Raw genomic sequence first — 66924 nt, 5'->3', positions numbered from 1 at the left:
GTATTCATTTGGGGTCTTCTCAAGGGCCGTGAGGGATGAAAAAGATACACCCACAAATTTCTCGAAAAAACCACTTCCGAAGCCATAGCACACAAAGATCAAAGCCGAATGAGCGCCAATAATTCTCAGAAGAGATCGATTAAAACAAATCGCAAAAAAATGACGGCAGATGAGGGTGATTTTCAGTCCACGCATATATGCAAAGAAGTGCAACATTTTGACGTTAAAGTCTTTATTTCGAACGCAGGGGTTTTACAGAAAAATGCATTGTGCTTCTAGCCGCTGGCTGCGGGAACAAGAAGCTCTTAGCTATACATCCTTGATCCTGATTTGCTAGCATTCTGACCAATCGGAGTACGCCTCCCTTTGGCCTGGGGTCCACACGTGGCATATCCTTACAATGGGTGTGGCGTTCGCTTAGTTTCCGACTTGCTTCCGGACAACTGGCCGGTGCACTGACTGGACAGATTGTGGAGATAGTACTTCAGAAGCCTGCCGCTAAATGTCAGCATGCTCTCATGGGGGTACGGTTTCGAATGTGATGGTGCACTCTCAGATGGACAAAAGGAGTCAACATAACTAGAAACCGTAGACACTTGGTTTTGTGAAAACTGAACTCTTCAGGCCCCCAACCTTATCATAATCACATGTCCAATTTGTACGGTAAAGATGGTCGCATAAATAATATGAAGCAATTTCAGGGGCTCCCGCGATTGTTTGCCCGACAAAAGGACGCACCCAGGGGCCGCGACCGCTGCATTCATGATGAATTCACTTAGCTGCGCGAACTACGAAACGCGTGTATCAGTGATGTACCGGTTGCCCTACAGCTTGGTTCGTGTTTTGATCTCAGTTGTTTTGGAACTTCTGGGACGAAGTTAGAAGCTCGTGAGTTGAGCCCACAAATTACACCGTTCCTGCTGCATTAGTAAAAACCAGAGACTAGCGTTTAGGCCGAACTGCACCGTGATGTTTAGTGGGGTCCAACTTAGTGGTACCTACTGCCTCATCAGCTTTATTAACCTCGGTCTTTTGGTCTTGAACTGGATTAATGGTCTCCGGCTTTTATAAAATTTCGCAATTTTACTTGTTACAGGACGATTGCAGGTGATTCTGATAGGTCTACTGACTTAACATAGCTCAGTGCTCAATGTGCCAATTTACTGACCGGAAGATTCGTACCCTACAGCTGCATCTCAACTTCTATTCTTTGGGCTGATTTGATACGAAAATTGGCCTCTACGCCCAGAGAACGTACAAAGGCAGTCCATGCTTGACCATCGGCGTCTCCGAAGCATTACCAGCGTCAGGTTCTTGTAAAGAATCGGGTTTGCAATGCTGAACTACACCAGATGATTTTAAGGAAAAGGAACGCTTCCGCAGTTAATGAGCTCCTCACGCTTCATAGGTTGGGACATGTACTTCGCATGCCGGGGGACCGTCTGCCCTACAATCTAGCCCTGTTGTGACTGAAATCAGCCTGAAGGGGGACAGCTTATGACCTACCTACGGTGCATAGAAATACTAGCTGGTAAACTCAGCTGCCACCCTCCCTGGATGGAAATCCCCGAACTCAACTCATCAAAGACATGGCTCATTCTCACAGTTAGTGGCGCCTGTGCTTCATCTCTATCGCCTTGAAAGAGTTGCTGCCCAGTTTCGCGTTCCATGAAAGCAGTACACAAAACGGACTGACGGATCATACCATCGCCCTCAACGCTTACCTCTATCTTCCACGCCCTCCTGTAACCGAAACCGTTGACGCTTTTGGAACTAACCCACTTTTGGTGTACGGTTTGCAGTCAGTGAATTGGACTGTACAGGCTCGGAAAATTTGATAGTATCCCAGCCCTCGCGCTCCTAGGTGATATGGCAGCTATGCACCGTAATTGCATTTGACTCAATTGATTGTTTTTGCTCTTCAACGTGAATGAGTGAAACTGCCCTGCTTTGGCACATATAATGCGGATGGGAAGCGAAGTGATGATCGGGGTCGCACATTGGTATGATTGGAATCAAGTTGCTTACGCCTGAAGAAATGACAGTCTTCATTTGACGCTCTCCATCAGTAACTGATAGCCACATGATTCAGTTAATTCCATGACGGTCTTGAGTTTGATGGTCTGCAGTTAACTCGATGTGAGCGTTTGTGTTGGAAGTTTGTACTGGCCAGAAACAGGCGGTGATCAGCATATAATTGAAGTAGTCGCTTCCCATTGTCCGTAAGCTGAACATTTTTTTGAACATCGACTCCAAATCTGCCACCTAACTGTGTGAACATCTACTCCAAATCTGCCACCTAACGGTGCCTCTTCCGGGCTTAGTCGTCCAACTTTGGCACGCATGTAACGATCCAGAATTACTTTACGACAGCGGCGCATTAGAACTGAACACATATCATGCTGTCGATGATGATGTCCGTCCTTCTCAGTATCAAAACTGCAGTCTGTTGAGGTGTATACTGATACGACAAATAAGCACCACTTAACACATTGACCTGCATTTATCCTTATTGAGCTGATGATGATGTCCGTCCTTCTCAGTGTCAAAACTACAGTCTGTTGAGGTGTATACTGATACGATAAATAAGCACCACTTAGCACATTGACCTGCATTTATCCTTATTGAGCCAGACAGTTGCACAGTGGAAGAACGACTTTTTATTGGGCTCCAAGCCAGTAAGACGCTTTCGGCCTAGAGGCTGAGTTCAACACCCACACAATAGGTACAACAAACCATTGCGTTAAGATCACCAGTTTCCCGAAGAGTGTGCGGACACAGAAGGCTGCATCGTGGACCAGATATTTTGAGGCTAGAAGGTTATTATTTTGGTTTATTTTTTGGGCGATCGTTTATACACGGAACAATGGCTAGGGGACTGGCAGACGGGTTTATTGCACTGCATCATTATGGGTGAGGACGGGGTGTGAGGGATGACTGGCGAGCGAAGAGCTGTAAGGGTGAATGCTACTTTCCGTTGCCCAAGCTGAAAAAAGAGTTTGGTCGGGGTACCCCGCCTTGAACCTTTGACTCAAGTCTGATCCATAAGGCAGTGAAAGTGTGTAGGGCTTTGTTCGGGGACCCTGCCCCTAGCCTCTGACTTAAAGGCCTGAACCGCGAGGCAGTATGGTTTTCTTGAGAAGCTTTTTTCAAAACCGATGACTCAATACTCTGACCCACTTAGTTGAGGAGGCTGGCCTGACCGGAGGGCGTATTGACCAATGGACTGTCCCAATCCGAATGCGGTTGCGTACAGCATGTGCCTTGTGAGTAGCACCGGACGTTTTGGTTTTAAAAGTCAGCCGTTGGGTGGTCTGAGTGTGCAGTTTTTAGGGTCGACTTTTTAATCCGTCCTTCCTCGGGGTAGGGCAATATCTGCTTCCATGAGTACGGGAATGTTTGTCGACTGCGACCTTACCCCAACCCGCCTCGTAGCACGATTACTCGTAGTACGTCTAGCTTCTCTTGGTCTGACCGTTCCCGTTTGGCCATTCTGAGATGGTTGGACCTTGTGGAACTGAGTTCCAGCCGTCAAGTGGTGTGACCAACCGACTCGCCGGCTGCATACAGCAGGGCGGGTAAAAGAAAACAGTCTCCCTTCTTCCTCTACATATGTGTTCCTCCTCCTGTCTCCACCCCATTAATAACTCTCCCTTTTCAGGCCCGTCATTCGAGACTGATAACTCCATCTGGCATAAGTTATCTCAAGCGCTACCGAGCTCTTTGTTGCGAGAGTCGAGTAGTCTCAGGGCGAGATTAGAAGGGAGACTGAATAGAAGGACGTAATGTACGCTTTACTCGCCTAATAACGGTAGTACATGAACTGAAAATAAAGTGGGAAGTACGAGTTAATAGTGTATGCAAAGGTCAGAACATTCCTGGTCCTGATGACCTCTAACCCACTGTCCAAAGATGGTGGTGAAGTCCTCAGTCAGCTTTTCGCTGATCCATCTGCATGCATTTGGGAAAAAGAGACTGTCTCAGACAACGGGAAAATCCGTGATAGTACCAGTTTTCAAAAAAAGGTTTATAGTGAGTTCAGTAATCACAGGGGATCAGCTTGGCCCCGTCGTAACGAGACTCTTGGCTTCAATTCTCCTTGATCCTCTTATGGTGGCTCGTGAAACAGTGAGATGAGATCAGCTAGCAGGATTTGTGTCCTGTAGGGGTTGCTATGACCGAATATTCACAAATTCGGGTGCTAGAATAACGGCTTACGTATAAACGACCCATGGTTCTAGTATTCCTGGTTTTTCGAAGCGCATTCGGGTGGTCTGGCAGCTAGGACTGGGATGATGTTATAACTGATGGAGAAGGATTTGACCCATTTGACTGGTCTGTTCTCCTCGATACGCTTGTCCAACAATGAATGCCCCGGACTCTTGTGGACATTATAAGTTTTATGTATTTTCGTATTTCCGGACACGTGAGAGTACATGGCGAGCTCTCCAAGAGCTTCCGTACACAAAGTGGTGTCCGTCAGGGATGCCCACGCTCTACATTTCTCTGTAATTCCGTGATCGGCGGGATAATGAGGGGAACGCTGGAAGGTCTTCAAAATTCTGGTGTCCAAGCAGCTACCGACAAAAATCTTGTCGACCTTGAATATGCAGACGGCACTGTTCTCGTCTTCGAAGAGGAGAAGGCGCAGGTGTTTTCGGATGAATTGACCAGTCATCCAGTCCTTTAGCGTGCGCTTTACATCCACACATTGTTAGGACATGCTCGTGAACATGCAGTCACTGAACATGCCATCTACAATCCATGTAGAGGCATTCGAGGTTTTGGAGTGCTTTACGTATCTTGGAAATAGTTTTAGTGTTGTAACTGTGTGGTAGATGGATGATTTAGGAGATTGATGAAACGTATTTTACTGCATTTGATAGTTTGAGAAATTTAGTGGGGAATCCCGACGAAGGAGATACAGGAGACTGGATGATGATGGACTACACTAAGATTGAACAAATGAAAAAAGAGCATTGCGGCTGAGTTGGCAACAGCAGACAGTAAAAGATATTTTAGTGAGTCATCTCAAAAGATCGAATCGTTCGTTAGGACCTGACCGCTCTATCAATGAGTTCCGAATTTAGTGTGATAGGTTAGGTCGGTGTACGAATCTGCTAGGCTCTGGTCGCTTTCGCTAATTTGAGACACCTACGGCAGCATATACCTGAATATCAAGAGACGTGTGTATCAGTCTACAGTACGGGCTGTTTTGTTGTACGGTTGTAAGACTTGGCCTGTACGATCAGCCGGACTGAGACGTCTCCCGGTGTCCAGCCTACGGTTGTTGTATAATCATGGCCCACGTGGGCTGGTTTTGTCGAATCCGTAACGAGGCGAGTTTTCGGTTGCGCAACGGGGACTTCCATTGGAGAGCGTATCCGGCACCAGAAGCTGCGTTGATTATGATGAACCATCGTTTGCCGAAGGTTGTGCTGTTTTCCGTGCCCATTTCAGAGTAGTGGAAGCAGAGAGGTGGCCAACCTTTGGTATGGCAAGGAGTATGAAAGAGATTACGAAACTTTCGGTTGCTGCCGGTGCTACTCGCCTTCCAGGATGGGTCTGCATGATTCCCATTGCGCCTGATTGTAGACGCTACATGATGTGGCTAATAGATTTCAATGGTATTTTTGTCTTTCTGTTCAGATTGCTTGAGTGTCTGGAGACGTGAATACCTCGGGATGCCTGTGATAGGCTAACACTAAATCCCTTTCTCTCCACTTTTACTCTTTTCTCTACAATGAAAGCTTTCACATAAATCATGGTTGTACGGCAGTGACGCATCACCGATGTTATGCTGTCGATGATGGCAATTAGGAGCACGTACATGGATTATGGCAAAATTTGAAAGGGGCTATGCTATCGGCGTCCAGCAGTATCTGTTCGATTTCTCCGATAGGATCAAGTGACCACTGGATATTGTCAAGATCAGTTAGTCTTGATTGATGATCGGAAACATACCAGGAAGTAACCAGGAAGTACAACCGCACCTGTTATTCCTTCAAACCTCAAATAGTGACGGGTCTAAGGAAAGACCGAGAACTTTGATGGCCAGCGAAAACCCAGGAGATGAACAGGGCCACCGGAAACAGCCGTGCCGTATACCAGTTGATGCGATCGACCGGCCACAGACAAGCAACGGTTAGTGAAACGACAACCAAAAAGACGGCTCGTTAATTCACTCTCGAGATCGCCGAAAGATGGATCGAATAGTTCAAAGAACAGTTCAACCGGCCTACTGCTACACATCCTCTGGAGATAGTGCATATGGGCAAATGGAGTGCAAAACTTGGTCACCCATTGTTAATCTCTCATCTGTAGCACCCTTTCGGTGCCTAGCTGTTATCAGAGGAAATAAAATACGAAACGCCCCTACCGAAGCATGATAATATACCGGGCCCAGATGGTTTGTATCCAGCCTTCTTTAAAGAAGGCGAGCAATCCCTGGTGACTCATCTGACAAAACACATCTATGCGGAACGAACCGATGAGGAAGTGCCTGAAGAATAGGTACACTGACTGCCATTGCTATCTTCAAAATGGGTGCTGTTTGAAAACCACCGTTGCATTGGTCCGCTAGCCCTGTAATCGAAGGTCCTTTCTGGTCTTATCTTTTGAAGGTTGGTTGGGAGAGAGACCCATGAAAACCATGCTGGGTTACGTCCTGCAAGAGGGTGACTCGACCATATTTTCACCCTCCGACAGGTTCTGAAACAGCGACACTGCTTCCGGAAACCACAAGTGGTGGTCTTTCTTGACTTGCAAGCTGCTTTAGCTTCTTAAGCCGTCAGGCACTATGACAGCGTTCGCGGAACAGTGATGCGTCCGCTGCTACTTCTGAATCACTGCACCTTCGTTGCTTACCTATCTAGTTCCATAGTCCTCGATTATCGGCGAACGAATGTGTAGCAGCCTTTACCATGTTGTATGATATGCACGATTCACAGCTGGTGCTAATTACTATCACATGTGGTCGCATGTGGTCTTTTCATTTCTCGACTATCTTTTGGCGTTTATACATCAGCCCGGTTTTCTTTCCTGTCACCAGATTCTTCTTTATCTTCCAGCTATTAGGTTTCGAACTAAGCGTTGTATACCGATTTATGCTTATTAAACTCTACCGTTTTTTCTTTCGTGTTCGGTCAACTGCCGGTTGATATTTGCAGCATCGTATTCCATTCGAAAGTGGAACTTTTTCAAATTTCAGCTAGCGGGCGGGAACGCGTGTTTTCCATGCAAACCCGCTCCATTCCTACGACTGTTCTAGTCATCTTTCTCGTCGCACACCTTCATTCTGGCGCATGCGAACGAAATTTTGGATCTGCTTATGATTGGATTGATTATTTCCGGTCTGTGTCGTCTTTCGACCGACGATACGCCCTACATATGATCCGGAATATGTTTAACTTTGCCTATGGGCATTACATGCAGCACGCGTTTCCGGCGGATGAACTAGATCCAATTCACTGTACAGGTCGTGGTCATGACCATGAACATCCTGATAACCTCAATATCAACGATGCTCTAGGTGACTACCAACTGACTCTAATCGACAGTCTAGACACGTTAGCGGTTGGTTTCTTTGCCTACTGTTGACTGCTTTTTTAGATAATGGGTCATGTCGAACAATTCAAGAAGGCTGTTGCCTTGGTCATCAAGCATTTATCGTTTGATCGTGCAGTGCGGGTTCAAGTATTTGAGGCAACCATCCGGTATCCTGTTATATCTTGTAATTTATACTTTGTCGCTATCATTTCGTACAGGATTCTTGGTGGGCTACTTTCCGCTCATCTACTCATTACGGATCCTTCGCAACCTTTTGGCGATCTTCGTCCAGTTTGGTACGATGATGAGCTGCTGGTCTTCGCACATGACCTTGCCAACCGTATGTTGAATGCGTTTGACGTAAGATCCTCTTTTCGGTGGCCCGTTGACTCCAATTACTTGGTACTTTTGAAGCATCATTGGGGAGCCGTAATAAGCAGGTGGGAACCACTTCACTCAGAAAGCATTTGAAGATATTCTTCTTGTCTCAGACAACAAAGTTGCTACACCAATCAAAAGACTTTAGAACGTCAGAAGGTGCTCCTGACTTGTCCCATCGTCGTCTCATCGTCGTCCTGTATCAGGATTAAACCTCGTTTAGCGTGTTTGGTGTTATAGCGGACTCTCAACGCATCAAGCAGCAAAGGCTGTGGTGACTTAATCGCGCTCTCTGTGTGACGACTTGTCTTTTACGTGAGTTTTCTTTTATGGCGCAAACGGAGAGGCCTGCAATGCATGATTTAACAAAGGGTAATGAAGTAGGTTAAAAAGTATCTAGGTGCTCTCGGTGTGGTGGACCCAGGATCGGGTGCATGTTGCTTCCTAAATTTGATTGCACATACTGCAAGATACAACTGTGAGGACAGCTGAATGTCCTCATTGTTTTCACTTTCCAAACTGTGTAGGAGGCTGATGATCCGATCACGGCTTGGTAATTTGGTTGCAGTTTGTTTGCCGCAGCCATATCATCTCACTCAGCGAACAGAACACGAGCCATATATACCACCTGGACTGCCAACATTCCCCACAATAGCCAAAACCAGTCTTACATATGGTCATCCGGTTTTATTTAACCATGTATTTTCGGTGGACGGAAGGGTAGTTTCTCAGTCCCGTAGTAAAATTGCTGCATGGCCATCCATTTGCTTACAATGCAGGCAATCATTTCTTGTTTATTGGCGCCAAGCGGAACCACTTTTCTCACCGTCTTATTACCAGTCGAATTTAGATTATCAGTATGGGTGAGAGTACCTTTCATCCATCATTACTAATTTTCTGCTTAATTCCAAACCATCTTTCACTTTTTATTCTGATGGGATTTCAGTGTTCAGACATGAGAACATTAAGAACGCAGTAAAGGGATGACATCAGGCAAATCCTTTCAAAATGATCCTATCCTTCAATATATCTTTTTCGTATCAGGACTTTGTGACTTTTTGTAAAGAAACATCCTGATGGAATTCCCTAGACGGCAGCAATCTTTCTTGATACAAATCTAGAGCTGATGTGATGTCGGGTTATGATGTCTCGAGGCTTCTACAACCCTCTGGGTTCTATGTCAGAGGTCGAAAATCCGCTGTACCACCTTGTCATCGAATCAACGTTGAATTTCTACTGGGACAGTATCAATCATTAAATCATACCAGGAATTTTATTGAAACGTCTAATGAAATTATCGGAACGCCTTAACATGGGAAACCTATGGATTTTATTTTTCGTTCATGTTCAATTCACTTTTCTCGCTACCGATGGAAACATTAATAGGGCATCATTCTTTATTGAGCGCATTTTCATTCGGATACGATTTAACGTCTGTTGTGCTAAAAAGGATTAGATCATTCCAACCACTCAATATCCATAAACACGAGCACTCGACAGGTACACTTCGGGTTATACTTTCCACCAGTAGTTTAGATTTCGCGATACGACTGACAACTGCACAAACCCAGGTCCTGTCTCTCTGCGCACTTGCCACTGACACTTTCTATTAGAACATTCTACTCACCAACCACTCGTGCTTTGCACCTTATTATTATTGACAGACTTCGGCCACAAACCTTCCTTACCCACGGTTCTACTTGGGCCCTGGACTCAGGGACAATACGACGTCGGAAACTTGTTTATCTGGCGCAGGATCTCTGCTGCTCGAATTTGGGTGCCTGAGCGCACTTCTAAATGACCCAACTTACGCGTCTATTTCCAGACGTGTCGTTTTAAACCTATGGAGTCGTCGATCCAGTGTTACAGGCCTACTCGGTAAGTTGTTCTGTACAATGCAGTCAGTCGCTTGCAGTGGTTTTATTTGTATGTGCTTTTTTAATTTCCCTGTTTTGCGTAATATAACTAACATCATCAAAGAGATACTTTAATATAAAATGGATAGTTACTAGGTACTTGATAAAAACTCCCGAGTTATTTTCACTGCCTTTTGTTTCTAAACCCTTATAGAAACGGTCTGTTCCAGCAAAAGATGCTGTTTGTATGCAAACGGTGCCGTGCTATCAGCCAACTCCTATTCAGTGCAGTCAGGATCAGCCCTCTGTTTTAGCGGGTAATGTACGAGCGGTGCCTATGGCGTCACCCGTTTGACATAAGAAACATATCTAAGCCGAGGACATAGAGCATTCACATTGTGGAACACAGTCGCTTAGAGAACCAAAAATTTGTTTTTCAGTTTTTTGGAGTTGTTCCCTTGAAGGGGATCATATTGAAAAGTTTTCTTGAGGATTTTTTATTTGGGGGAGGGGGTGGAGTCGGGCGAGTTGTATTGTCAGTGTAAACTCGTGCTAGGATAAGGCCGTTTGAGTGAATGTGGGGTTCTGGCCTTCCGGTATCTGATGTTTGTATGTTGTCCGCATTCAGCAGGCATCCAAACTATTGCCTTCAATGCACAGCTCACTTCCAAATCTCTCCACTTAACAGTCCGCACCAATTTATCAGCTCCCGCTTGTAATGCGCAGCTACTTACCTTACCGCCCCAAATAATCGGCGAACGAAACTGTGGCAGCAATAACCACTGTGCGACAAGTACGCAGTTCATGCGGCTGATAATAGTGATGACGATGAGCAGGCTTTTCTGCTCTTTGTTAAGTAGCTGTCACTTTAAGTTAGTCAATTAAGGACACACTGTTTTACGTCATGCTACTTCACACCTTCATTAATGGAACTTTGGTTCAGATGTGTTGAGCTTTTGGGCAGTTGCTTATGACTGTATGTGATGTCTATGGATATCGGGTGGTCCATCAGTGTACCACCTTGTACAGATTCACACTCCATACAAGTCAACACAGTATAATGTTTTTCGGTACGCAGTAGTTATGGGATTTGGTGGGAGAATTAGATCGACAAGAATGTCACTCATTAGATGCTTTCAGAACAAGAAACCCATCTAACACAGACCAACTGGCCATTCCATATATTACCCAGTTTAGGACTTATGCTTCGCACGCCGGAGCCGCGTGCAGGTTGGCACCAAGCCAGATGCAGTCAGTCTACGTTTTAGCTACGGGATGTAGGAGTAATTTCGGTGAAATTTCGTTTGGACACATCATTAGTTAGCGACACTGACAGGCGTAGCACGATCAAGCAGCCGAGACTCAGTGTCATGCCTTCTGGTTTCTGGCAATCTTACTCCCGACTCCATGTACAAACAATCAAATATAAGTGAACGGGTAGGGCCATCGCTTTGTGAGTATTTCCTTTTCGGTACACTATTTGTAGCCGACAAGCTGAAGTGCTATCCAGTTATCCGTTTATTTGTTTTTTTATAACTTCTTAACAGCGACCCGTTTTTCGTCAGCTGGGAAATCTTATTCATATCAACATAAAATAACCCTCACGAAGATATTTTTATTATGTCTTCGGTTACCTTGTTGCGTCAGTCCTACTTTTTCCAAAGCAAGCTTGACATTTATCACCCCATCTTTATGTATACCATGCTGCGTCTAAATAATAATAAATCGTTCAGCTGTAGCGCCCTTTCGGTGCCTAGCTGCCATGCCACCCGAAGGAAGCACGAGGGCTGGGATACTGTCAGGTTGCCCAAGCCTAGACAGGGGAAGTCGAGTGGCGGAGGTCGGGTTTGAACCACGGACCTTCCGGTCAGTAAATTCGCGCTCTAACCACTTGAGCCATCTCGCCCCTACTGCGTCTGGGCTGAACTGATTTCCGATCCAGAAAACCCACTGCCGTATCATATTTCCTTGACGGTCCACACTACTTATAAGGCTGGAGAAATCTCCTCAACAACCTTATGAGTGACGTGTTCCGCCTAGAAAATCTGCTACCATATCTCGAATATCTAACCTACTGAAACACGAGACAGCACATTCAAAGATACAATAACATATACGATAGGTTTGACTGAGATTAAGTTGGGTTTGCTTTGCAAATGAGCGTATTTTGCCAATACTCAACATATTTAAACGTTTTCGGAACATTTTTTGTATATTATTCTTATCTATTTATAGGGGCCACAATCGATGTCAACACGGGAAACTGGATAGATCGGATGAGTGGAATCGGTGCAGGTCATGACTCTTTCTACGAGTACCTTCATAAGGTTTGTAATCCTTGGCGGTAACTAATAACCAGTTGTTTGGCTTATTTTATTGTTCTCATCAAACGTTCAGACAAACAACATGGGTGTCATTTCGGTCTTTCCCTGTGACCCTAGATAATTCTTATAAAAAAGCAGCGTCCTCGTTCGGCTTCCGTTGATGGAAAATTGGTTTTTGCTTGTGAAATGAGTACTGAGTGATGTATGATATCTGTTGTCCTTTTCTGTACGTTCTTGATAGATAGCTACACATGGTAGTGCATAATCGAACGTTTCATGGACCTAAAGGAAGTTTCCTTTAGATCTTTAGGTCATGGTTCGGAACGTGCAATCACTGAACATATCTCTTGCAATTCAAGGGAAAGTGGAGGATTTCACATACCTCGGTAGTTGTATTAGCTTTGACGGAAGTGTATCTCATGAGGTCAGTGCACGAGTCACAAAGACCAGAATCACACTTGCCAGTTTGGATCACATGTGGCGTCAAAAAGGCATATCACTGGATCTCAAGGATCGCATGCACTAGACTACAAGAAGGGTTGTGTTAGTTTATGATTGCGAAACATGCCCTCTGGGGGCCGATGGTGTGACGCATCTTCAGGTTTTTGACCACTTATGCCTCAGAAGTGTTGCTAGTGTCGGATGACGAAAACGAAGTCGTAGCGAGGTAACTAGAAAACGGGTATTTGGATGTGCAGCAGAAACTTCAATCGCGGAAAATATCCAGTACCGTCAACTGCGGTGGCTTGGCCATGTGGTACGGGTGCCGAAACATTGTCTATCGAGACGAGTGCTGTTCTTAATGCTCCATTCAGAATAGTGCAAACCTCGGGGTGGACAACGTATGATTTGGCGGAAGCGTACAAAAGATATTACAAAGTGTTTGGATGTTGTCGGTGCGGTCCGCTTCTAGGATGGAGTCCCCGTGATCTCTCCTGTGCTTGACTGAAGACGTTTCAAGGAATTGCGTTAGATTGACGTCAGTGGCATTCGCACTGTCAGTTTTTTCCAGACTGATTGGTCGGTTGGAGGTGTAGGCAGTTCAGAATGCTTGCGATAGACCAGCAGCCTCTTTCATCCACTTTTCTCTTGTTTTCCAACGTAATTAGGTAAACTTTGTGGTCGTACGACAGTGAAACATCAGTGTCAACACTGATGTTACTGACTCTGATGGTAATATTATGGTGGTTAGACTACCATCCCGACTTACGGACGCTCGGGACAATATTGTCAGTTCTCTGTACACTTGCTGTCTGTCGGCTGATACCACTTAACCACCTTGTGGTCTCTTGAACACGTGCAATAACCAACCAAGTCATCAGAAACATTTAGAAGGTCAAATTTAGATTTTGATTCAGTGAGTCTCAAGTAAGCATGGGACAGTCATTCTTTCAAGAGCTACATTTAGTGGATTTGTTTCTACCGTTGAAGTAGTAGTTTGTCAGAAAGTTTAGCTATAAAATGAGGTTATCTGCTCATTGTTTTAACTCCACTGTACCTATTGCGTGTGAACTTAATTACTGTGAAGTCTCTATCTATTGCTTCATTCGTATCTACCAATCATAGTTCCTGACGAACTCGGTTTTCCATGATTCCAAGATCCACTTTGAGTATGGGCCACCCCCGTCATCCTTTCGCCTCTTTGCGATTGTAGAGCTCAGTACTCTTTGGTGATAGGCAAATGGGCTCAATGTTTGAACAGGCTTTACACACGTTGCGCTATCATTTGCGTACGAATGGTTCGAGTTGTCTAACCAGCGATGGCCAGCCGTCGGTCTACTGGAATTTGGACATGTATTCGGGCAGGAAGTCAAACTATTGGATTGACTCACTGCAGGCGATGTGGCCCGGATTACTGGTAAGGAGTGAAGATTCTGCCTTTTGTCTAGGTTCTGGTTGCTTGTGGTCAGTTGTCTACCTCAAGGTTTTCGAATTAATATCACCCATTTTGAACAATATACACGTCCTGGTGTGGTTTGCGTTGAATGATAAACGTTATTGGTTTTGCTTTCGCAACTCATCATTGACGCAAATGCTGATCTGTATCATGCAAATGGGTTTCCGGTGTTTGTTAGGCCATACAGGTTTATTTGACTAAGACATCACTGACATACTGAACAAAATGTCTATGTAAAGCTCGATATTATCAAGATACATGTATGTTGAGCTTACTGACTCAACCACTAAAGTGTCGGGTGTTAGGTAGGACCGCACTGGAACGTGCTGTTGTGCAATATCATGTAAAGCTCGATATTATCAAGATACATGTATGTTGAGCTTACTGATTCAACCACTAAAGTGTCGGGCGTTAGGTAGGACCGCACTGGAACGTGCTGTTGTGCAATATCCATGATTTTTCGTAATTGTCCCTGATGTCCATCATTTCCCTTAACTGGGAAGCGGCGAACGTCAGTTTTCGCATTCTTCCGAACCATTTTAGTTTGCTTTAGTGCAATCTGGCGGTAAGACCCGATTGGTGAGTAATTGATCGAAACGAGTAGGATACTGGCTGGGTAACCGGTTGAAGTATTAGTTCATTCACTTACTTGCTCGTGCAAGTACTCATTCGGGTCTTTTTGCATGCGTTGGTGATAGCAATAATCCAACTAGTTGAGTACTGTGTGCTGCAGGCATTCCTCTCTCTCTTTCCAGGTAACTTCAGGGGATGTAACCGAGGCTGTTTGTCAGCATGCTTTACACTATTTCATATGGCGCGTGCATAATCTATCCCCCGAGCGATACGATATTTCTACAGAAACGTGTCCATTACCTTTCTATCCGTTACGACCGGAGCTCGCGGAGTCTACCTATTTTCTGTATCGTGCAACTGGACATCCCTTTTACCTGCATGTAGGTAAACAAATCATGGAAAGCTTGAAGAAACACGCCAAGGCTCGGTGAGTTCTTGCTACCGGATTTTCTCAGACACCTAGTCGTAAAGCCGTTAATTACTGTGCTCCAATCTCCTCTCGCCAAACAGAACGCGGGTCATGTAACCGCAATCATCGCGCAGTGGTTTCACCCACCACTTTATTAGAACACCCCTCTATCATGTTCAAGAGACGTCCCTCCCTGGTGAATGTGTCTTGGTTGACCTTGTGATACCAGATTTGTGCTAGTCTTTGTGAGTTTGTTTAGTCAACCTTGGCACTCTGGTGGTCTCTCAAATCAATACTGAACGATATACCTTGCTGTACGTGGCCACTAGAACTCCCGAGATCAAGTGTGGTTACTGCGCTTCTTTGTGCCAACCCGTGCTCGGTTCGCCCCGTTACGATGTTGCCTGTTACACTGCTCTTTTGGTTCGAGGCAGCTCAGTGGTTAAGGTACGAACTTGCTGACCAGAAGGTCCTTGGTTCGAACGCAACATTTGCATTCCGACTGTTCCTGTTTAGGCTTGGGTATTCTGGTAGTATCCCAGCCCTCGTACTCCTTCAGGTAGCGTGGCAGCCAGGCACCTTGAGGGATTACAGCTGAGCGATTATTTTATATTTCATTTTCTCTTTTGGCCATGAAAACTTTTTGCTAGATGGCAAAACACCCGCTAACCTTCTTCGCCTGTATCCATATTACTGTCGTTCGAACAGTCCCCTGTCTTGTTTAGTCGGCCATAATTCGAGTTTTGCTCACCAGCGGTGTACGTCTTTTGTCGTGCCGAGATTTCAGCTCCTGCCACCTGATGTGGCAATCAAGCGTGTCACCACTACTCCACCAGCGAAAGCTGAACTCGTCTGAATTGTTGTGCTTAAACAAGCAACCCATTTAACGATCAGGGGACAATGTGTGTGCCAACCAGTTTAACGATCAGGGGACAATGTGTATGTGTGTGTGCGTGAGTGTGTGAAAGAGAGAGAGAGCCACAGTCTTGGTTGCACAGAAGCTGTCATAAGCAGTATTGTTTTTTACTTTAGTCCATTTCAGATAGTTCCCAATTTAGAAAGCTGATCGAAGTTTGTTTCTCAATTTCTGTACAGCCGCTCCCATGCGCTTGCCGCTGAGAGCTGATCACGTTAAGCAGCCACACAACAATTCCGGGAAACGGTGTCGTTGAGAAAACAAACTGCATTCGTAGTCTTTCAGCATTGTTATTCTTCCGTGGTTTCCTTCATAACAATGTTAAGTCTATGATGTTACCTCTCTTTATCTGGAACTTAGCTGCAACCTGTGATACCGAACATAAGACGTAAATTTTGAGCCCGCTTCCATCGAGGCTGCTTTCATTCCCGGTTGCCTTAATTCCTTGTATGCTAGCTTGACTGGACAACCGCTTTTTTTGTCGGACCAGCGGGGTAGACTATCACAATCATGTAGGCTGATGTTAGAGTGTGTTTAGAGGTAGAAGATTAGACAGCCACCGTTAAAATTCATCCGGTTAGTTAACCTGAAGTGACACCATTCGGATCGGTTTGTCATTGCTTGTGTGTCATTGTGTAGGCAGCGATAGGCATTTTCAATCAATAGGAAAGTTTGCGACCGATTGAGTAATCATCGTTTCAGAGGGGTTTGGAAAACAATCGATGGATTTATTCCTGGGCAACGTTTCGCTTTCGAGACAAAAGCTTCGTCAGGCAAAGTAAGTTACTAGGTTAGTCGGGTTATAAGACAGTTAGGGAACCAATCCTTGTGATTTCTAACGGCTAGCCGACTTTATCAGTGCTTAGTGTCGGTCTGAAGTTCTTGTTTGTTGGTTAGTGGGGATGGTGGTTGGGGAATTGTCTTCACGTTGAATCGGGATTTTGCGGCCTTGCATTTCCGGCCTAGGATACCTTAATGGAATGGTCCTGTTAAGGAACTGCTCGTCCGAGGGTGCCAAGGCAATCGGATTGGGGTTTGGAAGGTGTTTAAGTAGATCTTACTCTACTTGAAGTTTGTACTATTAAACCCAGAGTATTTTTCTGATGGCTGCACACTGCCTCTTGTCATATCAGCTTACCTAACCAACAAACAACTGCAAATGGATACCCGGCACTGATCAAGTCGGTCAGTCATGAGAAATCTCCCAGATTGGTTCTCTGACCGCCTCGAAACCCGATCAGCCTGGTAACTTACTCACCTGGCTTGACGAATCCTTTGTGTCAGAAAACGAAACGTTGCCCAGCAATGAATCCATCGATCGTTTACCAAATCTCTGTTTCCCAGTAATTAAAGCTCGCTTCAGTTGCGCCAACCAAAGCATTTGAGAGATTCGGGGCTACGGTTATTTTGGTTCACCTAAGGAAGGTATACGCGCACGTTCACAGCTCTACTAGAATGCGAATGATGTGCGTGCAGGTAGTTGGGCTTACCTGCATTTAGAGGATAATGAAATCATTACCGGATCGAGTTGTCGTTTTGGGAATTGCCATTTGCAGCTTACGAAAGCCTACGACCACCAGGGGATCAAAACTACCCTCAGACAAGTACAGAGTGCAGTTTCCATCTGCTCATCTGATTGCACTACTACTTTCTGCAGCCGTGAAAAGAAAGAAAGCGTTCGGCTGTAGCGCCCTTCTGGTGCCTAACTGCCATGCCACGCGGAGGAAGCACGAGGGCTAAGATACTGCCAGGTTGCCCAAGCCTAGCACCAGAGGATCAAAACTACCCTCAGACAAGTACCGAGTGCAGTTTCCATCTGCTCATCTGATTGCACTACTACTTTCTGCAGCCGTGCTCTTGACCGCGGTGTCTGCTCCATACACTGTGCTAGAAACCGACGTGACATCACAGTGGGAACCACACTGAGGCAACGCCAGACATCCTGAATGATGGTCAGAGTCGAGTCGTACTGTAGTCGCATGCTGATCGCGTGGTCGGTCATTTCCAGGCAGGCCTAAAGCGAATGCATTTTCACTGGTCAAAATCAATAGTGAGATCACCGACGCCCTGAAACTAGACATTCAGACAACAACGATTTGAGCAAGCTGGTTTTCAGAGGATAGTCACAGTGTAAGAAACAACTGTCTCGGGCGTTTAAGATGCACTAACGACCACGTTAGATTCAATGTAAACTGAATTAAAGTTTGAAAGGAAACTACTCCTAACCTGCCTGCTCCGTTTTTTATGTCTGATCTTTTCATGGTCTTCGGTTCGGTAATTTGCTGTATTTGCATCGTGTTCAGCAACTCACTTTTTGACCTTTGGACTTTTCAGACTTCTAAGCTTTTGGAATTCTTATGTGCTGTTGAACTTGCCTAACTTTGGCCAGAACGAGCGCGATGCCACGGACCTGAGCGCTAGTTGGAATTCTTATGTGCTGCCTAACTTTGGCCAGGACGAGCGCGATGCCACGGACCTGAGCGCTACAACTAATCATACGCTAGACATAGGACCACAGCTCACATTTTTCCAGTCTCTCGGTCGGTTTCGATTTGCTCCTCCAACGTCGCGCCACTAGTGAGTACACCGAATAGGGGAGACACCAGCGTCATTGAAATAATTGAAAAATGTAAACCAACTTGGGAAAGGTAGCACAGTTCTGGGACGATGTTTCCTAAAATTGTACACTTCATCTGATTGAGGATCTTCGTAAAGGTATGAAAACCTACTCTACTTTGGATTCTACTCCGTAGAATGCCTTAGGTTTATAGTGCTGCCTGGTTCTGAGTTGGTTTCCTGGTCAGAATATGGGGATTGCAGCTCAGTTGTACAGGTAGCGTACAGAGTGGCCATTTTTGATCTTAACGTGAAAATATCTCATCAAGTGCACCAATTATTCTATCTAGGATACCAGGAGACCATCCGAATTTCGCTAGCTTGAACTGTGAGAATTTTGTCAACAGCACCTAACAGACATACTACTCAAAGTTCGGTTTAGATGACCGCCTCCAGATAGATAGCATTCTCCCCGTGTCCCGAGGATAGCCTCTTGATTAGAGTCTGTATGTATTTGTCTCTTATCGTTTTTTACCTCTACTTAATGACACCCTAACCTACAACTGATTCGCTCCGATGGACTCTGATTCGGTTACAATGTCGCCTCATCCAAATGCCGACCATTTTTTCACTATCGCGAAAGTTGACCCTTTGCACACATCCATTCATATGCCGGTCTCCAGAACAAAAACCCAGACTAATTAACGACAACAGAGGACTTTGGTAATTAGCCTGCCTTTGCGGAGTTCCCATTAATTAGTTGTTACGGAGATAGTGGCGAACGCAGATTGTTGCAAATCCAACGTTAGTTCGCTCGGGTGTGTCTACGTAGTCAAGCCGGAAACACACTACGGATCATACAAAACCTCGTTTGTCAGTACTTGCAAAAACCTACAGCTTACTGGTGACGTGGCATATACTTGGTCGATTTATTGTGAAGGGCGCTTATATGAACATTAGCTTAAGCGTGAATGTACTGTTGTGTCCGCAGGTGTTTGGTGGTCTTATGAATCGATCGGTCACGTCAACCATTAATCTTCATTTATTCTAACACTGCTGTGCGTATGAAACCCTAAGTGAACAATGGATGTGACGCATACTAAAACTTCAAGGGTGTGCAAAATCATTCATACGATTCTCCCAGCCTAATGTGGTTGGTTGGCACAAACTTTTTTAACTGAAGCAAATACAATTTAGACACAGGACTTCACTGGAAATTGTGTTAAGTCTTATGATCCTGTTTACCTCGAGATTCACTGATCTTGTAGTGTTTACCGTTATCTCCGAGTGGTAAGTAATAGCACTGTATTGGATCCGACCTCTTGCACGGAACCCCCCCTTGAAGTGACTTTTCCCCTCTATATTGGTCTCTTCTTCACTTTTCATAACGCTTATTGACTGCACCACTTCTTCCCGGTTGCAACAGCTGTGGCCAGTTTATCTTCAGCCCTCACCTACATAGTTTCCTCTCCATAGCTTGGTTACAGACGTAATTGTTGCAGTAAGATGCATGATTTTCGCAGGAAAGTCGGACAACGCCATCTACAGTGTTCGACGGAACAACCGCTTTTGTCCTATCTCCGTCATTGGTCACTTCAGCTTGTTTTTACTATACCCGGTTGCTTCGATGAGATGAACCGTTTCGATTTATCCCCACTAGTTTCAACATGGTCATAGTAATCCTGCAACAGTTTCAGTCAGATCGAAGTGTATACAGTGCACCCTTCCTGAAAGGCTGCTGAAGAGCTCGCCCTGACGATAGGACAATCAATGAAGCCTCGAGACCAATTGGCCATGTTTTTGTTCAAATTAGCTTACATTCGGGTTGCATGACAAACCTTGATCTGCGAATCTTTCCCGGGTCTCAGACCGTATTTGCCAGATTTAAGCCTGTTTCCTGAGCTGCCATTGCCTTCAGTGCATAGCTTCTCTCCCAATCTTCCCAATGAAAAGTCCACTGACAACCCTGCATTTACGCGTCAATTATATCAGCCGCCGCCTCTAACGCTCAGCTACCTATTCCATCTCCTTAAATATTTGGTGAGCAAAACGGTGGCAGCTATAGCCTCTGTACGACAAATACGCGGTTGATGATGATAAAAAATTGGACAAATAAACCAAGTTTGTAGCCGCTGAATTTCTTCAAGCTTGTGGTTATCAAAACCGATTCATGTGACGTTAACCCATGGTATTCCTTGTATCCTGCAAAAACGCACTTTTCCGAGTTATGTTGCTAAAATTCCAACACACAGAGACTTGAAGCCACCATGGAATAACGTTGTGTGACGCACAACGGTTTTCCATCTTACTCTGCGTACATTGAGTACACACTTCAACCCAGTTTGATTTTTCCTCGCTTCGTCTGGAATTCTGAACACAATTGCTCTCGCTTCTGCGGAGGCACTCCCTTGGACGAAACAGAATTTTGCAGCAATCTTTTCAGCGGCTACTATATTGCTGTAACACCCCTGTAATACGGAAAACCCCTTTGAAATGGCAGTTTTGCGGCTCGGAAGTTCTTCTATTATAACCCCTCGCCAGAAACGGAGAGATACTCCCTGGTTCCTCAGATGATTGATGTGCCCTCCAAGAGAAGACACCACAATGTGAATAACCTGTCGCTGGACAGGGTTCACTGTAAACTCGTAATTACTCCTCATGCAATATTCTGCCCCAACAGGATTCATCTCAGACTTAAATCCAGCCAAGGAAGCGCGCCCAGCTCCATTAGTTAGAACATATTTGTTTCAGTTCGGATTGACGAAGCTTAGCAATGCACAACAACTAGTGAACTTCTAAGTGGTTTTCATTTCTTGTACTAGAACACATCTTCATGATAAATCCCCATTCTGTCTATTCTTATCTGAGCTTAACTGAGTAAAGTCAGAATTCCTCAATCGTAACGTCCCAGCTAAGAGACCCATTGAGCTGCATAATTTGGTTGCAAACTTTTAGACTGGGTGAGTCGAGGTGACTTCATCAGAACGTTGAGATTGGAAATTCAAACCGTTTTCCAATTGCGAAGCATTTAGTATGTTCCAGCCCCAGGACCCGATGAATTGACTGTGCACCACCTGGTTCACTGTAATTGATGCTTATGATTGCTTTTTTGAGTTTATTCACGTGACTGCGCACAGTGGACGCTGACGAGGCCCAAGGCCCTCTAATTGTTCACATACATTCACCAAACTACTGTTGGGCTCTGGAGCATGCTTGCTTTCGGAGCAAACAATCCACTATGCGTGGTGTGGTAACCTTGAAGATCAAGCACGCCGCCTCCTGATGCTTGTTCTGAGAGAAACGCACACTTATGCCTTCGTTCATGTTGCCTATGTTGTGGTGTGGTCTGTGAATTTGGACAAGAATGGTGTTTCTTGATGTTCGCTCATGTGAGACCTGTTGGCCCACCGGCTAGATAGAAGTCAAACGAGGAAATGAAGGAAATCAGGGTCAAGCATCGTAACACGATTGTCTATTTTTTGTGTATTGACATTTCTCAGTCGGAATGTGCAATAACGGCCAACGAAGACTGCTGAACACTGAGTAGTTATCGCATTGTCGTACTAACATCACAACAATTGTTTTGTGCTTATTTTTAGTGGAATATAGCTTACAAGCGGGTTTACTATCAGAAGTTAATCAAATATTATAAATGGCTCTTATTCCTTGGAACCGTCATGTGATTGAAGGTCTTTTGTAACGAACCAGCACTGCACCCCTGAACGTTGAACTTAGCCTGTTTTCGTGGATACTATCCGATCGATTCACATTGGGTGGCTGAGTTCTCACATGCGTTCTAGTGCGGGGCTGTAGCGCTGTAGGACATACGGTACAGAATGCTAACAATGATTTACTGAACGACCTGAAGTAGGATGGTGAAAGGGATGATGACAATATGGTAACGAGTGCTGAATTTTCGCTTTTTCATGCGATCTCAGGTCAAGTGGTTAGTCTTACTAGTGGTACCTACTTGGACTCATACTGTTACCCAGCACACCCGTTGATGCGCCGCACTGCTCCACTTCACAGCGATGCACCGATTAGATCATCTCAGTTTATGGTAAGGCGTTTGGAGACAAGTTTCTCCACTCGGCGAATAAGCCGAAGGTCAAGTGATCGGTTCAACTAAATGCGTAATCCGCAGACTTAGACAGTCGTACACTTGTTCAAAGTGTGAGCGCTCTTCAGGTAACGCCTGTTCGTAGACGTTATTCTCGCATCCTACAAAACTCTAGGCGAAATTTTTTTCAGTCTGGTAAAAAACAGTGATTTCCACAGGATTAAAGAACTACCATTAAGTGCTCTTGTCCCTTGTCGAAATGAGCCCACATCATGGTTGATGGTATATTCTGTACTACATTACTGGACCCAGACGTTGTTCATGGTGTTGATTTGAACAATTATGACATCCTGTTTGTGGGTTCACCATCGTTGTGACTGATGTTACAAGCAACTAGCCTTCTAAATGTTTTAGCCGTAGATTTAGTACGTGGCGCTGTATAGGTGTCTTTTGCGAACGAACACGCTTCGATTCAGAGTTGTGATGGGGTTGTTGTTGCCACATCTGTTAGTACAGTGTATATGTTTTCATAATGCTTACACTTACTCAAAGGCAAAACCTGTATTGTTTGTTTAGGTGTGGGTTTGCGACCATCCACAACGTGGCCGACAAATCTCAGGAAGATCGAATGGAAAGCTTTTTTCTTAGTGAAACTCTCAAATATCTTTACTTGGTAAGTATCCCATTGTTTTCATTGCCTACATCATATTTGATGACGCTATACATCTTTTGATCTCAGACACACTGTCGAGGTGCCCGGGAATTTCCTGTAACACGTAGTAAGAAATCCGTGAATCGCTCAATGGAAGAGAACTATTGAGGACTGACGTCCACAACGGTTATTGAGTATTGGAAGGATTATCGCGGGAACCTCCGGCTTGCGGCCAGCTGTAATACCTACTTCTCCTTTATCACACTTCTTGTTGGATCCCAACTAGGAAGTAGTCGTTTCAAGCGTCCCACCANGGTTTACTATCAGAAGTTAATCAAATATTATAAATGGCTCTTATTCCTTGGAACCGTCATGTGATTGAAGGTCTTTTGTAACGAACCAGCACTGCACCCCTGAACGTTGAACTTAGCCTGTTTTCGTGGATAATATCCGATCGATTCACATTGGGTGGCTGAGTTCTCACATGTGTTCTAGTGCGGGGCTGTAGCGCTGTAGGACATACGGTACACAATGCTAACAATGATTTACTGAACGACCTGAAGTGGGATGATGACAATATGGTAACGAGTGCTGAATTTTCGCTTTTTCATGCGATCTCAGGTCAAGTGGTTAGTCTTACTAGTGGTACCTACTTGGACTCATACTGCTACCCAGCACACCCGTTGATGTACCGCACTGCTCCACTTCACAGCGATGCACCGATTAGATCATCTCAGTTTATGGTAAGGCGTTTGGAGACAAGTTTCTCCACTCGGCGAATAAGCCGAAGGTCAAGTGATCGGTTCAACTAAATGCGTAATCCGCAGACTTAGACAGTCGTACACTTGTTCAAAGTGTGAGCGCTCTTCAGGTAACGCCTGTTCGTAGACGTTGTTCTTGCATCCTACAAAACTTTAGGCGAAAATTTTTTCAGTCTGGTAAAAAACAGTGATTTCCACAGGATTAAAGAACTACCATTAAGTGCTCTTGTCCCTTGTCGAAATGAGCCCACATCATGGTTGATGGTATATTCTGTACTACATTACTGGACCCAGACGTTGTTCATGGTGTTGATTTGAACAATTATGACATCCTGTTTGTGGGTTCACCATCGTTGTGACTGATGTTACAAGCAACTAGCCTTCTAAATGTTTTAGCCGTAGATTTAGTACGTGGCGCTGTATAGGTGTCTTTTGCGAACGAACACGCTTCGATTCAGAGTTGTGATGGGGTTGTTGTTGCCACATCTGTTAGTACAGTGTATATGTTTTCATAATGCTTACACTTACTCAAAGGCAAAACCTGTATTGTTTGTTTAGGTGTGGGTTTGCGACCATCCACAACGTGGCCGACAAATCTCAGGAAGATCGAATGGAAAGCTTTTTTCTTAGTGAAACTCTCAAATATCTTTACTTGGTAAGTATCCCATTGTTTTCATTGCCTACATCATATTTGATGACGCTATACATCTTTTGATCTCAGACACACTGTCGAGGTGCCCGGGAATTTCCTGTAACACGTAGTAAGAAATCCGTGAATCGCTCAATGGAAGAGAACTATTGAGGACTGACGTCCACAACGGTTATTGAGTATTGGAAGGATTATCGCCGGAACCTCCGGCTTGCGGCCAGCTGTAATACCTACTTCTCCTTTATCACACTTCTTGTTGGATCCCAGCTAGGAAGTAGTCGTTTCAAGCGTCCCACCAGTTTGTTTGTTCTGTACTGGAACGAATTTCGAGTTACTCTCTTTTCTATTATAATTCCCCATAACTCCCTAATGCACCGAGTGAATTTCATGCGCATTGACGTCTGAACTATCGCGATATCTAATGATGGTTTTCGGGAGTCATCGGCTGCGAAAATTTCACGAATCTTTAAGTTGATTCACACCCATAACTTAGCACGACACCATATACACGCACTTCTGATGGATATCAAAATGATGTTACTGCTGTCCAGTGCCTGTCCGCCTTTAAAGCGTGGATTGAAGTCACTTGCAGGCTGAAGTTCCATATCTCACTACCCGTTCGTCTCTATATTGTAGTTTTCGATTTTACTGGAACACCTAATCGTCTCGTTCTGGACGACGTAATTTAGGTACTTCTTGAGAGCAGCCAGTACACTATCCTCATTTCCGTTCTTCTAATTTACATGCAGGCAATAAAGCCTAACACACTATCTCCCCTATCACAGGTGGACGGTCTGGTACTTCCGAACAATTTTTAGTTCGCGAAGTGTCCTCACTTTATTGGTTTATCTGTGGAGGCATCTGAAACGTGTGTTACTATCCGTCAAGTCACATATTATCGGAAGTCTGACAATATTGGGAACACATGGAAATAACTTACTATCACCTTAGCACGGTTGGCCTGTAACCTGGGTCGTTTGTTCGAATTCACTAAAGGTAGTGTAAAACACTGAGTGTAAATTTTGGGAATTGAACGGTACGGACCTCACGGATGATGATTTGGATTGAAACAGTGAAACTTTTGCCGTATGCGTTAACAGTTTTTGTTTTATTCGTTTAGGATCATTCGATGCAGCACTGTTCTGCGTACTTCTGTAGGATCGCGGACGGTCTGGACACAGATATCTTGGGTGGGACACAATCAGAACTATTAAATGATGCTGCTTTCTAGCATTTATTACTTCGGTTGAGGTGCGATAAATAAGTTCGCATTACGGTAATCCTCTACTACGACCTTAAAAGCCAGAGATTCGGTCGCACCAAGGAGGTATCCATATTATAGAGGGATAAATATCCTAAAACTTGCGATTGTCGCGCGCAAGTGCACGGTTTTCTAGACAAAGTAGTATTGGCGTTCTCCAGAAGAAAACGCATGTACTTGCACTAGGCTCATTCAACGATATGTGGAAAATAATTCCTTTGTTGATCATCTTACTGTGGTACATAGAATGGCTGGGGAACTTATTACGTGCCTCGCCAGCAGCTTCCCTGATTCCTTGCCGCCGGCCATCAGAACAAAATACACGATAGTCAACCGGCGGCCAGACGATCATAGGTTTTATTGTCTCCTGTGATCCAGCCGGATGGGTTTAGACTCCGCCTTAATGCTAATGGCCAGATTTATTGTAAGACTTGACCCGGTGAGGTGTTTTCAATATCTCGTCTTGTAAACCGCACCACCTAAAACTAACCAATACGATAAAGGATCTCTTGTATCTTAACGTGGGGAAAATACCTTATTCCACTACCATACTTATTTATCGAGGCGAGGTAGCTCAATGGTTAGAGCGCGAGTTTTCAGACCGAAAGGTCCGTGGTTCGAACCCGACCTCTGCATCTCGACTTCTGTCTGGGTTTGGGCAACCCGGCAGTATCCAGCCCTCGTGCTTCCCTCGGGTGGTATGTTAGCTAGGCACCGAAAGGGTGTTATAGCTGAACGCTTTCGATACTTATTTATCTCTGCGACGATTTTGTTAAATGCCATTCACTTGCGTTAATGACTGAACTAGTGCCATATGCATGGCCTAGTCGTCTCACAAACTTACTGTCTAGCGACGTGGTTATTTCAGCTGAACGATTTTCCAATTTTGAAGAAGTGTGTTCGCATCTTTCACCCAGTATTTCCTGTTTCCTCTGGTATAATGCTCACTGCATTTGTTCACTTAAAAATGGACTCCATGTTGTACTGTTAGGCACTAGACTTGATTCAGAGACTGTCAGGTTCTCGCAGCCTCACTTCACTCGGATTACACCATAATGTAATAAACACCTGCCTTACTTATTGACTTTTGGCTCACCCACGTTCTCGTGGGTGGCAACCAGTAGGATGTATGTCTCGGATCAACTTTATTCTATAGCCACCATTACCTGTCTGTTACAGTATTCCATATGTTCATACCAACTGAATCACTTCCATACAGGGCTGCGGCCTGATTTATCCCGTTGGGCGAGTAATTACACAAGTTGACTGCAGTTACCTTTGAGTCAGTTATTTTCCAAGTGTTTCGATTCGTTTTATGTGGATGCTATTATGTTCCGTCAAACAGAGTATTTACTCTACCGTTCAGCTCTTCGACGAGTCGAATCCCGTCAATCGTAACGAACTGGACTACGTGTTCAGCACACAGGCTCACCTCTTTCCCGTACGACGGATACGTAGTCTCTTGGACCAGTTAGACACCAATCCTTTCAGTACACCGGAACACATCACTGAACAGAAAAATTCTGTAGGTTGACTGTCAATTGACAGATTAACTTGTATATGTACGCGAATGCTTTTTAAATTGTTGTATGATAAATCTCTCACAGTATCTCCTGGGTGCAGCGATTGAAAATTACCGCCTAGGATGTATGAACCTTGTGGGGACTGGTGTAACCGCTTGATTTCCTTTGAGTCTAAATATGCGTCAATCTGACATGACATTCATTTGTCAACTTTAGTGAGGTTGTGTTGTAGATGATAACGTGATGACCGACTTTCTTTAGCTGTTGCTAACTGAAATGTGGGAATTATTCCATAGGGGTCGTAGCAGAAATTTAGTAGATCCGATCAAAAGTGATTGCAAAAGAGTGTTGATTACTCTAGGGAAACATGCAGGGGAAAGATTTCAATGTGCACCTTTTGGAAATTGAGATAAATGCTGACAAGGAGCTGAAAAAATACTGGGCTAGAGGTTTCTAACTAGCATCGGCTTCTATACCCTGGATGGCGCAGTGGTTAACACGGTGGCCTTCCGATTCGAACCCCTGAGTGAACGGCCACAAACTGGCTGCTGGCTCTCGTCTTGAAAACGGTACACATGTCGCTTCGTCGATAACAGACTTAAAAATCCAGTCAAATTCACTCACTACTCTTCTGATTTCTGGAGAACAGTTTCGATCGATTTCTTAAAACACCATCCAATTGTGAATTCAATCACTCCATCACAGATGGGATGGTTCTGGTTGGCGGTCTCTTCGAAGACGGATAACTATGTGAAATCGTTCCGGTCAGTAGTGTTTGCTAATACAGCCTAAAAACGTTCGCACTTCCGGTCAGTATAGTTCGATTTCTTAGGTCTGCTGCGAGAGGTCTCGTTCATTGACCTATAAAACCATACCAGTTTTATAGATTGACAGCAGTGCGTCTTTGGAGTTTGTTCACATTGAAGGAGGAATACAAAGTTAATAAATGGTTACCACATGCATTTACATGAAAAGAACCGAATTCATCTTCCGTCAGACTAAGTCGCTACGTTCCAGTCCATACCTTTGGATGTTCTTACCGCGCGACATGTAATCGCCCACTGACACTTGGCTTAGTGGTATACTCATAGACTACGCTTCCTTTTAGTGGGCTATGATAATTACGGACCCCCTGGTTTACTGATGCATAACACTCGTTATGTCCAAGACTGTTCATTGTCAGGCTTTCTGAGCCTTACGTAAAATAGTAAGTTTGAACCCCTGAGTGGAAGATTCGCGACACTCTTTTATCTGTTTCTATTTTTTAACGACGTGCTTTTTGGATATTGTCGGTTATACGCTTGATAGGTGACCCAGCTGAATTATTGTTGTACTCTTGTTCGTGAAATTCACGCGTTCAACAACCGATCCATCGTATTCATCTCGATAATCACCATGTATGTGTGGATGGTGCTCACTGCTTGACTACCATTTTCCACCTTGCTTGGATGGAATGCCGCCAAATCAATCTTATTATTGGACTTTGGACAGGATTGGATTTCTATGTAACCCTTGTCGTCTATTTTATTATCATTAGCACGCGCGGGAAGGTGTTATTCTTCGTGCATAAAGTATTTGTGACAAAACGCATTGAAAAAGCGTTGTCTTACAAGAGATAGGGCCAGTTACAGGATAGAAAATGTGAGTTTGTGCTCAGTACTATCTATGTGCCTAATATAGGTCATCCAGAGCTGGTCAGTATAGCTTCGCAAAGCGCTACCAGTCCGTTTTGAATTGTACAAGTCTGAAAAGCGACTTCATGGGCCACTCAGATGACCACTTTACACCTTATACGAACGGTGACCCCAGAGTACATATGGTCGGTTTTGTGTAGTAATGTTCGGCTGGTAACGGTCTTTTTGAGAGATATTGTAAGCAAATGTGGTCTTGGAGATGCCGATCTTTTTTGTCAATATATATATATATATATATATNACATTAAATAACACGTGAGCCAGGCGGATTGGAAAAACTGGCTCGTGCTAAGAATGTCCTGTAGGTCGGGATGAGGTGGCAGGTTTTCTTCAAAGTGGAATTAATCCTTTGGCAGTCTTCATTTGTCTTATGATAACTCTGTATTGGTGAACGCACGGACACTTCCTTTTTGAGACAGCGTTAACCCTGTTCTTTTAGTGTTCTTGTCTGTATGTTGCTACTAGCTACGCCTATGATCAGAAGTTAAGATTGAACAGACTTATCCCGATTTCACCATACAATCTCTTCCGGTTTCAGTGCCCCTCTCCGAAACTTCCAAGATCTGCGATACCTCTGAATAATGACCTGTGGCTGAAAATCGGCACCTTTGTGAATTCCGGACTGGATGTATTTTCTTCATGACCGTGATAATTTTGTACTGTGATCTTTTTTACTTTTTTAATTGTGGAAAAATTGGGAATCAGCTGATTTGTTGGTTTTCATTAATTGACCAGGTGGGTTTAATTGTCAACTGGGTCCGAAAATCAAATTGCTAATTACTATACAGCAGTGGAAGGCCTGCATAACACAGTATTGTGTTTGAGCGTGTAGGTGCCAACGTCGACTGTATTGCTTCTCACCGTCTGCATTTTTCACGTGTTGTGAGGTTGCGGAGGCGGGTTCTCTGCGCGAAAAGCCATTCTTTAGTGCCTTCGTAAGTGTCTATGAAACTGCCGGTTTTCTTGAAGGTGAACTTTTCGGACCTCCTCGGTGTCCTTTGATGCAGCCAGCACTACCGATAAATAATTACACATTGGTCGTCCATAGTAATAACAAGATTAAGTCTAATCACGTGAAAGATACTTGGAACTGATTGGGCAGTCATCGTCTTCGAAAAAGTTTGGTCACAATCGGTAGATTTATTGCTGGGCAACGTTTCGCTTTTGATACAAAAGCTTCGTCTGGCCAAATGACTAGGTTCCGAGGTTGGTCGAGATTTAAGGTGGAAGGAGAACCAATCAGCTAAATCAAGCTAAATCTCTGTTGGGTGTCGGCCGAGGGATTTTAGTGTGTTAGACTGGTCGACAGAAGGTTCAAACGAAGTTCAAGAGGAACCATCAAATGAACCGAACCAGAAGAACTAGACCCTAGGCTGGACCCAAACACATGTAGGTTTCCCCACCGACCCAACACTTGTTCAACCACTCTAACACACTAAAATCCCTCGGCCGACACCCAACAGAGATTTAGCTTGACTTAGCTGATTGGTTCTCCTTCCGCCTTAAATCTCGACCAACCTAGTCACTTGGCCTGACAAAGCTTTTGTGTCAAAGCGAAACGTTGCCCAGCAATAAATCTACCGATTGTCACCAAACTTTTTCGAGAAAGATTAAGTCTAGTAGTTCGTCTTTGCTGTCGATGGAACGGACTAGTTGTATTTTGGCGGGGGTTGACTGTGGGTACAATCTGACCAAATCACGCAACTATCCACAAACAAGCAAGCGTTCTGACGGCTCGGTTGTTTATTGTAACTATTCCGTTTAGTAGTGGACCTGTTTCATGTAGGGACGGAATTGCCGCTTGCGTAGCAATCAGTGTGCCGTTTGCATTTCCTATCCACCTCTGTTCGACCGCAGTATCTATGTTTCTGTTTGCTCACAGATACTTAGACTGTTACCTATGTTTACCACGTTATGGACCGAGTCACAGTCAGTGCGACCGCCGTAGACTATAATCCTTGCGTATTTTCGGCCCAAACAGGATTTCGAAGTCTTGCCAAAGTTAACTAGATGACACCCGGATCCATAGAGTAACCATTGTCTGAGGCTCATAAAGACCGTCCTGAATGATATTCCATTCTTTACTCATAATTGAGGTTCGGTTGACTCTCCTGTTATCACCAAAGTAATCTGAAAGGGGGTATATCTCGCCAGTCGCTTCTTATTTGCCTTCAAGTAGAACACGAGGTTGGAACCTACTTAGTGAGCTCCAAGGACGGCCAGATCATTGTGCACTCTTGGAGTTTTCGGCAACGTTGATTAGTGTTGCGTCCTGAAAATCCTCACCGGTGATGCTTGGGTGGTGGGACATACTGCTTGAGGTCCTTCAGGTCTATTCTAGATCACTGAATGCAAACTAAAAATTGTACATGATCTAGGCATTACAGTGACAGTCAATTCAGGCAGAACGTCTGTTATCCGGATAAGGCTTGAGTGCTCGTGTTTAGCGATTACATAGTAGTACATAAAATAGAAATGATCTGATCTTCCTCTAAATAGCCTCATCCAATGAATCTAGTTCACGCAAGCTCATCAGGAAAGAATACTGACTGTAAACTACTTTAAGCGTGTTCTTAAGAATTTCTGTGTTCAGAGTTTCTGTGGATAAGAAAAGCGTGGCACGCTGCTCCATCAGTAATTTTCCCGCGTCGTTTCATCAATCAAAACAATATGGTAGGACAGGGAAGCAATTTCCGGAGAGAATTCTCGACGCCAAACTAATCGAAGCTAAAAGGTTATAAAACATTTCATGAAGGTAAAAATCTTTGTGTAAAGTAGTGGTGAACAGGTGAACCGATGATTCCAAGAGGTTAGGCTGGTTGGCGTCCGTGAAACTTAGCGGAAGTGTATGGTTGTCGTCCACATTATCTGAGCACGTTATAGTCAGACTGTAAAGTCATCCATATAACCTGTGAACGATGCGGCCCTGGATTCCCTATACAACTGGCTCAACGTGAATGTGCATCCACCTCGTGTTTTCCAAAAACGGACAAATTCGAAAGGCTTTTTTGAAACGTAATGTAGGTATATGTCCTTCACAGACTAGCTGGTGTTCCTAAGGCCAGTTTACCGTACAGGACTCCTCTTGTTTCCGCCTATTTCTATTTCTCAAACATCTGAGCTCACCGGACGCTGTGGAAATCTAACGATTGTGGGAAATATTGTGCATGAGTAAGTCGGAAAGGGATCATAAAACCACTCACTGCTTCTCTACCATTAAACTGCGAACAATGTAATACTAATGTAATACTCATAAGGTTGCTGAAAATTCTCCGACAACCCACGACCGGTTTCGCCCTTCTTGGGGCCTGGTGCAGCAAATTCAGCTGCCTGGAAACATCACAAACGAGCGATTCAGCTGGGTTCCAAGTGAGCTTTTCGCAAAACCAAATGAGTGTATTTCGCTAGTCTACTACTATGTTATATGGTGTGAACTCGTGCCGTTTCAATTTTCCCATAAGTGGGGAAGGTCTTGTTCAGGGCGATATCTTGAATATCGCACCAACTGAAACATGAGACGGTCAGGTGCAGCACATTCAGGTCTACGTGGACACCATAAACGGAGATTCACCTGGTTCCAGGTGAGTCTCCCATCAAAATCAAATTGGTATGCAGATGAGTGCACAGGCCTAATCTCATGCACCTTGGATCCAAGTAGGACAAGAGGAAACTCGCGAACTATGTCTACCTGAAGAGCCTCAAAAAGGGCAAAACTGGTCGAAGAGATTTCAGCAATCTCGAGCAGTGTATTACGTCTATGTATGGTCGACGCCATTCACTGCAGTAAGTTTACATAATTTAGTGGTTGGAGTAAACTTGAGGTTCACGGTGGCAGAAACTTTGGGATATCAAGTGCCGATTGAGAACACGCAGTTGTAAACACGTGAGCACTCAATCGCTGCACCCATTTTCATTACCTAAGAATGGAGTTGTACACAGATATAATCTGTTCATGAGTGAAAAACCACTGTATTATGCTCTTTCATGCAATTTCATGCAGTGAGTATTGATAGTATAGTATGTTTGCTTAATCTTTTGCAAAACTGTATTTCCATTCACCATAGTGCCTAACAAAAAGTAAGTTCCGGTTGACACTACTATTAAATTCAGGCCACTTCATTTTTTCTCATGAATCCTTCTATTTGAAGTCATCCATGACTGAAGAAACTGATTTTTCAACAGTCATGGTTTTCGGGTCATATTGATGAAAAATGACCCGTATTTGTCAACTTCCGGTCCTTCATTAAATATTCCCAAATACTTGTGCGTAGCGGTCGGTTAGTGGTTGTGCAGCTAAATTGCCCAGCTCAGCGAACAAGCCAACGACCATCTACGCCACTTGAGCTACCGACATTCTCCTCTATTCCCAAATACATTCACACTATCAATAACCAATGAGTAGCTCGGAGGAAAAATAAAATTCACCCAATAAGTATAACTTCCACCTGAGTAGCGGCAGACCATCCTGGAAACACTTCGCGAACCCCATTGATCACAAAATAGTTCTAGATTTCGAAGCCATTCCTCGTTAGCCAGATTTTCTGTCTCCGGGAGCTTTAGAATCTCCTGACTATTATCCGAGCAACCACGACCGGATTTCAACGGCTCACACTGACCCTGTAGGCTGCTCCGAAATATCTCTTCAGGTGGTAATATATGGCTACCAGCCTCAACCTCTCTTCCTCCGTCAATGGAACCGCATAGAATTCGGAAATCTGTAATGATTGAGTGCAGTTATGAACGGTGTCAATTCGCACGGGCCCCAGTCAAATTCGAGCACACGTGCAGATTAGGGTAAATTTCGACCGTCACTGGATGTGCAGGCTTACCATCTCTGCTCAACTGCGGTCGGAACAGCGTCAGCTGGAGAGGACCCAGCCGCCTAGACCATGATCTGACTGGGTAGTACACCGATGCAGTAGGCCAACCGTACGAAACAGAGCTGAATGATCCAGGCTTCAGAACCCAACGATAGATGCGCCGGGTTGGCACACTGCATGATCCGATGAGGTAAAATCGTTCAGCTGTAGCACCCTTTCGGTGCCTAACTGCCATGCATGAGGGCTGAGATACTGTCAGGCTGCCCAAGCCTAGACAGGGGAAGTCGAGTGGCAGAGGTCGGGTTCGAACCACGGACCTTCCGGTCAGTAAATTCACGCTCTAACCACTTGAGCCATCTCCTGCACAGCACAGTCGGAAAAATCCAATAAGCAGTACACACTAAACTGAGTAGCTATACAGGATTGATTAAGATATCTCAGAAACCTAGTATACTCTACCCACCCCAAAACAGCTGTATAGGCTTACCGAGAAATCAAAATGACACTGAGACGTAAAAAAAGGTTGCTATACAAGATGAAATATACAAACAAGCGTCATTCGTAGAGATCAAAGTCGATTCGACGAATATTGTAAAACTGTCCGTCCGGCTTATTGGCCTGGCGCACTAGGACAATAGGTTTGTCCTTATATTTGCCGGCTTCCACCCAGGCTCGAAGCTGCTTGGTAGTATAGGGGCCTTCTGGTGGGGAGTCTAAGGAATCGGAGTACTTCAGATGCCAAGTAACTTCGGAATCTTCAGGCTGGCTTCCATTCTCAGGGTTATCCCTGGTTGCTGAACGAAAAGAGGAAAAGAGTGGGGGGTAATGGTTACATTATTTAATTGCGTAAATAAATGGACTAGCCGTATTTGCTAGTACGGTGAAACAGGAGAGACTGTACACTGTAGTGATAGTTACGATATTCGCAACCAAGCCAAATCGAAACAGATCCTATGTAACTGCCTTGAAATGGATGGGATGAACAACAAGGAATGTGACCAACGCTGAGCAGCAACATAATTAACCATTCAGGTGACCTTAAAGGTGGGTTGAGCACTAGGGCACGAAACAGGACTAACAGCACACACACACATCAGCACTCCCATCTTTCTAGGGCTAATCTATCAAATCGGACTCGTACACACGATGGGTTGGCACTGAGATCCGGATTCGCTTGCCATACTGACGTATGCCGAACGTCACCAAACTGCGGTCGGTGGTGATGCATGCGGTTTGACAGGAGCCGCGTGTGCAGCTAAGCGAGCACTCCGCATCCGATGCGCACCTAAGAGTAAATAGGCAGGGAGTAGTAGGTCATCACACCAAGCTGCCGCCCAAGCTAACCGAATTGCTGAAAACCCATCAACAGCTGACAACTGGTTTCTACCTAGGGAATCGTCAGGTAGAGTGTATTCCTCAAGAAATCCGAAACCGATCGTGGGTTGTCGGAGAGCTTTTGACATTTTCATGAGTATGGTGTTCCACCAAGAAAATATACCACGATATCTCGAATATCGTTGGCTTACGCTGAGCCCTCTCACACCCAATTTAACCACGACAGGAATAAGACTGGAGGGTTGACAGGACGGAACAGTTCTAAAGCCATCAGTATGCTAGATTGGTGACTCATAATTGTTAAGTTAAGCAACAATAATAGACACCATAATCGTTCAGCTGTAACACACCCCCGGTGCATAGCTAACATGTTGCCAGAAGGAAGCATGATGGCTGAGATACTGACAGGTCGACTGAGCCTAGACAGGATCAGTCGAGGTGCTGCTGGGTTCCAACCACAGACCTTCCGGTCAATAAATTCGTGCCTTAACCACTGAGCAACCCGGAGTTCCTTTGAGCAACTGACGACAAATAAAAAGCTGAGACCCAAAGCGCCCGTGGTCGTCAGAGTCCCCCACCACTCGTAAGACATCCAAGGCTGTTTATTACAAATGGATAAAAGGACTGGTGTGTAAAGAAAGGGTTACAGAAAGTCATTTCTAGCAACCGTGTGAGCTTAACACCTCGACAAACAGTCATTTTCGAAGTGACGGAAACAGCTCAGAAGTTGAACACGATGTCATTTATTACCAACAAAATTGGACTGTAACTGAGTCGGACTCACAATGGGCATGTATAAAGATCTATAAATGAACTGTATTGACTTGATTTGGATAATGGTAAATACAGCAAGCTATACCACAATGGCAGGTAAAGCACACCAGTATCAAGTAAATTTGGGCCACCATCTCCAAGATTTTGCAGTAAAAGATTATGTGACAGTTTGTGCACCTCGTTCAGCTGTGACACCATTTTCTGTGTCTAGCTGCCATGCCACCAGAAGCAAGCACGAGGGCNAGCCTAGATAGGGGGAGTCGAGATGACGTCTGGCTCGACGGACGGATCTTCCGGTCAGTAAATTCGCGCTCCAACCACTGGGCCATCTCGTCTAGCAAAGAGATGTATCGCTGAATCTCAGGGGAGGTGTGTTTTAGGCCTGTTCGATCAGCGGAACTGAGATGTCTTCAGGTGTTCGACAGCCGTTGTCCCAGAACCATAGCTCTTGTGGATTGGTATCGGCGAATCAGAAACGAAGCGAGTTTTCCATTGTGCAACGGGGATCTTTATTGAATAATGTATCCAGCGCCAGAAACTGCGTTGGTTAGGCCATGTACTGCGTATGCCGAACTATCGTTTGCCGTGCCCAATTCAGAGTGGTAGAACCAGATGTCGCCAACCCCTAACCTGACAGACGAGTTTGAAAGAGGTTACGAAACGTTTGGATACTGTCGGTGCTACTCGCCTTTCAGGATGGCGACTGCGTGATCCCCACTCGCTCTTTCAGGATGGGGACTGCGTGATCCCCACTCGCCTGGTTGGGGATGCTGCAAGATATGGTTGCTAATCAATGTCAACGGCGTTCTTATCGTTGGTTTCTATCCAGATTTCCTGAATGAGTGTCCGTAGGTGTAGGCACCTCGGAATAATGTATAGAAATACTCTGAAATTGCGAGCGTTCAAAATAGAGAATGATTGGAAGCTTATTGTAGCAAGGTTCTTTTGGTGAACAAAACTCACAATTGTCGGTTGAAGCAGGTTTATTATAATCTTCGGTACTCTTATCGAAGGCTTGTCCCAAAGCCTCCAGTTCGTCGTCCATGCCCGTTTCACTGGCTTTGTTGACTATTCGCTCGATGGATTCACGAGATAGCTGGTAGACGTCGAACTCACCGGCCTGGAGGAGCTGGTCGGCCAATTCGGTGACTCTAATTAAGCCTTCAGGATCTCCGCTATACAAGATATAAAACAGGCAAAATTGCGTTCAAAACATGAACAGGTTAACTGTCCGACTCAAAAGATCAATAGATCAACTCTACACTAAATGGAGGGTCATTATGAAGCGGATCAGTTTCTTAGTAGAAAAGAAGTCGAGCGTCCGCAGCCAAAATAGGTTTAATTCACGAATTACAGCTTTTACCGACGTGCAACGATTCGTGTCTGTCCTCCAAGAAGAAATGGGGGACAGATGGATACATGGGTCAACGCATCGTGTCGTGCAATTTAGGCAAGGAATAGACGAACTTATCGACCGCCTAGGCTTCATTTTCGACTCACGATTTTGATCATAACAAACGACCAAGTTGTGCGCCCGTCTAGAGGGCGGCAATCCGAGATATCACCACAATGGTTGTATCCTCAAACAATAACCAAGGTTCACAGACTAAGTGAGACACTGTAATCACATTATTGGAAGCGCCATGCTTTTAAACGGTGGTCTGAATTCTTCAGAAGCTTTTTCAACCTGTTCACATTCTACACAGAAAGCTGAACATAACGCACAAAACGGATGACATAAGTTGCCTGTCGCAAACCAGCTAGTTTATTAATTCAACATTATAAGTAAAACCATCACACTAAGTACCTCACGATGTGGAAAATAATGCACTCGAGGTGATATTCAGAAAAACTGTCCTGCTGGTCTGTATTTACTCACCCGTCCAGGTACAGTATAAGACTACTTTTGGAGTATCTCATAACACTACTTATTAGTACACTTGGAGCGCACACAGAGCGCACACAAAGCTAGACTTACGGGTTCTCTTGGGTTGTGGTCTTCTGTTTCTTCTTCAGCCATCTTTGACTGGCTGAAGATGAATTTGCTGAATTGGACTGTGCACCCATTCGTTTAATGCTGCGCAGCACTGTTTCCTTTGGTAGGAGAAAACGAAGTAGTTCTTGATACATTTCCGTTTTCCGTTCATTGACTACAGGTACCGTAGGAGGATCATCACTTATGGATGTGTCTGTCATTTTTTTCGTCGTCTGATTTCTATTTACTTCTGCCCAATCAATATCTTCCAACCAGTTGTCTCTGGCATCAACCTGTGAAACAAGTAGTTAAAACTGCTCCAATGTATGTACAGATTTTTTGAATACGAAATTCCCGTTCCCATCAAAATACCCATCTTCTTCGAGTTCCTCCCGCATGTTAAAAGGAGTGATTTTTATGCCATCGTCGTATTCCAGCGTCGCGTTTTCTTGTCCTAAAATATAAAGGAAATCAATCATCTTGAAAGCAAACATACCGTCAATATCAGCCTCCCTTAACCGGAAGCATTCGCTTTCTTGGTAGTCCTCCTCATCACTGTCTAAAGAAGGTTTTGAAATTTTCAAGGGCTTCTGCCTATCCTCGTCAAGAACCTAGAAATCACATCACAAGCAAGATAATCCATATTTACTTCACCAAGTCCACCGCGCTTGGACATAGCTGACGGTCCAGAGAAAGAGAAGACAAACAACAATAGTCACTGTGATGGGCTCTCCACTGTTGAACTTGCAAGCCAATTTAACTGAAAATGAGCAGACAAACTGTCTCCAAACTGAGCGGTATCGAAAACAGTCGATAAAACATGGACAGCTGGTAAAAATAAGGCATCGGAAAGGAACAGCCTTCATTGTTACCAGAAACTGATATAGTCCTCAAGATGCATGTAGAAGGGGAAATTTGACGCAAAACTACCGGCCCAACTAACTAGGATCACAGACTGGAAAGCATTCAGATGGTGTATAGCAGCGCGTCAACGTTACCAAATATCTCCATATCCAACTGATAAGTCATTTCGAAGGTTGTGACAGCCCAAAAAAGGGGACTTACGCACATAATCTTCCATGATGCAGGTCCGAGGAATGATCACAAAAAAGTATTTACCTTGGTGATTACTCGGTACAATAGTTAAAGTGCCGCCGATACAAACTATTTCCAGCTAATATCCAGGTACAAGTGCCTATAGAATTAAGATCGAGGAACTAGGGGATATCCCAAGATGACATCTGCACTAGTTCGAAGTGGGCCACCTCCCGTAAAGAGCGTTATATTGTTCCCAATCTGTTCTTTTTCACTTGACGGCAGAACTAGGAATTATGCCTCGAGAAAGTGAAGTACAATAAGGCGAATGTTTACAGTTTTAAACGTGAAACAAATGAATTCAAAGGAACGGCGTCAGCTGTGAGCTACTATGGTCAGTATGTCAACTGAGGCGTAAGAGTACTTAATTAGTATTACCCCTGGCATCACATCAGTGTTCAACACCGATGCTTCGATGCCGTACAACCATGATTTATTTGAAAGATTTATCGTGAAGAAAGAATAAAGGTGGACAGGAAATGGACTACGCGCTGCCTTATTGTAATCAGTACGAAGTGCCTACACCTCCGGACACTTATTCAGGAAATCTGGATAGAAATAGACGATAGGAACGCCACTGATATTGATTAGCAGCCATATCTTGCAGCGTCCCCAACCAGGCGCAGTGGAGATCACGTAGTCGCCATCCTGAAAGGCGAGTAGCACAGAGTAAGCTTTCTCAAACTCGTCTGTCAGGTTAGGGGTTGGCCACCTCTGCTTCTGCTACTCGAAACTGGGCATGGCGAACGATAGTTCGGGGTTGGCCACCTCTGCTTCTGCTACTCGAAATTGGGCATGGCGAACGATAGTTCGGCATACGCAGTACATGGCCTGACCAACGCAGTTTCCGGTACTGGATACATTATTCCATGGTAGTCCCCGTTGCACAACGGAAAACTCGCTTCGTTTCTGATTCGTCGATACCAATCCACAAGAGCTATTGTTCTGAGACAACGGTTGTCAACACCTGAAAGACATCTCAGACAACGGCTGTCGAACACCTGAAGACATCTCAGTTCCGCTGATCGAACAGGCCTAAAACACACCTCCCCTGAGATTCAGCGATACATCTCTTTGCTAGACGAGATGGCCCAGTGGTTGGAGCGCGAAGTTACTGACCGGAAGGTCCGTCCTTCGAGCCAGACGTCATCTCGACTCCCCCTATCTAGGCTTAGGCAACCTTGCAGTATCACAGCTCTCGTGCTTGCTTCTGGTAGCATGGCAGCTGGGCCAGGAAAATGGTGTCACAGCTGAATAGTATATCACTTTGCTGCAATAGGTGTCTCAAATTAGTAGACGCTACCAGAGCCATGCAAATTCGCGCACTGATCGTGGATCGATCTTCTTTTCTCCCTCTGCGCTAGGAGTGGTTGGACTCGTGCGCTCGTTCTCGGGTCGCGTGTAGCCATTGATCGCATCCGCTTCCGATTGATAACACTATCCCACTACACTCGGAGCTAAATACAACTAAAAAGATACGTAAAACGCCCCTCTCTGGATTGTAAGTGGCGCGCTCAGTGATTGCATGTCCAGGAGCATGATCGTACAGTTTGTGGGTGCCAAGTGCATACCAAAGGACGGGATGACTTTGGTCAGTGCATCCAAAAACACTTGCGCCTTTTGCTCTTCGAAGACGAGAACGATGTCGTCTGCATATTCCAAATCGACAGTGTTTTCGTTGGAAGATGTTTGAATACCGGGGTTTTGAAGGCCTTCCAACTTTCGTCTCAGTATCTCATCGATCACGAAATTAAATAGGAACGCAGGGATTGGACACTCTTGACGGACATCGCTTTGTGTACGGGAGCTTTTGGGGAGTCCTGACACGCCCAAAAGTGAGAATGCACAGAACTTATTATTCTCACAAGCTTCCAGAGCATTCCTTACTGAGAAAGTGTGTCAAGGAGAACAGACCGGTCAACCAAATCAAATACACCTTGGAAATCCAGGAGGACTGAAATTGTGGGCTGTTTATACGTGTGACGTTGTCCTAGCAGCTGATGGAGTGTGAGGATTTAGTCAACGCAACCCCTGCCAGACCGGAGTCTCGTTTGCTGCTCTCCAGTCAGTGTTTCACCAGCTACCATAAGGCCACGAGGCACAAGTGACGCCAGCAATTTCGTCTAGACCGGGGTCCACCAGACCTCAGGGTCGGCGCGCACGCTCATTTTCATTTGAAGTCTGGTGATTCGTCGAGCCAAGTTATCATTGGGACCGGCTGGGATGTTCTTCTGATATTTAAGCAGTGCCTGAGCGGGCCCGGCAACACCGTGCCACAGGCAAAACTCACAGCGCTGTGCAAAGTGCCGACCTCGTTGTAGCATGAATTCACCTCTAGTGGTGCAGCCGGAAGAGACTCCAGAAGAGGATTCTGATAAATCCGTCTGATATCCTGATCTGTCAGCCTTTCGGTTCTACGCGATTTGTCCGCATATTACGTGACCATGGAAAACAAATGGGCAAACGACTCCAGACGAAATCGTGGTCGGAATCCACAAATGTGTTCCAAAACGAGCGGCAGTGAGTTATTGATCCGCACCATCGGTGATTGACGGCAATGTGATCAATGTGAGTTCATAGCTGGCACGCCGTTGGACACCTGTGGCCAGACAACATCGGCTATTTCGGAAGTTAGTATTTCATAAAATAGTGTGCGGTCAGTCCTCAGATGGAGCAGTCGTTCACCATTGTCTGTACGTACCGGGTACGACCCATGTCGACCACCTAAATGAGTCACAGGTGCGCTAAGCCTGTCCACTTGCGCATTTAGATCTCCGGCAACCGCAACAACATCTGAGCTTCTAGCCTGCCGCAACAGGGCCTTGAGGACGTCGTAAAGCTCATCTTTGACAGTATCAGAACTGCAGTCGGTTGGAGCGAATGCAGACACAAGAGAGCGATCAAATTTCAATTTTTGATACTCCTTCACCGACTTTGCCAGACCAACCGCACAGAGGCGACTGTCAACGGGTATCCCGACAAACAAGGATAGATACCATCCTTTGCACATCTTGCCGCAGCAGCCTCGGGATCGCCAGACGGGCGTATCTGCAATGGAAGGGAGAGTGATGAGGCCGTTGTTTTAACCACTGTGCTTGCATCCTGAATTCTTGTTTTTTGATGCACAGCACGCATCAATACCGCGCGAGTCCGGTGTGAGGACAAGAGCAGCTTGTTGTCCTGCTTGCCTCGGAGTGCGGAAACTAAGGACACCGAGACAGACTGGGCGTCACGGCTTGAAGATTGATTTCGAGATGCCTGAGGATGTCGTCGCCGGATAGCGCGCAGATGTTGCTTGCAACACCGATGCAGGCGGATGGAGTTATCAGTTCTAACTACTGGCCTTACAAGGAGAGAGAGAGCTATTAACGGGGTGCGGAGAGAGGAAGAGAAATTATGTTGAAGAGAAAGAAGGGGGTCATCAGCAGTAGCCCGTTTCCGCTTTCCCACCCTGCCGTGTGCAGCAAGTAAGGTGACCTGGCTGATGGTACCAGGCGACAACAGATGTGGCATGAGTTTATTTGTTTTTGTGAAATCCATGGCTGCACGTAGGCTGAGACACTGCCATGGCGCCCACACCTAAACAGGAGAACGACTAGGGTCGTCGACCAAAGCCTTTTGCTCGGAAGCGTGACCGCAAGACAGTGGTGTTTGGCTGGAAATGCAAATGCATTTCAATTGTTTGCAGAACAAACCGTCACACATGTCCCAACCCCCAAGCTGGAGGATCAGGAGACTGTGTTCGTCAGGCCTCTGACAATCGACCATCCCGGTATGAGAGAATCTGCAGATGTCGCATGGACACTCCGCAGCATAGCTGAATGGGTCGCCCAGGTACACAAACAATCATATCACGTTCAACCGCAAAACCTTTTCCTGCCTAGCTGCCATGCCCCCAGAATGGAGCAAGAGGGCTGGTATACTGTCAGGTTGTCCAAGTCTAGACAGGGGCAGTCGAGGGACACATGTCGGGTTCAAACCAAGGACATTCAAATCAGTAAATTCGCGCTCCAACCTCTGAGCCATCTGGTCATCGCGGTAGGGTACGATCCTACTTTGTTGGTCATAGACGTAGCCACAACGTGCAGAACTTCGAGGACTATCTGTATTTGACAGCCGGTGTCTGCGAGACCCCGCGCAAACCCGTTGGATTTGTGATCACTAGACACGCCAGTCTGTCTTCAGGAGGAATATTTCTTCCTCGATAGTTCAACTCCCCACGTACGCTCCACTCACACACCACAGATTACTCTAGCAAATCCATGCAGTTGACATATACGGGGACTGTTTACCTTGCATATCTTGTTCAATGTGCTGTATGTTGAATGCGGATGCCCCAGTTCAGTTCAGTTTAGGTCAATTTTCAGCTACAAACCGTTTTCCGAAGAACAATGCTTTAAGCTTCAACAGCTTTTCCCACCGGGAGTAAGGGATAACGCGTTAGTGGTGACGGCCCAACCATTCAATTGGCATAAATTAGTTCAAACAGTTGTCCGAAATCGCAGACTTCGGAACTTCTGGAGCCTTCCACATAAACTTATCTACAACATCGATCAGTTTATCTTCAAGCATGAGTTCTGAGTTGGATCGCATCCTGTGTTATAGTAGCGCTTTACAATTTGTACGTGTAATACATGTGGCAAACTGTGCAGCGGAACTATGTAGATTGAAAAGGGAATACATCATAGATAGTCTCATGAAAGAAGAGCAACGCTGTGGGCATACTAGTGACCTTGAGCGAGCGCTTCGGGAGCATCTGGACCTCCAAGGCGTTAGAGGCAGATAGAGACTCAAATAGAACTTTAAATAGGAAGCTTAAAAACAGCAGCGACGGAGGACACTATTAACTAATACAGCTGGGTGTGAATTCAGAAGAATTACGATTGGTACGTACGCGTTTATGAGGGATCCACAATGACCCCATAGAAGCGAAAAAGGTTTAGAATTCTCAGGTGGGAGTACCCACCGATACCGCGTACCCCCCCCCCCAGTTAGGCGCTGCACCGGCCGAGAACCATATCCTGCACCAGATTGGCCGGAAGTTCGGGTCGCTTACCGGTGAGGTAACAGGCCGAGCTTGGATTGGTCGAAATCTGGGCCCAACAGCCAAACATGACCCAGAATTTGCGGAATACCGGTTGCCAATGGATCATCCAGAAGGCGTCATACTTCAGAGTGTCGCCGCGGCAAACATTTTATATTCGACGTGGTGTACAGGTGTTCTTGACATGGTTTCGGGCATTAAGACTGGTTGTTTTTGGAGAGATCGTTAGCCTGGGAAGTTCAACCCGAGAACTGCGCTAAGGAAAACGCCCTTATTACAAGAAGGGACACGCTTCATCGCTAGACATTTTTGACTAGCAATGCCTCTAGAAGCTGTTTCCTATAAATGCTGACTGTTGGTCACAAGGAAAACGCCCTTATTACAAGAAGGGACGCGCTTGATCGCTAGACATTTTTGACTAGCAACGCCTCTAGAAGCCGTTTATGATAAATGCTGACTGTTGGTCATCAGGTTCCTCTCCAGCAAACGTTCAAGGTGAAGATATGATCGATGCAGCTCCAGCCAGGGTGAAACTCAGGCAAATCTGACCGCTGTGGCGTTTTGTACTTTTATTTGACTTCTATTATAACACTACGTATTTCATCAATTGAATAATCGTTTTTTGCTTGAATACGAAAAACTACAAAAACGCGCACTTGTACAATTTCACATAACACAAGCGTGGTCACGTGCTTCGACTCTCTCTTCTGATTTCGCTCGCGCTTGTAGCGGTCATTCGCGAGTCTCATGTACTAATTCTGGTACCAAAACATTTCGGACCATCTTCGGAATCTATTATGTGGGAAATGTTCAGAAGAAGACTTCTGGACCAACATAATTGGATTACTGTTTATTCACTGACCTGGGCCAACGACGGACTATTTTAAAGAGAGCAATTGTTAGTGAGTCTGTTCCACCCGACCTCTTTATTTTTGTATACCCAACCTAGCGTTATTATTTTTATCTCTTTACCAGACACTCCTGATAAACCAATTTATTGGGTAGCCAGACCACTACACTACCCAACAAATGGATCAGCTTAGGTTGCATAATAACGGGGAGCATTTCAGACTCTATGGCCACTGAACTGTGCAACGTTTTTCACATGGTATTCTTGCACGCCTATCGTCGAGGAGCTCCACTGTGTCGGTATTCTCTCTCCTAATTAGATATCTTAGAGTAGGTTACTAACTATCGCGCCCTTATCCGATGGACCTTGACTCAAAAATATGAGCCTTCATATGGAGGTTTTATGATCCTTAGGGATCCTTCCCGAAGCCAACGACTCAGTGGTGCGTCCGCTTCAAGAGACTCGTCAGATCAGTTGGCCTATGGAGTATGGTCTTACTGACTCATGATGCAACCGTGCACAGCCTTCTTCTGATCAGCACTAGACGCTGCTTTCAAAACTATTTTAACCGTTTGGAATAATGCAACAGAGATTAGGGATGACATCTAGTCCCTCTTCACTCGGGAAAAAGAAGCATCGCCCTTTCAAAAGAATAGGTATGATAGTCACATGGGGAACCGTAGCGATGTCTCCACACTCCATTTCAGGCGATCGCACGAGTCCAGCTCCTCTCGCACTACAATTTCACGCAGCAAGTAGAATAGCTGCTCTTCGTCGGGCGGTTTCCGTTGGCCTAATGCATAGCTGGGACGCAAAATTCGGCGGCGGGATCGTTGCAAAAGCTCCTACACGACCACCAAGACAAAGTGACTCAAACGTGTTCGGTTCACGACTTGGCGACGGAATGCGAAAGCCTTCGTCAGTCAGCTCAACCACGCAAGCAACGACTCTCTCCTCGGATTGAGAGCCGAAACGGTTGTCGTGGCTGACAGTTGTGGTCAACACACAATAATGACCCTTTATCAAATTCATCGCCTGTAATGCTCAACGCTCTCGTACAAGCAACTCAACCTAATGCCGCAGTAATTATTAAACAGTCATTTTCAGCCTGACGGAGTAATTATTTTGTCCCCGTCATGTTTGATTAACCAGTGTTTATCGGCTAGGACCACTATATGTCGGTATGCGCTTTGGAGTTGAAGTAATGAAAAAAACCAACGTTGCCAGTGCACCTGGGTCTTCACGCTGGAATATCAAGATCCGATGAAATGATTATGTCGGGTAATGCCCAGCTCGAACTAACCAAAGATCATCTCGATTAGACAGATGTAGGGTAATCTCGCTTTTGACCAAAGGAAGGCGTACTATAGTAGGTTGGTCTTCGTCGGAATCGAGCATTGTGTCTCGCCGCATTCCTCACCACCGTCGAAGACATCGAAATGAAAAATGGGGACAGTTGTTGAATTATTTCTCCAAATTTGGACTGATTTTTCACGCCATTTCTTTATATCTCGAAAATTCTTCTGTGCCTCTCTCCTATTGTGTAGCTTAACTTTTTATGTGCTAAACCATTTATCTTTCTCCATGGTTACCAAAACCATATGCGCTTTGGCGTTGATCCCGCTGTATACTCAGCAATGGTTTCCCAATCTTGGTTCGTGACAGCCGACTGAGTCTTTGAATTTGTCGGAACTGATGACATTGTCACCTACAAGTTGCGAAAGAAACCTACTTTTACTAGTATTATTTAATCGATTACTTCCCACTGTTTATGGCATTGTCCCCTTTTCGCGCAATCCCCGCTACCCGCAAATCCCCTTGTCATGCCACAGCCTGACTGTAAACGCATGATCATGCTAGACGGTATGCCACACACAAGTTGAATATAAACATTATTATTGTATGGTGCCGCGCCGGCCTACGTGTCCGTCGCGAAAAGGTCCATTTTATGACTTGTCATATATCCATGTATCGTTTTGAATGCTTCTGGCCGAGAGAATTAGGAAGACGATTATGCTCGAATCCGGGTCGTTGACCCCAGCAAAAAACTACCAGCAAACGGCGCAAGACCAACTGGTGCTTTCTGCATTTTACCTCATCCACGGGATGACCCCGGCCATCCACTTCATCCCTTTCACGAAGTAAAACATGATGTTTAAGTTTGACCCAAAATTCAGTGTATCTGCTCGATCGACCACCGTCCTCAACTTTGGGCACTCCCCTAACTTGATAGTGATTTCGATATTTAATATCCTCCTACGGGTAGCTTCGTCCAGTCATGTTCGATCGGCAATCACGTGGAACAGGACGTGTATCAATACGTGAATCCGTGAATCCGTGAATGGTTGCCCCGTCCACTGGTGCACGGCATTCATTGGCAGAGACCGTATGAGACCTCTAGTGAAATACTTCGGCCGATGTGAAGATGTAATCGGCCATTTCATTCCTCAAGACGCGCTCGCCTGCCCTGTTCCCGGAATCCAAACTCCAACCAATTTTCCATTGTCTGAATCCCCTGTCGATCATTGGAGATCGTTTCATTTTTAAAGATCGTGTTTTGGCGTCACGCTGGTTATTTATTACAGCCTCAGATCAGCGATCAATCCATGACAGTATTCGCTGGCCTTGAATATGCTGTCTCCTCTGCATCAGAGAAAACTTTCTCGAGAATTCTTTTAATTTTACCTTTCTTGCTGTGTTCCATAACAACGTACCTGGGCACTTCTAGTTTCTTTTGGTGACAGACGACGACTCCCTCAACTAATTCACCTCAGTCCAGCCGGTCTGTTTTCTTCCAAATCTGTATGGACCACTCAAATATGGTCGCAGCACCACGCCATGCCCCTGTGCGCATTTCCAAAATTTTCTATCCAGTGATAACCGTCTCCATTTCTGTTAACTATGTTTCCCTTCCGATGTATGTCTATCCACATTTATTCTCATTTTCGCTTACTCTAGACCATAATCTCTAGCATTTTCGGCCTTACTTGTATGTCGTTTTCTAGTAGAGTACTCTTTAGTCTCTTACGAAATTGTTTCCGATCATTTCTTGAGACTCGCTTGCTTTCCCATATTTTAATAGAAAATCATCACACATTACTCATATTGAGCTCACATTCGTTCCACAAATTTCAATTGCGTCGTTTGTGGTGAGCTCTCAATACCAAACACCTGTAGCTTGTTGCAGTGCGATGTGCTTTGTTGGCTCCCATTACCGACGGGTGGCCAACGAGTTTGGTAGAAGCGCGTCTTTTCCTTGTTGTGTTGCCGCAAGGCGCCCCTAAATCTTTGCGTCAATTTTTACCTCCCTACTAACCATCAGTGCAAACTGCCTCCTCACCTCGAATACTCATATTTGGCCCCAATTCCTTTTTTATCCAGAAAATTCGAAACACCAGACAGGACTCCTCATGACTGGGACCGCTCCCTACCTGTCAAAGCCCTCCTAAAGGTTTTTAATTCTCGGTTTGTGGTTGCTGAAAGATTTTGTGTTATCCGTGGATCAACCTTCAGTTTCACTCGGGTTTATACGACGGATTGTGTTTAGTTTTTTAGGCGCCTGTGCGGAAGCCACGTTCATGAAACAGGCAGTCAACTTTGAAAATGCGCATTTTCTTGGGTGAGTTGCGCCATCTTGTGGTTCGCTAAGACACCGCAGCATACAGCCTAGATCGAATGCGAAAACGGCCCACATGGTGCATATATCTAAGGAACCTTTGGAAGCATGTAGCAACCCATATCGATGTAATTATCTTCACATTCAAAAAGTGGAGTAGCGCGATGGATAGATGGCTCTCGGCGCTGACGTGACTCTAGAAGTAGACGAAAATTCCGGGTATGTCATCATCGAGTGGAGTCTTTTGATAAAGCAGCAAGTACAAGAGACAGTCCTGCCATGCAGACGGCAGAAAACTTCAGCTGCTGTCTGCCTGCCGAAAACACTCTTTAGTCCGAATAACCACTCCCTGACTCCAACGGTTTTGCTGGTCGCCAACAGATTGGTTACTTTCGTGGAAGTTAGCATGGATCCAAACCCACTGACAACTAATTTCGTAGACAGGTGAGGACACTCTTTTGTACTGTGGATGCGTATTATGTTCATAACATCGATGGGTTCCCGATCTCAACGGCCTTGCACGAGCCCTGCTCAAAGTGAATCCTGTAGTCAGCAGCAACTAATTTCGTAGACAGGTGAGGACACTTTTGTACTGTGGATGCATATTATGTTCATAACATCGGTGGGTTCCCGATCTCAACGGCCTTCCACGAGCCCGGCTCAAAGTGAATCCTGTAGTCAGCACCTACCTGAATATATCCTGTCTACCCGGCAAAGTAAGGAATATCAAAAGTCAAAAGGGATTTAGCGAATGTGCGTGGAGTTGGATAATCGAGGGACTATTGGATTATTACTTCTGAAGACAGTCTAGCGTGTCAGGAACTCTGCTTCCACAACAGACCCGTGCGGGATTTCGCAGACACCGACTGTCGATTAAAGCCGGTCTTCAAAGATATGCATGCAGCGATTACGCCTATGGACCACAAAGTAGGTCCGCATCACCCCAATAGACGCTCTTACTCAATTACTCACAGTCATTGCGTGGGTTCCAGAAATATCGGAGGTTTGAAATGCCGTGACCACAAGCTGTAAGGTGACTGTTTCAGCCATCCTGTGGAGTTTGTGTCAGCCTGGAGGTAGCTACCACATTTTTTAGCTCACCTGCAAACAAGCATCTTGTGTTTCAATTAACCGAATCAGGACGAATATTGCAAGCTTTTGTTGTAAATTGTATGCTAAACTTTGTCTTATCATTCTTAGCTTTTGCGAGTCATCTAACATACTCTATGACATGAACAACGCGCTGAAATTATTTGATATGACTGGCTCATGAGCGTTGGAGTCTTTGGTGATTGAAAAATGGTTGAATAAGATAAGAACAGCTTGTCAATCATGAATTTGGACATCAAATAGAAACGCTGCATCTTCATCTGGAACCACTTAATTTTCTGCATTGAAGGGTAAAGTTTCGTCTAGTGGGGCACTTCCTAGAGTTTGAATACACACAAATCGGGACATCTTTCTTCGCCTTATACTATCGCACATATTAGCAGTCTGTAGAGTGAATCGCAATTTCTATCCAGTAAAACGTTGATCGTCCATGTTGGACGGGATGGCACAAGTCTTGCGCACGGTTAGAACCTGCGATGACTTTAAAACTGTAGTCATTGTCAAAGCACCTGTGGAACATGACCCAGTACTCAAAATTAAGGATGAATACGCGCGAACTGATAAGAGAAAATATTTTTCAAAGCTGAATTCAGTTCATGCTCACGAGCGAATATGAATTAACAAAAGAATCAAAACCCATACAACTACAAGTATCTACTGGGGACTGGTTATGTTTAATAGCCTCCTTTTGAAGTCACCCCTACCTCTGTAACATTAAGTGCATTACCGCATTGATGCCAAATCGTTTATCCATCTTCACGATATCTCGCTGGCCAAATGTGACATCAGGTAGCGTTTGAAATCTTTGAAGCTGGTTCTTGATTGCCTGAAGGAGTGCGGACTACGAATAAAAATTCTTGATTGCCTGAAGGAGTGCGGACTGCGAATAAAAAAGAAAAGTATTATTTCCTGGCTGACCATCTGAACTGATTTTATTTGCGAATCACAGCAAAGGATTTGGCTCACTCTAGCTGAGAAAATATTCCATAAGTAGAGGCACTGAAACCAATGAATAAACAGAAACCGATATTTTTCCGACATGAGCAATCGTTATTCAAGGTTTATCACAAAATTCGCAACACCTACAACCGGTGAACAATTTACCTAGTCAGAGAATAAGCTGGATTTCAAATCATAAGTAAGAGGACGCGTTTGGATATGCGATACATTCCCTTACAAGGAGTCCAGTATTCAATACTTTCGAGTGAACACAGTCTGTAAGATCTGGGCAGTTATGTATTTCACGGGACGACTGCGGCTATTAATAATAATAACAGTAATAATAATGTTTATTCCCAACTTGTGGGTGGCATACCGTCTGGCATGATAATGCGTTTACAGTCAGAATGTGGCATGACTGTGGAATTAGCGGGTAGTGCGGATTGCGCGAAAAGAGGACAATGTCATGAACAGTGAGAAGTATTCGATGAAATAATAATAATAGGTTTCTTTCGCAACTTGTAGGTAACAATGGGCATGAGGTCCGACTAATTCAAAGACCCAGTCAGCTGACATAAACTAAAACTGAAAACCATTGCTGGCCATGAGTGGCCTTGGGAGGTTGGGTAATTGGCCGGAGGCACAACGAGCAAAAGTGGAGGTGGAGGTGGGATAATTCGAATTGAGAGAATATGGCAAGTTTAGTCCCAAAATTATGGTGCAATCTGATAACAAGCAGACTCACTGGTTGCACTGTTGTAGAGAAGTCGGGTGAAAGAGCTAGGTTGAATGGGGACACAGAGGTGGTTGAATTCAGTCCAACAGGTTGGGAGAATGCCATGGTGTTAGTTGCGGTGAGTGAAACGAGTAGGTAAGAGGACTCGGTTGGGAGGTGGAACAGAACATGTGCGGGTGTGCTATCAAACTGAGTACGGCAGTGCAGTACCATCATTGGCCTGACATGCCTCAGTTTTTGGACAGCCCCGTGACGGGCGTCACAGTTGAGATGATTCGGCTGGGGTGTGCAGTTAATTGGGCAGCGGTATTCATTTCAGTCTGGTCGAGGAAACAAGGACCAACCAACTCAAATACTCAGTCGGCTGACATGAACTAAAACAGTAAACCACTTCTGGCCACCAGTGGCCTTGGGCGGTTGGGTAGATGGCCGGAGTCGCAACGAGGAAAAGTGGAGGTGGAGGCAGGATAATTTGAATTGGGAGAAAATAGCAAGTTTAGCCTCAAAAGTATGGTACAATCTGAGAACAAGCAGACTCACTGGTTGCACTGTCGTTTGGAGGTCAGGTGTAGGGGTTAGGTTGGAAGGGAACACAGAAGTGGTTGAATTCGAAGGAGTAGTCCAACAGGTTGGAATGAATGGGGTGAATGAAACGAGTTGGCAAGAGGGCTCGGTTGGGAGGAGGAATGGAACAGTTGAGGATGTGCTATCAAACTGAGTATGGCAGTGTCGTGCCATCATTGGCCTAACATGCTTCAGTTTTTGGACAGTCCCGTGACGGGCGTCACATTTGAGATGATTCGGCTGGGGTGTGTAGTTCATTGGACAGCGGTATTCATTTCAGCCTGGTCGAGGAAACAAACTTGAACGAAGCCGATATGGGATTGCACGGTTTTTGTGGTCCACTTGGTATAGTAAGTGGACAGTAGAAGCAAAAGAAGGTGGGCAGCAAATGATGTATTGAGACAGGAACTGAACTGCTTCTACTGACAAACGTTTTATAAGCATCGTGAATTGAGTAAACGTATAATCAATAATTACGTGATTGGCAGGAGCGGATAATAATCACTGACGCAGCACGGATTTCTAAAGGCAATACCAATTAAGCACTAAACGACGTACAGACATATACCCTGGGGAATGTGACAGTGTTGGTTGGCCGTATAGAGAGAAACCAGCGCAGAAATCGGTACGTTAGGGATGTGGTGGACTGTCTTTCGGTTGTCGGCGCGACGCGGTAGCTCATGCCAAGTGACAAGTCAGATTGCGCGGTTTCGTCCGTTTGAAACAAATCTCGCAAATGGTTATCTGGCAGATGCGGTAAATGGGTAATACAAAATAGATCATTCCGGGTGTCAGGCTGGCTCGGTGGAAAGTACATTCGCCTTCCATCCCGGTGCTGAGTGTTCGATACCCGGTCGGTCCGTTTTCCCGTCGAAGTGGACGCCCAGAAATAGGTGCAGTTATGATGAGCTTGCAAGCAATGACGAACAGGCAACGAAATATTGGCATTAGTCACTGAAGAATAAGCAGACCTTAATTAGGGACGAAATAGGGGGGAAAGCGAGCAACAACGAAACAGACGGCATCAAAATAAACGGGTGTAGTCATTAGTCACTGAAGAATAAGCAGACCTTAGTTAGGGACGAAATAGGGGGAAAAACGAGCAACAACGAAACAAACGGCATCATAATAAACGGGTGTAGGTCACGTTACTTATGAATAGTCATAAAACAAGGGAGATTATTTCTGTTCACCATTGATTCACAAAGGGAATAAACACAGCCCGTATTTTTCGCCTTCGTAACTTTGCCATGGAGTGGGCTGGCATCATTATTGCACAACGATTGATTGACAACCCTTGAACTGGTTGCATACGCATTACGATGTTCGTCGCCTGCCTAGAAGAATCACACACAAATCGGCATGTAAGCACTGGCGACCTCTTCAGGGGTGACAGTTTTTCAGCACAATATTTAAGGATACCGTGCAATCTCGCTTTAAACGGCTTAGCCAAATGCTCGGCGGCAAAGGTGTAGAATCGAATGTTGGAACAAATCTTAAGTCCTCCACAAAAGACTATACAGGCTTTTACTGATATGAGAAATTAGGTCGCCTAATACTACAGGCCAGGCGCTCTGTAAATTGGCAATGTGACGGAGACCTGTTACACGTTTGTTTTCGCTCCGGCCGGATATGGTAATCAAACAACGACTGTTTTCCGTAACAAAACGTAAATGAACGCATCCGATCTCGCGCGACACGAATTTGCAATGCGGTTGAGACCAGACTACAACCTTCAGATAAGGAATATGTGCGTGGATGTGTAACGCCAACGAACAGAATTGGAAGGCGAAAGGATAATACATGATCTTTTGGACCACGTCAGAATATATAACACGGTCCGGATGTGGAAAAAACACCTGAGCCGGTGGTGCACCCGAACGCTGGATTAAAGTGAGAGTTTGATAGCCTTTGCAGATTTGTCCAGTACCTACGTTGGCCAGCAATCGGCAGTTTGCAGTCAAAATTGGTCGAGGACTATCAAGCAGTTGGCCAAATATGGCTGTGAAAGAATGTGGTTGCACCTTGGTTGTGTCATAGAGCTTGCACGCTAGCGCGTTGGTTCGTCGAGCCATCGGAAACTGTTGTGTGAATCCAGTGGATCATTTGATGTATATAATGGTCAGCAGACGTGTGCCTATCAGTCAGCGCATTAGCAAACGGGCTGCGCGATGCCTGGACCGAGTCCGATATCCGTGGGTTTTTCCTGTGATGTATCCATTGTTCCGTGCACTTATCCTCAGTTCTTTACCTACATCTGCTACAGATTAATCCGGGGCAACTTAGTAATAGGTTGGCGTCGAATTATTGAGAAGTTCTGGGATAGCCCAACGGTATTTATATGCAATAGGTTTTTCGGGTTGTTGGTTGGACTAAATTGCAAGACTAAGCAATCTAGCGTCCCCTTTCATCCCACCAGTAGTTTAAATTTTGCCTTTGACTAAAATTTTACGTTTATCGGTTGTGTCCTAACTCCTACTAGGCTCACTTTTATTCAAAACGCCTGACCACTGTTATGCTTTGGAGTTCAGACGCTTTGAACATCATTTTGTCCGTCTGTTCTTTGTTCTGCTCCAAACCATGAGTGGGCTTTAACCCGCTATTCTTCGAAATATTTTCAGATATGGTGCACCGGGCGCTGCGCAATCACGGGCCATGCTTTTGGCCGGTATGTGGCAAGCTGATGATTTATGTTGACGGTGACCTGATTTCCGTTTAATTCCGTTCTCCGCCGACTCGTTCGTTTCCTTTGCATGAAGGTGTTTCTTGGTACACACGCGTTGCATTGAGTCTGTTTTGTACACCAAACTGAAGTCCACCCGGATCAACTAATTTATATCTGTCCTTGTTTTAACATGCACCAGTAACAGTCTAAAGTTTTCCGCGTTGTGGTGCACTAACTCTTCCTATTTCTTTTGATGCCCTGTTTACCTTCCCAAATGGTCACCATTTAAATGCCATGCGGTCTTATTCAGGGTTCGGATTCGCACACTAGATTTACACCACTGCTGTATGATAGCCGCAAGTCAGGTAAACGTTGAATTGTGTTCCGTTTGGCAAGACTTGCGGAGTTGATAATGAAACCATTCAACCGTTGGAGGCACGCACAGCATCTAAACGTGTCAATCAGCGAATGGCAGTACATATTAGGCTGTTTCTATTGCTTCAAATTGTTGCTCAGAGAAAACCGGAGAAAATCGATAGATCATGGCTACGAAGGAACACCAACCGCGGAGGGACGCGGCGGCAGCCGCGCCAAATAAACTGGCGTCGGCGATCAACAGGGTGGTGATGCACATCGTCGCGGCCACCCAGGGTGCCCCTCAAATGATGCTAACGGATCGGGGGCCTTGCGCTGAGAGCGAAGGTTCAGAGGTGGCTTGCAGGGGCTGGGTATCAGATGGCTAATGATGACACCCTACCGACCACAAACAAACGGTTCAACAAAAAGCGATGATCAAACGATCGGGGGGTGACTGGCATCCAAAGCAGGTGACTGGGAGGTGAACTTGCCGGTGGTGATGTTGGTGTATCGTGCTCTGATGTAGCCGACTGCCGGCACGTCCATTGCGCTGATGTATGTTTGACATCCACGCTTTTAGCCGATCGGGAAACTGGGTCGTGGCCGACAACACGGTTGTCTCCGGACAAGCAAGGAGAGGAAGCAAGGAAACATCAAGAAAGCGGCGTGACCGCCGTTTAGGAAAGGACTCCACAGAAAAGGACAAGCAGAAGGACACAACCATTCTCCAAAAGCGCGAAGGTCAATTTGAAGCATCCTTAGAATCCTTCAGGAGTCGACTGGGGTCGTGAAAGCTGTGTAGTTAATGGCAAGCCCCGTTTGCCTGAGACAGATAACCTAGGTTACGTCTGCACAGTTCAGTACTGCCGAAAATCAAAAGGAATAGACGGTGCTAAGCTTCGGAATTGGGATGATACATCCGAGAATCTACCGAACAGACCACTTACTAGGGCCTACTAGAAGGAGCTGAAAAGAAAGAAGTGGCGCACGCGTGACCTCTGAACAGGAAAAGCTCGCGCCGGCAGATACTACTAATGAGGCATGCGAGTTGACTGCTTGCTGTTCGAAGCTCCGCCCTGTGTCCGATGGAAGATGAAGTTGATTATGGAATTTGTGGAACCACTTTACGGCGCATATTTACCGTTGCGTATTAGCAGAGTTCAAGAAGGCCCGTGACAATTTTCAGCCGTTAAGACTATGTGCATCTGAGATGTTCACGTTCCTGTCCACTAGTTTACAACCGCCAATTTGGTGCCGGCTGATGGGCGGATTCGCGGAGATGGGCTTTCTCCGTACACTAGTGATATTGTTATTCATCTCTACGGTAACGTGCCCTATGACGGTGACCATTGATGCTTACGTTCGCTCGTTACACCATTTGGATCACGAAGAATCATACAAAACCTGGTCTGTCAGCTACTTGATGTATAGATAAAAAGATAGACGGCAATCATAGTGACTTTTGGAAAGTATATTAGAAAGATTCGTGGAATGCGTCCAAAGCATAAGGTACCCTTCACTGCCTCACTCGCGGTGCATAGCTGTATCTGCCTTCGTCAGGGCAGAGATTACACCGCACCAAAGCCAATTTCGTCAACCAGATAAAGAACACATCTACCTGCCGCATCCAGCGGTAGACACAATTCCTCATTGCTATGTACTACTTACAGACTTAAGCTGATAGCAGTACTTCGAAGACTGGTGCCTATTTCTCTTGCACATACTTACTCTCCAGGTACTGCCAAACTCATGTAATAAACACCAGAATAACAAGTTATCTTAGAAATTCACTCTCGCCAGCCCTTATACATCTGATTTCCACACCACCATCCTGTGCGCTTATATCGGCTTTTACTAGGTCTCTTGTAATGTAATATCGTGTGTTAGCAAACCCAACCCCTGGTCGCTAGTCTAGTAAAGACAAATACATCCGTTTTCAATTCCATATCCTCACTTATTATCACCCTAATTGCGGCAGCCTCCAAGTTTTTCTTTCTGTGTTTATTAATGCATAGTGTCCTATTTGATGTCTCCTCAAACTCACCATGTTTTACAAATGTCACCCCATCCGCTCATCTCCCCTAGCTTTGAACTTCGGCAGTACCCTATTTGGACGGCCCGGTTAGCTGATATCCACTCCAACTGGCCTATGATCTACAACCACGGGATCCCCAAACGGACCAAGAAAACCTGCGATCCCATATCGACTTCATCCCGGCTTGTTCCCTCGGCCAGCCTGAAATGAATCCCGTTGCCCAGTGAACTTTACACCCCGGCCGAATCACCTTAAATGTGACGACCTTTACGAGGCTGTCCAAAAACTGAAGCATTACAGACCAATAGTGGCATAGCACAGCCACACCCAGTTTGATAGCACACCCGCAACTGTCCCATTCCTCCCCCCGACCATGCCCTCTTGCCCACTAGTTCCATTGACTACAAATACAACAAACTCTCCACCTGACTAAACTGCTTCCGTGGTATATTCACTCCAACCTGTTGGACTACTCGTTCGAATTTAACCATATATGTGTTTCTGTGTCCCCACGTCCCCATCCAACCTAACCCTTGCAACGGAGACCCATATAAAAGTGCAGCCAAAGAGTCTGCTTATTTTCAGATTGCACCATATTTTTGAGACAACACATGCCATGTTCTCCCAATTCGAGTTAGCCCACCTCTGCCTCCGCTTTTGTTCGTTGAGACCCCGGCCATTTACCCAACCACTCAAAGTCACTCGTGACCAGCAATGGTTTTTCAGTCTTAGTTCGTGTCAATCGGCTGAGTCTTTGAATTGGTCGGACCTCATACCCATTGTTCCCTACAAGTCATGAGAGAAATCTATTATCATTATTTAATTGGAATACTTCGCACTTTTTTGACATTGCCTTCTTTTCGCGCAATCCCAACTACCCGCAAATCCTCCACTTATGCTCCATTCTGACTCTAAACGTATGATCATGCCAGACGGTATGCCACCCACAAGCTGGGAATAAAAACTATTTATCTTAAGCCTTGTCAATGTACATCCGGCTGCGTTGAACCCTGGGTTAAACTACGGCCGCTCAAATCGTGAACCCAATCACCATATTATCTTGAATGAATCACCTTTACATATGAAAAATAGCCAAAGTAATATATTTCTGGTCCGAACAGCGTTCACCCGGAATTCTTCAAAGAATGTGCCGACGTGCTGCTTCGATGCTAAATTCAGTTCGACTCCCTCTCTACATGTGGTTTGACCCTTCGTCTAGAGATGTTCGACTATACAAATAACCCACGACGTTGTGTATTGTGTCGGTCGAATAATTGTCGTTCTGGTAAAATAACATTAACCTAGAACAGACCCACCGCGAAAATCGTGATTATATCCCTGTGCACTTGCATAATTACATATAAATCGCTAATCCGCCTCAGCAGATTTTACTTGCTCCGGCGCCACAAAACCTACAATCCCTAAGCTCCCCCATTATCCCACCCTGACCGTTGAGAACAAGACTTGCTCTAGGTGTATCTGCTTCAACTTCTCCCATGCTTCTTGCGAAACAGCTAGGCTCCGAGTCCATGGACGGGAACACCTCTGAGTTAGCGGATAACCATGTAGTCAGCCTTCTGGTTCCAACTCTAACCGTGCCCGATGTGCGCGTGTTAATGGCTCATTGCCATCTTACTGGTGGAGGGAGTCCGTCATTCGTTATTTTTGTTGATTCGTTTTGCGCCCTCACAGAGCCTGACTGCCAAGGGCCTTGTTACGCTAGTAGCTTGAATATATGGTACGACTATCACATTCTACAGGTGATGCCTGCTTCTCCTTGGCGACAACCCAAATTCCATTATGTACCGGTAGTTCATTATCCTGGATTCATCTGTTTCCTTATTCATCTCGTCATCATGGCCACTAAAGCAAATGTCTCATGAGCTTAGATTAGCCTTCGATGGCTCCCCGCTTCGAAAATTGAGCGAAATCGCCCTCGTAACTTTTCTGATTTAGGTCTACCTAAATTTACCATGCAGTTCTCCACTTCTTTTCGCCTCCCGATAGGATGCTGAAGAATTTTTGTGTATATCTTGGGTGAAACGTGAGTAGAGCTTGCCCAAAAATGTGCGGCCTAGAGCCCGTCCCCAGTGGCACACGCTGCCGAAGATGTTGCATCTGAACTTCTCTGGCTTCTAAGAGTCTCACACGCACCCACAACCCACCTTACTCTAGAGCTCAAAACCAATTTTACACAATTTCCCATAACAACTACCTCGGACGGTACCATCTCAAACTCTGCCAAAACAAGTGCACCAACAGACCAAGGAGAAACGTTCTCCTCCATGGTCATCCTGCTCAGTAACAAACTTCCAGACGAGTCGATTCGTGTCCCATTGCCTTACTACCGTCTAGCGCGATATCGACTGATTTCACTGCGCCATGTTCCTCAGCCATTAACTTGTGATTCACGTAGCCTCCTTCTATAAACCAAACTATGTTTCATTTGCCGCTGACACAATTAGGGCCCACCACCACAAATACCAAGCGCCAATCAATTCATGTCACTTTTCAGATACGCCATCTGTTTGGGCCCAGAGTCAGCAATCTCTCAAACCGAGAGAAAAGCTTCTGATTTCCTACTGACGTGCAAACCCACGGACCTATACGGCAGACTGACAGCCGCAACATTGCTCATGGTGACTGCTATTTTAACTTTTGTCTGGGCCATCTTCTCTTGGCCAAAACGCGAATGCGCGAACAATCTCAGGGTCATGCTACCCACATTGCGCGAACCAACCAATCAGAACGCTAGTTTTCCTGAACCTATTCGCCCCCTCCGGGTTTCCCGCGTACTACGCTCAGGTTCCTTTAATGAATGCCCCCGCTTCTTTCGAGCCATTTCTGTTGGCGGACGGCGAGAAAAAGTATGCTTCCTTAATCAGTGGGTCAAACTACTTGGTAGGATATCCTTTGAAAAGGATACTCAAGTTCCCAATGCCGCCATTTTCACCTTGAACCGAGAAGATCATACCGTCGGCAACATGCTGACGTGGTAAGTTGCGTTCATCCTGTGTTTAGGATGCATCACCCGTTGGAAGTCTCGTTGTTCAATCAATGTTATTGAAGTAGGGTGTCTAGTTTTGTGTGGAAATCAGTTCAAGCTGGAAAGCTGCGCGAGGCCTGCTGGGATCCCTCATGTCTGAATGACAGACATATATAGCATAAATGCGACACTGGAAAACACGAACTAGGACTTAAAGAGTTCAGACAAGCTTGCAACTCAGGCGGCAAGGCTGAAAATCGTCTAGATTCCAGCACTGGTGAACTAGGGGGTTCCGCTGCATTATCTGTAAGCGCTACAGCTGGTAAATCCGAAAGAAAATTTCACTACACAAGTCTCCAGGAATGGCTGTGCTAAGCTCTAAACAGAAAGATCATGTCTCATAACACATGCGGTCGCCAAGACCTAATTGTGTCATTATAAGACGGTTAAATAAACAGCCGTCTATTGTTAGCCGGATTTCACGGTTTATAGTCGTCACTTCAGAGAGGGTTGGTAAACAATAGGACAGTCTGCTGCTGGGCCACGGTTCGCTTTTGTCAAAAGAGCTTTGTCAGGCCACGTGAATAAGTTGCCAAGTTGACCGTGTTTTAAGGCAATCAGTGAACCAGTCGGTCAGTTTTACGACCAAACGACTTTACCAGTGCTGTATGTCGAAAAATCAACCAACCAATCAATCGTTCAGCTGTAGCACCCTTTCGGTGCTTAGCTGCCATGCCAGAAGAGAGAAGGACGAGGCCTGAGACACTCAGGGTGCCCAAGCCCAGACAGAAGCAGTCGAGATGCCGAGGTTGGTTTTGAACCGCGGACCTTCTGACTGACAGGAGCAGTCGAGATGCTGAGGTTGCTTTTGAACCGCGGACCTTCTGACCCGTGAGTTGGCAACTTAACTACTGAGATATTTCGAGCTCACTGTTCATCAGTTCAAAGTTCTTAACTACTGAGATATTTCGAGCTCACTGTTGTTCATCAGTTCAAAGTTCCCTGTTGGTTAGTGTGGATGACTGAAACTTACGACAGATTGGTTAGGGAGTTGTGTTACAGTTGAATCCGGATTTTGAGATCTTGATTTTGCGGTCTAGGACACCTCGATGGAATATACCTCTTGGGTGTCGTTCACAGATTTTATTTGCCTATGTGCGTTGAGGCTTGCCAGAATAATTGGGTCGACGTTGGGGGGATTAAGTGGATCTTGGGTTTGATACTTTTAAACCCAGAACATCTAGCTGATAACCACCTCGTGTCACCCCGTCTGAACAAAAACCGCTCTCCACACGCTTGTCAATTCTAAGCCCGCTTCTATTCAAGTTGGAATGCTTAGCGATTTTCACCGCCTCGTCCCAGTTCCCGTGGCATGGGTCTTAGTCGTTTCGAAATTTCCACATTTTCTAAATCTTGTCTGTCCAGTGCAAACCCGTCGATTGCCGAGTCTCTGACTATCGCCTGATATCCACTTACGTTTCTGGTTTCCTGGTTATCGACTTTGCTCGCCGATTCCGGTGTGCAGTTCCTTAGTTTTTTGACCCGTGTAAACCTTTGCGTAACCTCTACGTTTTATTTTGTATACACCTAATCCCATTGACCGGAAGGTGATCCTTCAACTGCACCAATACTGAGTGCGAAGTTTTTCTCCTCTCGATTGGTACTGTAAGGTTAGCCCTATTGGCTTCAGTTGTTCCTGTTTTGTATGGAATGACTGCTGTTCCGACCCACTCATTGTTGGGTCTTGGTAGTGTGACTAGTATCCATCTTAGTTGCCGCTTAATTGGATGCACTGGGTATGCCGTCTTAAATTTGCCTTTTTTTTTACCTCAAGTTGTGTTGTTGTTCGGTCGACCTCGGTTCATAGTATCGTTTACTAAACATCAGTAAAACCATACTAGCATATACTTCTTTTAAATGTGCTGACGCTCATGCATCCAAGCTATTGCCTTCAATGCATAGCTCCCTTCCCAACTCCCCACCTAACAGTCCACCTACAGTGCTGTATTTATGCACTAATTTATGAGCTCTCGCCTCCAATGCGCATCTACCTACCCCACCTCCCTTAATCATCGGTGAACGAAACCGTAGCTGCTACAACCACTGTATGACAAGTACGCGGTTATTACGGTTGATGATGAAAGGTTTAAAACTGCACAAGTGTCTGTTGTTTCCTTCACGCAGTTGTTTTTTATTTCCCATCTGAATAAGCGGTTGGACAAGGAACCGTAGGCCCCAACTCAGACCATGACATTGCAATGTGAAGTAAAAGCGTCTGCAGTCAAATTGTGTATCTCTCACTGAGACCCACGTGACCCATCCCAGTGGCAGGCGTGTTGTCATTTCCTAATGGGGCTGTCTAGCTAAAGTTTACCTGTCGTTTTATGCTGGGCTAGTTTGATGAAGGTCGCAAAGGAAGTTGATTCACTCCCACTGGTAGCGCCTTCGACATGGTGCTCAGATGTGCTAACTTTGGTGCTGTCCAAAGGCGTAGGCACCTTATTCTTGGTAGTTTTCCTGGTAGGCGCAGAACTTCTCCACACTAACCTTCCGCCATCTCCATTTGTTTACACTCTATGCCGGGGTTCTACTCCGTCAAGATTGTATAGCAATTAAACATCAATATGTATTGCCGATGTATTGCTGTCAGTGATGATGGTGAGGACTTAGCTCGGGTTTTGTCTAGATTTTCTTAAGCTAGCTTTTTCTGCGCAGTGACCACCGGAGGTTCACTGAGTTAAGGGAATGTCCAAGACAAATGAAGGAATACGTGGAATGTGTGCAACTATGTCATCCTGAACGTGCCACTGAGAACTGACATTCCTTGGGTGGTAGAATGCAACCGTCTGTTGGGTCCATATTTTCGACGGCTCTGAGCTCATTTTGATTCTGGACCGACCGCTGACAGATCAGTCACGTACTACTTGGGCTTACTGGCCATTGCAGCGTCTAACTAAGCAGCAAGGTGTAAAGCTCCGCGTAAAATCCCCGTGACTTGAGGCATTCGCCTCACCAGCTAGCGAATCCTGTCTGCCCCACGACAGAATTATAGTGCGTGCTTAAATCGGGTCTCTAATTGGGTACCTGACGGAGGGAAGCTCAGGTCAAAGATGCTGAGAAGCACCTCCGGACCCAATTTTCTCGGTTCGAGAGAATCCTTGCATTTGTTGGTATTTTCTGTAATTAGTTTGCATATTCATCCACCTAACTGGGTTAAGTTGAACGCTGCTGTGGCAAAGGTGTCTACTTAGGATGTCTAATATTGTTTTCACAAACCGGAACTGTAGCCTTCGCGCGAGTTTTCTGTGTACCGCCGATCGAATTGTTCCTCTATTTGTATGCTGCGGTGCTCCAGCTTGTTCCTCCTGGCCGGTTAGTGTTATGCATAATTCGAAGCTTGCGGGAGCAATGTCTCTGCTGGTTACACTTCGTGGAGTGAATTCGGGTTTCAAGTCGCGCAAAATGTCAGCGGGAATCTTCGCGAAATTTCTTCCGTTTGCCCGGTTCCCTGGTATTTCTGAACCATACGCTTTGGGACTTCTTGAATCGTTTCGTCCAGCCATTCGACTGCAGATGAATTGGTAGTGACAGAACCTTCCGAATACCTATTAGGTTAACTGAATTTTATCGCTTGTGTATGGAGTTCCACAGCCACAGAATAATGGTCCGAGTTTCAAGACTGTAATGTCAGTCGTGGATTTGTTCACCGGAAGCATTTTCGGCCAACTTCTGTGGACATAGACCTCGAGCAATAACTGGTGACCAGCAAGTGGTCGGTTTGCAGTCGAGACCAGCCCTTTGTCGTTTGAGGCCGGGACCGTAGGTTCTAACGGCTGTTCAGTCTTACGATTGACACCTACTTGTAGTGCACCATTCATGGGACCGTGAATCTGGGTATCCAGATCACGAATCGGGAGAGATTTGGCTTCGCCCATTCGAGTGACATTATTATGTCAGTTGACAATCATAGAACATCTGAAGTAGCCCTCTATTTCGGTATGCAGTTTGCACGTTCAAATTGCGAAGTGTTACTTCAGGAATTCTCACCCCCATGTATTCCTTTGAAACTTCACGTTAAGGAACTTGATTTTACCGATACGGTTACTCATCTGTGCAGCTGCGTAAGCCAGCAATGCACAGTAGCAGATGAAGTCAGTGCACGCAGGGGTCGCTGGGCCTTGTCCACAAAATGACTGTGAAGGCAGTCCTACTTTATAGTTATGAAACTCAAAATTTCCCGGTGTTTTATCACCGATATCTTCGTAGTACAGCATCCCTTAACTGGATGTAACTGGTATGTAAGGAAATCAACCTTAGGCGAATACCGGGACTCACTCGAGCAGCAGATAATTTTTATCTTGTTAAGTTGGTTGGAAAATGTGTTACATATGTACGAGCACCGGCTACCAACGAAAATTCCCTTTTCCATTTCGGAGCCCTGTTGACAAAAGAATCGTGGAAGCTACAGAGATGCCGGTATTATTGGGATTGCTGACACCGTTCTGAGAAAACCCAGCAGCACCTGAAAACAGTAAGTCCGTAAAGATCAGGCAGATTCCATCCCGGTTGATGCATTGGTCATGCTTTTAAGCTTCGACGACTTAAACTTACTGGCAACCAGCAATAATCTTTGATATTAAAATAGTATTGGACTATGTCAAACGCTGTGTATTATTTCGCTTTTTAACTAGCAAAGGCACTTTTGAGGTCTTCATTTCAACTAGTTTACCATCAAAAGTGAGATCCGACAGGTCTGCCCTCTCGCCATCCCTCTTCATCTTCGTAATCCCATCAAAAGTGAGATCCGACAGGTCTGCCATCCCTCTTCATCTTCGTAATTGAAGTGGTAATCGAGGGCCGCCGAACTTTTTACTGTCTCGGGCTTCCAGCTTCTTCCCAGAGGTTGCCTTGGTGACTACGAATGCGCGGATGACTTTGCTGCTTTGTTCAGATTTAGAATGTTATCATGCTTCACGGCAGTGAAGCATCGGTGTTGAACACTGACGTCATGCTGTCGATGATGATGATGATGATGTTATCATGAGACGAACGCTTGAAGGCCTCCAAAACCCTGATGTTCAAACAGCCTTTGACGAAAACCTTGTGGATCTGGAGTATGTAAACGACATCGTTGTCATCTTGGAAGGCGCAGGTGTTTCTGGATGAACTGACCAACATCATCCCGTCATTTGGTTGTAAGGTAATGCTCGTGGAAACGCAGTCACTGTGAACTGACCAACATCATCCCGTCATTTGGTATGTACGTTGCACCCACAAGTTGTAAGGTAATGCTCGTCGAAACGCAGTCACTGAACACGCCAATTACAATCCAGGGAGATCCAATGGAGGTTATGGAACGTTTAACGTATCTTGGAAGTCCTGTTAGTTCTGAGTGTAGTTGACAGATGAAAGTCGTGTTAGTTCTGAGTGTAATGTGACAGATGAGGTCAATGCACGAATATGCAAGGCCCGGACCGTGTTTGCTAATTTGAGGCACCTATGGCGTCAAAGTGGTGTATCGCTGAATCTCAAGGGACGTGTGTATCAAGCTGCATTCCGGGCTGTTTTATTGTACGGTTGGCCTGTTTGAGCAACGGATTTGAGACGTCCTCAGGTATTCGAGAATGGTTGTTTCAGAGCCATAGCTAGTGTGGTTTGGTGTCTTCGAATCCGTAACGAGACAATTAGGAAGCGAGTTTTTGGTTGTGCAACTGGTACTTCCATTTAAGAATGTATCCAGCATCAGAAGCTGCGTTGACTGGGATATGTGTTGCGTTTGTCGAAGAGAGTGTTGTTTTTCATGCCCAGCTCAGAGTGGCGGGAGCAAAGAAGTGGCCAACCCTTGAACTGGCAGAGGAGTATGAAGGAGATTACGAAACGTTTGGGTACTGTCGGACCTCGCCTTCCAGGATGAGGTCCGCGTGATCCTCACTGCGCCTGGCTAGAGACACCGTAAGATATGTCTGGCAACCGATTTCAGTGGCGTTCTTGTCTTCAGTTTCTACCCAGATTGCCTGAATGAGTGCCTGGAGGTATAGGCACCTCGGTAGGATTGTGGTAAGCTATCACTATCAGGAAGGTCAGATTCCGGAAAGCGACCACTGAATATCCGAAATCTAACGAGACTCTCAGTTCCGCTAGGTGCTGACCAGAGAGACAGCAATTTCTCAATGTACAGCGCTTCACAGCCTTGTATTAAACCGGAGAGAGAGACAGCAATTTCTCAATATACAGCGCTTCACAGCCTTGTATAAAAACGGCGACAGCACGACTCAGCGTTGATCGGGGTCAGACAACTCCCCCGCAATATGCAGCGCGTCACAGCCGCGTACTAAAGCCAGACCGCGTGAAACAGCATTGAACCAAGTTCAGACAGTGTCCATCCAATACATAACTTGAGGCCGTTGTATTTTCGCACTCGCACGCACTGACCCTCTCGCACTCGGTTGTTCGGAATATGGCTGTTGTGTTCCCTTCTGTGAGTCTTTTTTTCGGCATTAGGCACTGGAGCGGGTCAGCAGCAGATACCACAGAGTGGCGAATCAGCAGATATAACAGTTTGCAAACCTATTACCAAGCTCGGCGAACAGATAAACTAACATGTGATCAATCAACACAAGTTGTTTTTCCTGTGGTCTTTCCAGGGCCTCGCTGTAACTTCTTCTCAAGTCCATCTGTTCAGAGATTGAGAGCTACCCCTAATCCTTAACATGTTTATGACTGTTTCAGCCAAACTGAATAGTGGTTTTATTAAGGCTTTTGCCAACTAAGAACCTCGGCACACGAAATCTTAGCGCAAAATCCCTTTACAGATTGATTTGTTTTCTGCTGGGTCGTACTCAGCGGGTTCCCAGGTTATTCTGTTCCCCCAGGAACATATCCCTTCTAGGCTGTTACGTTGTTAGTCTTTTTTGGGTGGACTGATGTGCTGTTTGAGAAGGGTAGGTGAGTAGTTCAAAACTTAAT

The 66924-nt window shown here is 45.4% G+C and overlaps 3 protein-coding genes across 3 annotated transcripts in view; 2 read left to right on the top strand and 1 right to left on the bottom strand.

The window, feature by feature from the left end:
• Positions 1–6203: 6203 nt before the first annotated feature.
• On the top strand, positions 6204–29763 carry T265_01438 (hypothetical protein; the record flags this gene model as incomplete). Its single annotated transcript, XM_009165464.1, has 12 exons — positions 6204–6334; positions 6598–6677; positions 7211–7575; positions 7612–7715; positions 7767–7908; positions 9591–9804; positions 12018–12109; positions 13761–13964; positions 14759–15003; positions 24489–24585; positions 27207–27365; positions 29596–29763. 12 exons carry the CDS (start codon positions 6204–6206, stop codon positions 29698–29700), a joined length of 1938 nt encoding a protein of 645 aa, XP_009163728.1.
• Positions 29764–34408: 4645 nt separating this feature from the next.
• On the bottom strand, positions 34409–38673 carry T265_01437 (hypothetical protein; the record flags this gene model as incomplete). Its single annotated transcript, XM_009165463.1, has 6 exons — positions 34409–34671; positions 36950–37137; positions 37965–38254; positions 38294–38415; positions 38458–38572; positions 38611–38673. 6 exons carry the CDS (start codon positions 38635–38637, stop codon positions 34433–34435), a joined length of 981 nt encoding a protein of 326 aa, XP_009163727.1.
• Positions 38674–59488: 20815 nt separating this feature from the next.
• Positions 59489–66924, top strand: part of T265_12794 (hypothetical protein) — a gene marked incomplete at both ends in the record, with an annotated part of 8060 nt that continues 624 nt past the window's right edge. Inside the window, one exon of the mRNA XM_009165494.1 lies at positions 59489–59967. Within this exon, the coding sequence (XP_009163758.1) occupies positions 59489–59967 (479 nt within the window). The remainder of the gene's footprint in view (positions 59968–66924) is intronic.

The sequence above is a fragment of the Opisthorchis viverrini genome, assembly GCF_000715545.1.
Source record: "Opisthorchis viverrini unplaced genomic scaffold opera_v5_15, whole genome shotgun sequence".
NCBI classification, from domain to species: Eukaryota; Metazoa; Platyhelminthes; class Trematoda; order Opisthorchiida; family Opisthorchiidae; genus Opisthorchis; species Opisthorchis viverrini.
Note: the sequence above shows the minus strand (reverse complement) of the source record. Positions and strands in the feature narration are given on the sequence as shown.